A 60,948-nucleotide genomic window follows, 5' to 3' on the forward strand; every position below is an offset into this window, starting at 1 on the left:
AACTTAAGTAATTCAAAGGAAGGGAACTGGGGATTCAGAGGATCCACTTGTAGAGATCAGGGAGATCGTATGCCAGGATCCCAAATTATGAAAATTTCCTGAACTGCCATTGATATAGGTTTCAAGAGATGAAAGGTGTATGAATTAGAATGGATTCCATCATCTAACCATGCCCAGGAGACGAAGTAAACAACAAGATTAAACTAATTACCAACCATTCAACAATGTATGAAGATCAGGAAGGGTACTGTCATCCTACCATGCCCAGGGGACTATGGTGAACAACAGGGTTTCCTGACGTCATGAGCATCAAAAAGAAGAAAGAAATACTCAAAATCATCGCAGATCCGTTGTAATTTCAGTCACAACAAACCCTTAAAAATAACTGAAAGTACTCTTTTTTAATTTGAACAAAAATCAATATCAGTCCATCTAAACAATAGGCACCAGCAAAGTTTCTCCCATCAGACCACAAGCTTCACCTCTTAGCCCCAGCTAAGAGGTTCAGCCACACATTGGCATGATGTGGATGAATCTCTTAAACAATTTAAAATGAAAGAAAATAAATATAACACAGTACCAACTCAGCCACTTTTCTTCTTCCTTTTCTTCCTCACGTTCAAAACCCAAACCCAAGCCACCAAACTTCTGCTCCTCTTTCTCTCTCCCTAGCTCGTCCACTCCTGCCGTCTTTCTCCCTGACCGTACACAGCAGCGGCAACTGCTCCAGCCGTTCCAGTACGCACAGCAGCCACACTCTCCTTCCTCCTTTCAACCAAACCGTAACTCCTTCTCTTATAGAACTATCGTCCCCCAAAGGAATCTCTCTTCCGGACTGCTGTCGAGTCCTGGTAGGATTAGGTAGCGGAAGCTGGAGACTCCTTGCGAGTTTATTTACGCAGCCACGAAAACAGCAGCGCCCAGGTTCTGTTTGAACGCATGGCCTGCGCTGGGACGATGGTGGGCCCATTTCTTCTATCATTTGAAAGATCTATGCCGTCCAACAGCTTCTCCTCAGAATTTCGACCGAACATGGTCTGTTTCGATCCTTGTTGATGCTGCCCATGGAAGAATTCCTGTTGTAACGCTATTCGAACGGTCCTTTTGTGATCGTTGTAGCGGCCACGTATGCGTGAATGGCTGAAAACGGTCAGCATGGTTCTGACAATATTGAGTCCCTCTACATGATGGACGGACCGGATTGATGATTTGGTCCGTGATGATGGCCCACTAAGGTCGTCCGCAGCCTCTGTTATGCAGCAGAGGGTGCGCGGTCGGGCGCTGTGAAGGCGGCGAACCTCTGGTTGGTGCCGTGTGTAAAATCTACTCCGACCATTCGATTCGCGTCAAAAAACCAGTAAGATTTGACTGGTTTCATGTTGAATTCCGTGTGGCCCACTGATTCTTTCGCTCCACCGTTAATCATCCGTTTTAACAGTTGAAATCCACTCTCCGTTATCTTCTGAGATTACGCCACCTAGGCGATGTTCACGCCCACCCTCTTGATACAATGGACGGTTCAGATCATCACTCCAGTTGACGAGTGGGCCCCACTGAGAAGGACCGGCGGACGACAGCGAAAACGCTGTTGCATTTTTGGATTTGGAGAAGAAGCAGTCGGTCAGCGTGAGCTGACCGACTTTGGCTGTAAGGGTGCACGGCTGGTGCACGTGCACCTTATGTACACTCAGTATACATGTGGGTCCCACTTGATGTATGTAAGAAATCCGCTCCATCCATTCATATTGTCAGCTCATTTAACCCGTTGAGACCAATTTTTAAGAATATCCAAATAGCAGGTGGGCCCAAAAGTAATGGTTTATGGGCTGATCTATCCGTTGGGTCACTTCCACAGGGATCGAACGGATGAAATTCGAATTGTACGGTTAATTTATGGCCCTCAGGGCATGTATGAAGTTTCGACCTGAACGGATAGTGGGAACCCTGTGATCTTTCATTATGAACCAATTTTGGGCCACTTGAACTTCAGTTTCTCGATTTTCGCTGATCTTCGGTGTGTAAATTCGATGATCTTGGCCCCCTGGGGTCCGTCCCTTGCCTTGGTGTCATCAGAGCGTTAAATCGCAGCTTTAAACACCCTTTCTTAGTCTCAGTTCGTAATTACACCTTCTATCACATACACAGTTAAACCAAGCCGTTAAACAGAGTCATGCTCATAAATCCAGGTAATAAATGGGGTCTGATATGCAATATTTGACCCTCAACACAACCCCCAACCAGCATTTTGCTAGTCCCGAGCAAAGTATGCGAAAAATAAATTGAGAATTATATCATAATTTTAAAAACTCGAATGATTTTGGGGAACAATCCAGATACTAGAAGTTTAAGATTCATGAATGTTGGGCATTACTTTCTCCTAGACTCCAGTACATGGTAAACTTCATAATCAAGTTCAAAGTATTATTCCATTAATTAGAAAAATTCTAACCATTGAGATCTATGAATGCATAATCTAATCTCGATTTGTCAACATTAAGATTCACCTTGATATTTAAGGATATCATTGGTAACTAATAAGAAGATTCATGATAACCAATACTTGCCTCACAGATTATCTTTTCATTCCTTCAGCTTTTGATTTTTTTCATTAAAAGTAATGCCAAGAAGAGGAATCAAATCCTCACCTACAGGGAGCAAACCTATGATGAAGACTGTACACCCAAAATTTTCACATATCTCATAGGGAATTAAATCTACACCTATAGGGAGTAAACCTATGGTGTAAACCATTCGCCCAATCCTTTCAAATTCTCAGGTTGGTTCCTTTCAAGCTTAGTGATTACCAAATTAACCCTTCCATATCAAACTGAAACCTTTACGTGAAAGCAAGATGTGTCTTGTGAGATCATGACTCAATCAATGTTTAAAAATTCTAATAATGGATTAATAATTCAATCTTAGTTGTGAAATTTAATAGATAACTGAATCCAAGAGTCATAACGTACCAACATCACGCATCTTGTAGTTCTAAATCCAAGATGGCCGTTAAAATCGCTTCGAATTCATATGAAATTCTAGAAATTTTTTTTTTTTTTTTTTTTTTTTAAAAAAAATTTCCACAATCCCTGCTAATGACTAGGAACATACTGATTAGGAAGCCTAATCTCCCACCCCCAACCTAAAATCTACATTGTCCTCAATGTAAAAGAAATAAGCATGCAATGCACATAGGACAAAATGAGTAAATGAGAAGTAATGGGAAGATAGTACCTGGATGATGCATAGAGAGACACTTTTCAAGAGATCACAGCCTGGGCACCGATCAGCACGAGAGAAAAGGCAACAAAAATGACACAAAATAAAATCCTACCTATACCACTTTCGTAGGTGCTCTCGATTACATTTAGCGTATGCAACAAGCCTTTAAACCCCTAGGTTACCCCTAGTGGACGAGTTGTAGTCTCGTGAGGGTTTGCAGTAATGTTACCCACAAACATTGAACTAACTAATGAGATGAAGAGCTAGGTTGCCTCCCAGGAGCGCTAAGTTTACCGTCTTCAGCCAGACAAATAAAGCAACTACTCTAGACCTAAGAAAACAAGAAACCTACCTATACCTCCATCAGACTAGGAGATCAATCCTGGTAAACAGGATCAGTCAAAGGCATGGACATGTCCTCTGAATTAAATTTCTCGACAAATGGTTTCAATCGATGGCCATTGACTTTAAATTCCTTACCATTGTCGGGATCTCTTATCTCAACGGCCCCATGAGGAAAAACAGTAACAACAATGTAGGGGCCGGTCCAACGAGATCGAAGCTTACCCGGGAAGAGATGTAATCGAGAATTGTACAAAAGGACCTTCTGACCGGGCGTGAATGATTTTCGCAAAATGTTTTGGTCATGAAATGCTTTCATCTTGTCCTTATAAATTCACGAATTATCGTACGCATCATTCCGGATTTCTTCAAGTTCATTCAATTGAATTTTGCGTAGCGAGCCAGCGTTGTCCAGATTGAAATTAAGATTTTTGATCGCCCAGAATGCTTTATGTTCCAGCTCTACAGGCAAGTGACAAGCTTTCCCATAGACAAGTCTAAAGGGAGACATTCCAATAGGAGTTTTAAAGGCAGTACGGTATGCCCATAAGGCATCGATCAATCGGATTGACCAATCCTTACGATCAGGGTTAACCGTTTTCTCCAAAATGTGTTTAATCTCCCTATTAGAAATCTCAGCTTGTCCACTTGTCTGTGGATGGTATGGGGTGCTCACCTTATGAGAGATACCGTATTTCTTCATTAAGCTCTCGAATGGTCTATTACAAAAGTGTGAGCCCCCATCACTAATGATGGCTCGAGGTGTTCCGAATCGAGAAAGGATGTTCTCTTTCAGGAATTTAATGACCGTGCGATGGTCATTCTTTCGACACGGAATCGCTTCAACCCATTTAGTGACATAATCCACGGCGAGCAAAATATACAGATTTCCAAACGATTGGGGGAATGGTCCCATGAAATCGATGCCCCAGCAATCAAATGCTTCAATGATAAGGATGGGATTCAAAGGCATCATATTTCGACGGGACAATGCTCCCAACTTCTGACAACGCTCACAAGCTTTGCAAAACTCATGAGTGTCCCTGAACATAGTGGGCCAGTAAAAGCCACACTGCAGAATCTTGGCCGTGGTCTTTTTAGCAGAAAAGTGACCACCACAGGCCTCTGAGTGACAAAAGGAGATGACGCTCTGATGCTCATCGTCTGGTACGCATCTCCTTAGAAGTTGGTCTGGGCAATATTTAAATAAGTAAGGATCATCCCAGAAAAAGTTGCGCACCTCGGTGAAAAATTTCTTCTTATCTTGCGCAGTCCACTGTGTCGGTATGGCACCTGTAGCAAGATAATTAGCAATATCAGCGAACCAAGGTGAATGGGAGACTCTGAACAGTTGTTCATCAGGGAACATATCATTGATATGGGTCGCCTCAAGGGAATCAGAGGTATTAAGGCGAGAAAGGTGATCAGCCACTACGTTCTCTACTCCCTTTTTATCTTTAATTTCCAAATCGAATTCTTGAAGTAGGAGGATCCATCGTATCAGGCGGGGCTTAGAATCATTCTTAGAAAGAAGATACTTAAGTGCCGCATGATCTGTGTAGATAATGATCTTGGATCCGATCAAGTAGGACCTAAATTTGTCCAAGGCGAACACTACAGCTAAGAGTTCCTTTTCCGTAGTCGAGTAGTTCACCTGGGCAGGATTTAGAGTCCTACTCGCGTAATGAATGACGTAGGGCTTCTTATCTTTTCTCTGGCCTAGGACCGCCCCAAGAGCATAATCAGAAGCGTCGCACATAAGTTCAAAAGGGAGGCTCCAGTCGGGTGGCTGCATGATAGGTGCAGTGGTTAACGTGCCCTTAAGCTTGGTGAAAGCTTCCTGGCACTGCTCAGTCCACTCGTACGGAGCATCCTTTTGAAGAAGATTACATAAAGGGCGAGAGAGAAGACTAAAGTCCTTTATGAATCTCCTGTAAAATCCTGCGTGTCCTAAGAAGGATCGCACGTCTCTGATGTTCTTGGGTGGAGGTAGGTTAGAGATAAGATCGATTTTTGCCTTATCTACCTCGATTCCTTTGGACGAGATGATATGCCCAAGGACAATTCCCTTCTGAACTATGAAATGACACTTCTCCCAATTAAGTACCAGGTTCTTTTCTTCACATCTTTTCAGCACACATTTAAGACTTTCCAAGCACTTGCTGAAAGATGGACCATAAACAGAGAAGTCGTCCATGAAGACCTCTAGATATTGCCCCACCATATCAGAAAAGATACTAAGCATACATCGCTGAAAGGTGGCAGGGGCATTACATAGTCCGAATGGCATCCTTCGATAGGCAAAGGTGCCGTAGGGACATGTAAATGTGGTCTTTTCTTGGTCTTCAGGGGCTATCTCTATCTGGTTGTAGCCCGAATACCCGTCAAGGAAACTGTAATAGGAATGACCAGCTAACCTTTCCAGGATCTGATCAATGAATGGTAAAGGAAAGTGGTCTTTCCTCGTGACGGTATTCAACTTCCTGTAGTCAATGCACATTCTCCAACCAGTAGTGACTCTAGTTGGCACGAGTTCATTATTAGCATTGGCTACGATGGTGATTCCGGACTTCTTAGGAACCACTTGAGTTGGACTCACCCATTGACTATCAGATATAGGGTATATAATACCCACATCCAATAGTTTAAGAACTTCGGCCTTAACCACTTCCTTCATGTTGGGATTTAGTCTACGTTGTGGTTGCCGAGCGGTTTTTGCATTATCCTCAAGGTATATGTGATGAGTACAAATCGAGGGATCGATTCCTTTGAGGTCCGCTATCGTCCATCCCAGGGCTCCTTTATGGTCAATGAGAGTAGATATAAGCATACTCTCCTGTTCTTTCTCCAGGTGGGCAGAGATCACCACTGGGTATGTCTCATCTTGACCCAAATATGCATATTTCAAATCAGAGGGCAAAGGTTTTAGGTCAAGCTTCGGCGGCTTGAGGTTAGACGGTAGAGGCACTACATCAGTTTGTGGTAATTCTTCAAATTGTGGCCTCCATCGGTTAACTTCAAGTACCGGTGCAGTCAAGCAAGGAACACGTCTCCCTAATCATGTCATCATCAAAATCATGGGAGTGGGCCAGGCACGTCTCTAGATGGTCGGAGGATAAGGTCGAGAGGTGTCGTATCTTCCACGAAAGAGTCAATCATGTTAATGTCGTGGAAATCGTCATCATCCTCTGAAGTTTCTGCCGTTATTGAAAAAAATGTTTGACTCCAATGTCAAATTTCCAAAAGACATAGTCATGATACCATTCCCACAATTGATAATTGCATTTGACGTGGCGAAGGAATGGGCGACCAAGAATGACAGGAATCTGAGTGCTCATGTTATTGATGGGTTCAGTGTCCAGGATGATAAAGTCTACAGGGTAGTAAAATCTATCAACTTGGACCAACACATCCTCAATTATCCCTCTTGGTACACGAACAGAGCGATCAGCAAGTTGTAGTGTGGTTAGGGTGGGTTTTAATTCACCCAAACCTAACTGTTTTATACCGAGTAGGGAATCAAATTGACGCTCGCTCCTAAGTCAAGAAGTGCGTGATCAATTCGATGGTTCCCGATTACACATGATATGGTTGGGCTACCGGGATCCTTGAATTTCTGCGGCACATCTTGCTTCAGGATGGCACTCACTTTCTCAGTCAAGAAGATTTTCTTTTGAATAATTTTCCGTCGCTTGGTCGTGCATAAGTCTTTTAGGAATTTGGCATATGAAGGTATCTGTTTAACGACATCAAGCAGAGGAATGTTGACTTTCACCTGTTTCAACACCTCTAAGATATCCTAAGAGTTAGAGAGAGGTTTTGGTGAAACCAACCGTTGGGGGAATGGAGCAACTGGCTTCTCTAGAAGTTCCGGTTCCACTTTTTGTGGGGCATCACTGGATCCATCATTGTTGTCTTCTTTTGGTTCTTGAGGCTTTTCGGGCCTAACCGGAAGAGTTTTATCAATGATCTTCCCACTCCTAAGAGTGGTGATGGATTTAGCATGTCCCATCTGATTTGAAGAGCTAGGATCATTATTCTCGTATTGCGGTTTAGGATTGGGGAGAGGTTGTGCAGGAAGCATCCCCTTTTCTATAACCGTCATACGAGAATCTATCTTTTGCATAAAATCTGTGATTCCCCGCATTGCCTGAGCCAGCTCTTGTATGGGATTTTGAACCGGTTCCTCTTGAGGTTTCACTTGATTTGGATTTTGATTGAAGAAACCTGGAGGAGTCGCCGTTTGTCCATTCCTCCAACTAAAGTTTGGATGATTTTTCCAGCCAGGATTGTATGTGTTGGAGTTAGGTCCAGTAAAAGGTCTTTGATAGTTATTTACGGCATTGGCTTGTTCATTCAACACTCCTCGAAAGGCGGGTATTGTAGGACAATTTTCAGTTGTGTGAATGTTGCAATCACAGATGCCGCAAACAATTTCATTGACCTTATCCTTCTTTCCTTCCATGGCCTCAACTTTTCTTATGAGCGTAGTCACTTTACACTTGAGATCATCCTCTTCTTTCAAGAGATATAATCCACCTTTCTCCTTTGATTGAGTCGGCCTAGACGTGGTGTTCGACTTTGGGTAATAGTCCCAAGATTATGTTTTTTCAACCAGACTGTCGAGGTAGTCCCATACCTCGTCGATATCTTTATTAATGAACTCTCCATTACACATTGTCTCGACCATTTGGAGCATGGAAGATGTCAGTCCATCATAGAAAAAATTTGTAATGCGCCACGTTTCAAATCCGTGTTGTGGGCATGAACTGACCAAATCTTTGAACCTTTCCCAACATTGGAAGAATGTTTCATCTTCCTTTTGGGCAAAGTTCATAATTGCTTTTCTGAAGGTAATCGTTTTATGATGTGGGAAGAATTTTTTATGAATTCCCTCTACATGTCGTTCTATGTGCCAATGGATCTAGGACGCAGTGAATGTAACCACGTCTTAGCTTTCTCTTTTAAGGAAAAAGGAAAGAGTTTCCGCCTGATTCTCAGATACATTAGGAAAACATAATGTAGCTATTATCTCATCGAACTCTTTCAATGTAAATATGGACTTTCAGATTCAAGTCCATGGAATTTGGGAAGGAGTTGAATAACTCCTGGCTTGATGTCCATTTGTCCTGTGTTTTCAGGAAAAATCATGCATGAGGGCGTACTCACTCCCGCCGGTTGTAGAAAATCTCGTAAAGTACGAGGCGGGGGTGCCTGTTGCACCTCATTTTCATCTTGGGTATCCTCCAACCTTGGTGGAAGTAGAGGAGGTTGGTCTTCAGCCATAACCTCAGTTAACTCAGGGGATTTTGAGCGGTGTCTAGTCCTGCGATGGATAGTCAACCCCTCCACCAATCCTCCTTCAGTCAAGAGATGTCGAGTGTCGCCACGGGCCCACTTGGGCATGGAAACACTCGCAGCCCTTAATTAAAAACCTAATCCTAAGAAAGGAAAAGAAAATCTAGAAAGAAAGAGAGGGAGAGTTGGAAAGGAATTACCAAATTGAAGCTCTTAAGTTAAGGACCTGCAAAATAAAACAAAAATAAGTTAGATACTAAAAAGAAGAGGAACAATCCTTTAAAATAAAGGTAGTAGTAAGCTAATTTCTAAAAGAAAGTATTCCTAAAAGAAAGTGAAAATTTCTAAAATAAGTTAAGAGAGTCCTAAACTAGAAAGTAGATTACTAAAAGAGAATTGAAAAATAGAAAGTAGGGAAGGAGTGTACCGAATTAGAGATTTCTATCTTAAAGGCCTACAAAATAGGAAGGTTAGTTCCTAAACAAATATTCTAAAAATAAATTAGGAAACAAAATTAGTTTCTAAAAGTGTTAGAATTAGAAAGTTACTAAAATAAAACAAAAAAATAAAAAATAAAAAATAAAAAAATTGAAAGTTAATTTCTAAGAAGGGAAAGAAATAACCTAAATTCTAAAAATATGAAAAAGTAGAGAGATTAGGAAGGGATTACCAATTGAGAAACTTATATCCAGATCCTATAAAACAAGAAACAAGTTAGTTTTGAACTCAAATAAAAATAAATAAATAAATAAAAACTAAGGTTAATAAAATCCTAATCTTAAACTAATCCTAAAACCAATTAATTTCAGAAAATCGTAACTATCAGTCCCCGGCAACGGCGCCAAAAACTTGTTCACACCCCAAGTGCAGGGTTGTGAAAGACCGAGGTCGAATCCACAGGGACTGATACCTGTACGTTATCTGAAATCAAGCAGAACTAGAACTAGACTAAGATGCGATCTAAATCAAATAAAACTTAGGGAATAATTTGTGGAATAATTATCTAAAACTTAAGTAATTCAAAGGAAGGGAACTAGGGATTCAGAGGATCCACTTGTAGAGATCAGGGAGATCGTATGCCAGGATCCCAAATTATGAAAATTTCCTGAACTGCCATTGATATAGGTTTCAAGAGATGAAAGGTGTATGAATTAGAATGGATTCCATCATCTAACCATGCCCAGGAGACAAAGTAAACAACAAGATTAAACTAATTACCAACCATTCAACAATGTATGAAGATCAGGAAGGGTACTGTCATCCTACCATGCCCAGGGGACTATGGTGAACAACAGGGTTTCCTGACGTCATGAGCATCAAAAAGAAGAAAGAAATACTCAAAATCATCGCAGATCCATTGTAATTTCAGTCACAACAAACCCTTAAAAATAACTGAAAGTACTCTTTTTAATTTGAACAAAAATCAATATCAGTCCATCTAAACAATAGGCACCAGCAAAGTTTCTCCCATCAGACCACAAGCTTCACCTCTTAGCCCTAGCTAAGAGGTTCAGCCACACATTGGCATGATGTGGATGAATCTCTTAAACAATTTAAAATGAAAGAAAATAAATATAACACAGTACCAACTCAGCCACTTTTCTTCTTCCTTTTCTTCCTCACGTTCAAAACCCAAACCCAAGCCACCAAACTTCTGCTCCTCTTTCTCTCTCCCTAGCTCGTCCACTCCTGCCGTCTTTCTCCCTGACCGTACACAGCAGCAGCAACTGCTCCAGCCGTTCCAGTACGCAGGAATCTCTCTTCCGGACTGCTGTCGAGTCCTGGTAGGATTAGGTAGCGGAAGCTGGAGACTCCTTGCGAGTTTATTTACGCAGCCATGAAAACAGCAGCGCCCAGGTTCTGTTTGAACGCATGGCCTGCGCTGGGACGATGGTGGGCCCATTTCTTCTATCATTTGAAAGATCCATGCCGTCCAACAGCTTCTCCTCAGAATTTCGACCGAACATGGTCTGTTTTGATCCTTGTTGATGCTGCCCATGGAAGAATTCCTGTTGTAACGCTATTCGAACGGTCCTTTTGTGATCGTTGTAGCGGCCACGTATGCGTGAATGGCTGAAAACGGTCAGCATGGTTCTGACAATATTGAGTCCCTCTACATGATGGACGGACCGGATTGATGATTTGGTCCGTGATGATGGCCCACTAAGGTCGTCCGCAGCCTCTGTTACGCAGCAGAGCGTGCGCGGTCGGGCGCTGTGAAGGCGGCGAGTCGAAAAACCAGTAAGATTTGACTGGTTTCATGTTGAATTCCGTGTGGCCCACTGATTCTTTCGCTCCACCGTTAATCATCCGTTTTAACAGTTGAAATCCACTCTCCGTTATCTTCTGAGATTACGCCACCTAGGCGATGTTCACGCCCACCCTCTTGATCTGATGGGCCGGTTAGATCATCACTCCGGGGAGTGGGCCCCACCGAGAAGGACCGGGGACGGGTGAAAACGCGTTTTGGATCGGAGAAGAAGCGTCGGCGGGTGAGCCCGACTTTCTTAAGGGTGCACGGGGTGCACGTGCACCTTATGTACACTCAGTATACATGTGGGTCCCACTTGATGTATTAAGAAATCCGCTCCATCCATTCATATTGTCACTCATTTAACCCGTTGAGACCAATTTTTAAGAATATCCAAATAGCGGTGGGCCCAAAAGTAATGGTTTATCTGATCTATCCGTTGGGTCACTTCCACAGGATCCAACGGATGAAATTTAATATGTGCGGTTAATTTATGGCCCTCGGGGGCATGTATGAAGTTTCGACCTGAACGGATAGTGGGAACCCTGTGATCTTTCATTATGAACCAATTTTGGGCCACTTGAACTTCAGTTTCTCGATTTTCGCTGATCTTCGGTGTGTAAATTCGATGATCTTGGCCCCCTGGGGTCCGTCCCTTGCCTTGGTGTCATCAGAGCGTTAAATCGCAGCTTTAAACACCCTTTCTTAGTCTCAGTTCGTAATTACACCTTCTATCACATACACAGTTAAACCAAGCCGTTAAACAGAGTCATGCTCATAAATCCAGGTAATAAATGGGGTCTGATATGCAATATTTGACCCTCAACACAACCCCCAACCAGCATTTTGCTAGTCCCGAGCAAAGTATGCGAAAAATAAATTGAGAATTATATCATAATTTTTTAAAAACTCGAATGATTTTGGGGAACAATCCAGATAATAGAAGTTTAAGATTCATGAATGTTGGGCATTACTTTCTCCTAGACTCCAGTACATGGTAAACTTCATAATCAAGTTCAAAGTATTATTCCATTAATTAGAAAAATTCTAACCATTGAGATCTATGAATGCATAATCTAATCTCGATTTGTCAACATTAAGATTCACCTTGATATTTAAGGATATCATTGGTAACTAATAAGAAGATTCATGATAACCAATACTTGCCTCACAGATCATCTTTTCATTCCTTCAGCTTTTGATTTTTTTCATTAAAAGTAATGCCAAGAAGAGGAATCAAATCCTCACCTACAGGGAGCAAACCTATGATGAAGACTGTACACCCAAAATTTTCACATATCTCATAGGGAATTAAATCTACACCTATAGGGAGTAAACCTATGGTGTAAACCATTCGCCCAATCCTTTCAAATTCTCAGGTTGGTTCCTTTCAAGCTTAGTGATTACCAAATTAACCCTTCCATATCAAACTGAAACCTTTACGTGAAAGCAAGATGTGTCTTGTGAGATCATGACTCAATCAATGTTTAAAAATTCTAATAATGGATTAATAATTCAATCTTAGTTGTGAAATTTAATAGATAACTGAATCCAAGAGTCATAACGTACCAACATCACGCATCTTGTAGTTCTAAATCCAAGATGGCCGTTAAAATCGCTTCGAATTCATATGAAATTCTAGAAATTTTTTATTTTTTTTATTTTTTTTATTTTTTTTTAAAATTTCCACAATCCCTGCTCATGACTAGGAACATACTGATTAGGAAGCCTAATCTCCCACCCCCAACCTAAAATCTACATTGTCCTCAATGTAAAAGAAATAAGCATGCAATGCACATAGGACAAAATGAGTAAATGAGAAGTAATGGGAAGATAGTACCTGGATGATGCATAGAGAGACACTTTTCAAGAGATCACAGCCTGGGCACCGATCAGCACGAGAGAAAAGGCAACCAAAATGACACAAAATAAAATCCTACCTATACCACTTTCGTAGGTGCTCTCGATTATATTTAGCGTATGCAACAAGCCTTTAAACCCCTAGGTTACCCCTAGTGGACGAGTTGTAGTCTCGTGAGGGTTTGCAGTAATGTTACCCACAAACATTGAACTAACTAATGATAAAATGAAATGAAGAGTTGGGTTGCCTCCCAGGAGCACTAAGTTTACCGCCAGCCAAATAAAGCAACTACTCTAGACCTAAGAAAACAAGAAACCTACCTATACCTCCATCAGACTAGGAGATCAATCCTGGTAAACAGGATCAGTCAAAGGCATGGACATGTCCTCTGAATCAAATTTCTCGACAAATGGTTTCAATCGATGGCCATTGACTTTAAATTCCTTACCATTGTCGGGATCTCTTATCTCAACGGCCCCATGAGGAAAAACAGTAACAACAATGTAGGGGCCGGTCCAACGAGATCGAAGCTTACCCGGGAAGAGATGTAATCGAGAATTGTACAAAAGGACCTTCTGACCGGGCGTGAATGATTTTCGCAAAATGTTTTGGTCATGTACCTTGACGTCCAGACTCTCTGGACGTCCAACGTTAAATTGGGAGGGCCCACTTGGGCCCAATTGTGGACCCTACCCTGATTTATGTTCTACATCCATGCCGTTCATTTAATAGGTCTCCTTTTTTGATGCATTGGTTCCAAAAATCAGTCATAAAAAGTTCTTGGATGGCCCACACCATCACCTTTCATGCGGTGGTATGCCAAGCCACATGGAATCAACTTCTGGGGTTCACATGCAGCTTGGATCCACCTGAAACTCAGTTTGGACCCTTAAATTGGTGGGACACACATAATGAATGGGTTGAATTTGTGAACTACATCACGGTGGATCCCAGGACCACATAACCGTACCAAAAGTTTGGTGGACAAATAAACATTACAGTGGCTCAGTCCACGTGACCTTATAAAGAGGTTGTATGGCGAGTAAACATTGTAGTGGGCCCCTGGCCCATGTGACTTCATCAACATATTGGATGCAAGTAAATGTTGTAGTGGGTCCCAATGTCGTGTGACCCTATCAACAGGTTAAAATAATAATAATAATAATAATTAAATAAATATTGTAGTGGGCCCCAAGTCTATATGACCTTATCAACAGGTTGGATGCAAATAAATATTACAGTGGCCCAGGTTGGATGCAAATAAATATTATAGCGGGCCCTAGGCCCATGTGACCCTATCACCAGACCAGTTTGGATGGAAAATAAACATCATGTTGGCCCCAGTTTGGATGGACAGTATGTTGGACCCTAGGATGGGTGGAAAACAAACATTTTGGTGGGTCTTACTTAAGACCCATTTATTTATGTGTTGTGTCCACAATTGTGGACCTCCATAACGAAATATGTGACTTATCTATGCCTTCCATCCCTATGGGACTCACCACGATGCATGTGTTTCATCCAACCGTCCAACCATTTTTGAAAAATGATTTTAAGGTTTAGGATGAAAATAATACAGATTTATTTATCAAGTGGACCATAGAGCACGGTGAGGATTGAACGGTTATCTTTGAAATCTTGAGACCTTATGATTAGATTAGATGGGAAATAAATGTTATGGCGGGCCTTGAAAATTTTAGTAGTGGAAATCATTATCACCACTTATATTTGAGTGTGGCCCATTTGATATACATGGGGTCCATTGGTGTGGCCCATTTGATGTATGTATGACCATGTTATGAGGCCTACTTTGATGTATGTTGTGGCCCATTTGTCAGGCCCACTTTGATGTATTTTTATCCACGCCATCCAGGGTAGGCACCCCATTATGATATATATCAGGGCTCATGGGTCGAGGCCCATTAGTGCTGCCTATTTGATACAACCCACTTGATGTGTACGAGGCCCATTAGTGCGGCCCATTGATGCAAGGCCTATTGTGACATGTATTGGGCCCATGACGCGTGACCCATTTGATGCGTATAAGACCCATAGGTAGGGCCCATATATTATGTATTTGAAGCCCATGAGCAGGGCCCACCTGAGGTTTATATATGGGCCCCATTAATGTGGCCCACTTGTATTTGAGGCCCACAGGTTGCGGCCCATGGGTCATGGCCCATTGTGATATATACTCGGCCTATACGTCGTGGCCCATTGAGATGTGTTTCCGACCCATTTAGTGAGGCCATTGTGAAATATTCCTACTCATGTGATGAGGCCCATCGAGATGTATTTCTGGCTCATTGATGCGGCCCAATGATGTGACCCACCGTGATGTGCATATTAGGCTAATGGTGCGGCCCAATGTATCGACCCACGGTGATGCGTAGGCCCACGTGCTACGTGTGTAAGGTCCACCTGTGATGACTATTTGAGGCTACCTGTTGGATATTTGGGCCCACCTTATGTTTGACTCTACATGGGCCACTACTTGGGAGCAATGTTGGTTAAATGTCCACTTTGATGGGCGATGATGGTTGAATGTTCATACTGTGACCTTCCCATAGGCCATGTTCGACCAATCAACGAGGCTGATTATTGACCGATTCTGATTGACGAGACTGATTTGCCGATTCTGATTATCGATCAAGGCCAATCATCGTGGCCGATTGTGGATTTCGATTGTGATGTATATTCTGCCCGTAGGTTGAGGCCCACTATGATGTATAAAGGCCCATGGACGTGGCCCATTGTGATGTATATATAGCCCATGTGATGCGTATTAGCCCCATGTGACGCGGCCCATTATGATTGTACGAAGCCCATTGTGGTGTGTTTGAGGGCTAGGCTATAGAGCCATTGTGATGTATGTTAGGCCCATGTGAAAGGCCCATCGTGATATGTATTAAGCTCTTGAGTAAGGCCCATGGTGTTCTATATTTGGCCCTTGTGTGAGGTCATGGGTCCACTATATGTTAGGATCCATGAGGGTCATTCCTTGGGGGGCAATGTTGGTTAAATGTCCACATTGTCGGGGTCAATTGTCGATGCCGGTTGCTGATACCGATTATGAGTATGTGACAGTATAGCATCATGATACATGCCCATACGCATCATCTGCATGTTTGTTATGAGATGTGGTTGATCATTGCATATATCATTGAGCATGTTGTTATGAGACTCCCTGATAGGCGGAGGTTATCTTACTTGAGCACGCAATATGCACAAGATTGATGCATGACTGGATTGTATGACTCATGCATCTCGCATTATGATTACTGTACGCCCTAGCGACACCAGGGCCGTAGCCTCCACAGGCGTATCGTGGATGGCCAAATGGGACACCAGAAATATTTTATTCTAGCATACGGGAGCCATAAATGTCCCTGGGTGAGAATCCCTAAACCTCCGTGGCCAGGAGACGCCCCAACGTCGAGATCGAGTGGATACATGAGCGCCCGAGTGTCGAATACTAAGAGGCCGCGTCTCCCACTGTGTCATGGTCGGTTGGGAGGGGGTGTGGCCTTACCCGCCCGAGGGTAGGGGGCAATACTAGGCTGAGTTTGACCAGCTCGTGAATGGGTCCACTATCGACATGCCGGATAGGTATTGGCAGACTATTGGCCAGGCGGATAGTGAGGTTTCTTACGCTCACTTAGACTGTGCGGCTGGGAGAGCAGTAGTGCCATTTGGAGTGTACTAAACCCCGGTGATGATCCCAGAGATGAACTGTACTGATATGTGGACTTAGTGAGTAGGAGTTGCATACTCATTCATTCATTCATCATTCACTATCCACTCGGGCTAGTGGTGCGTAACTATTTGTTACCTGTACCTTCGCAATGGCCAGGATTTCGGTTGGGGCGCGCGACTAACCTGAGATCAGGAGTTTACCACATTGGGTCTGACCATCCAAATTAGGTATGAGACTAGTTTGGATAGAAGTCCATTGTGATGGACCCCATAGCCTGTGATACTACGTACTACCATACCGACTTCACACTCCAGCATGGTCATTCCATTTGCACTGCATGTTGCATTACATCCGCAGCATATGGTATGGTTGACGATATTCATTTTACTTATCAGGAATGTATATTGCATTGCATCCTCTGCATCTGATATTTGGCTCTCTACGACTCTTCATTTGCATACTGATTTGTATTGTGTATTTTAATATTGTATGATTTATGCACTTATCAATATTTCCGCTTACTTTGTTATCGTGTGATTTATGACTTTGTCAGTATTTCTATTTACTCTGATAATTCCTGCCCTTGTCAATATTTCTACTTATTCTGATTATATACGATTTATGGATTACTAGTATTTCCGGTATTGTATGATGATGGCATTGTATTGAATACTTGGCACTTACCTTGTGCACACACTTTCACCACCCTCTAAGCTTTCTATAAGCTTATGCACGATAGATGCGTGCAGGTGTTATTAGGTTGCAGCAGCGTTGAACTTGGAGCGTGCAGTTGTATTCTGGAGCTTTGATTTCGATATATGTATTTTTCCCTTTTAGCATTGTACTCAAATGATTATTAGTGGATATGTGATGATGATGGTGCCTTTGTGAATTGGGTAATCTTGTGGTTATGCTTATTATGAGTTAAATGTACAAAAAAAAAATCCTCCTTGTAGGATCCCAGGATCGGAATCTGGCGTATGGACGCTAGGACCCGAGAATGGCGTACTACGGAGGCTGTCGGTACCGGATTCGGTGATCAGGATTCCTGCGAATCCGATTTCTGGGTTTGGGGCGTGACATCTAACCTGTTCATAAGATTAAAAAAAAACATGGATGAAGGGAAAAAATAAATATAAGCTTGATCCAAAACTTTAGTAGCCCCCGAGAAAATTTCAATGGTAAACATTCAATTCACACCGTTTCCAGTGGTGTGGTCCATTTGACTTTGGATATGCTTCATTTTCGGGATCAAGCCATACAATTACCTAGTAAAATGGATGGAAAGAGTTGATAAAATATATAAATCATGGTGGATCCCTCTCTTTGTACAATCCACCCGCTTCCCCTCCAGTATACAATCCGCAAAAATCTCCGTACTATCTGTACAAGGATTGCGTCCCACCACAGCCCGTCTGCAACTAGGAATGGGCAGGAGCTTTGAGTGGTCACTTGATGTATGGGTTTTATCCACAAAGTCCATCCATTTTTCCTTATCGTCTCAGGGCATTATCCCAAAAATGAGGCATATCCAAATCTCAAGTAGACCATACCAAAGGAAGCAGCATTGATAATGATTCTCATCGTTAAATTTTTTTAAGGGCCAACCGTGATGTTTATTAATTTGTCATCCAATCTATATATTAGGTCATACAGACCTAAATGATGGCAACAAACAAATATCAGCTTGATCCAAAAATTTGATAGCCCTAGGAAGTTTTTAATAGTGAGAGTTCAATCAGCATTGTGTGGCCCACTTGAGATTTTGATCTACCTTAGTTTTAAGTTCATACCATAAATTTATTTTTAAAAATGTATGGACGGCGTGGATTTATCACTAACATCTTGGTGAGACCCACCTAGCATTCCAGCGAAAGAATTTCATGCGAAACCGCTTCCGCCATATCGTTTGGAGAGTTTGAGAATAGGGTGAAAAGACGTGCAAGAGAAGGAAACTTGCTCTTTCCATTAAGTGTGTCTTCATCCATACTGTCTATCTTATCCAACGGTTGATAGCAAGATTCGCATATAATGGCGTGTAAACCAGTGCGTAGCTGAGCGTTCCTATATATATATATATATATATATAGAAATGGTTCTATGCGGTCGAGCTCATGGGAACTTTCCATGAAGTCGAGCTGTGTGGGCCCACTGTGATGCGTGTCAAACATCTACCCCATCAGTCAGATGCACCATTCCACGATGGTCCTAGGGCTTAAAAATCAAGTCAATCTTGGACTAGGCCACACCACATACAAAAGTTGAGAGGGGTTACCCTCCCATTAAAATATTCATAATCATTTTTTAGACCCACCGAGATGTGATTCACAAATTCAGCTCATCCATTATGTGTGTCCCGGTTGGATGAGGGATCAGACCAAGTTTCAGATGTATCCAAATTTTAGGTGGGCCCCGCCAAATGCTTTTATATGTTTTAGGCATGTCTTCACATGATTTTAGATGGTAAGGCCCACCCAAGTTCCATATACAGTTGATTTTTGGGATATCAAATAATTTAAAGAGGACCCATCAAATGCACGGTGTTGATGTTCGACATGCATCACGGTGGGGCCCACACAGCTCGACCTCATGGGCACAGAGCTCTCACAGAAACATTTCCCATATATATATATATATATATATATATATATATATATATATATATATATATATATATATATATATATGTGTGTGTGGGAAAAGGTACTATGCGCTTGACCTCTAGCATGAGGTCGAGTTGTGTGGGCCCCACCGTGATGCGTTTCGAACATCTACCCCATTAGTCAGATGCACCATTCCATCGTGGGCTTAGGTCTCAAAAATCAAGTCAATCTGTGACTTGTGTGGGCCACACCACATACAGAAGTGGGGAGGGGCCGTGCACCATTAAAACATTCATAATCATTTTTTGGGCCCACCGAGATGTGGTTTGCAAATCTAGCCCATCCATTATGTGCGTCCCAATTGAATGAGCGTTCAGACCAAGTTTCATCAGCATTCAAAACTCAAGTGGGCCCCACCAAGTGCTTTTATATGTTTTTGGCATGTCTTCACATGATTTTAGATGGTATGGCCCACCTGAGTTCCGTATACGGTTGATTTTTGGGATATCCCATAATTTAGAGGGGACCCATCAAATGCATGGTGTTGATGGTCGACACACATCACAGTGGGGCCCACACAGCTTGACCTCACGGCTTATCGTGAGGTCAAGAGCATAGTACCTTTTCCCTATTTTATATATATATATATATATATATATATATATATATATATATATATATATATATATAGTTGTAACTGTGTAAGCTTTTGTATTTGAACTGTCTACTGATTTATTTATTAATTTTTTATTATTATTATTTTGTTAGCTTGTTAGTACACCCACTCTCAGTTCACACTTCACTTTTAGCCACCCCCACTAAGGAATCGATGTCAAGACCTCAGTGTTGAAACAATGTGAAAGATACCAAGACCTCGGTGTTGAAACGAGGTATCTCTCACTTAGTCTACCACTTGAGCTATGGGTCTGGGTGTTGTCGACTGATTTATTGTTAAAATCTATTTGATGGCCAATAATTGGATGGCCAGGATTGTTCGACCTCTGAAATTCCCCTAAGGTTGGCCATCGTGAGGATCATATAGTGCAAAAATCAGCCTCAACTCATGAGGTGGGCCGTACCATGAAAACAATGTGTAGCCATTGATAATAGATAAGTGATTAAGGTGCACGTAGTTGCATCCCAACACTTGAATGATCAAATGGATCAATCCAGGCTGTCCATTTAGTCTAGCTGTCCATTTATGTATGACCATGCAAAATGACAATATCAGATGATCTGATCCATCCATTAGCTGGTCTTCTTTTTTAGTTAAGATCTGATTATTTTGTACTAACTCATCCTCACATGCTTTACAGCAAGAAGTCGAGATAACATGAGAGAGCCCATGAACAATTCCTCCTTCATCAAGGCCACAACTTTCAGCTATGGTTCCGGCCACATTTGGCCTAACCGTGCGATGGACCCTGGCCTAGTCTACGACCTGACCACCGACGATTACGTCCACTTCCTATGCGCCCTTGGCTACAATGCAACCCAAATTGCAATGTTTACAGACTACTCTTACTCATGCCACCCTACCAAGATGTCCAGCATCCTAGATCTCAACTACCCTTCGATCGCAGTCCCATATCTCATCACCTCCACGGCCATCAAACGAACAGTCAAGAACGTTGGCTCAGCGGGCACTTACACGGTCCATGTTGATGCACCCAGCGGCGTATCAGTGTCGGTTGAGCTGACTAGCCTGGTTTTCGAAAGGACCGGCGAAGAGAAGACATTTACAGTTAAGCTGACACTAAAAGGCATTTGGGCAGTGACTATGTTTTTGGGAGGCTTATATGGTCTGATGGTGTGCACTATGTGAGGAGTCCAATTGCAGTCTCATCTACAAACATATAAAAGAAAAGGGTTCGGTCTTTTGGTCTTGAGGGCACGAGTCACGGTTCGATTATGTAAGGGTGGTGGTTGGGTTGCTCTTGACTAAAATTAGGTTTTTTTTTTTTTTTTGGGGTCATTTTGCCTGTGTGGTGACTAAAGGATTGCCAACATGGGTTGCCCCATAGGACCCACATGGTCTATGATTAGAGTCGTCCATATTCTCATTGCTACCATAAGCTATGGTCTAATAATCAGGCTTTAAGATGGTACTGAGTCCTGGCCTTCTTTTTAGAAGTGGAATGTAACCTCTGAAAACTTTCAGCAAGTGCTCTACATTCAGCTATATGGTTAGACTCATCCATTCAGCTTACTTTTATTAAGGTGGGCCATATAGAATAGCATCCAATGCTGATGAGGCAATCTCAATTGGCAATCTTTAAGTCATGAGAAAACATTTTTATTTTGTAACCGTAGCCGAATAGCTGCAATGGAAGAGGCTGTTGATTGGCGAAAGATGGTTGATTATAGATAATTATAATAATTAAGTGAAGGGATGAGAATTCATACCATGCGTTTGTCTTGGAAGATATTGAGGGGAATGACATGAATGGTGATAACTTGATCTCCATGTATGCGTTTGGTTTGATCCTACTACCTCTTAAAAAGAAAAAAAAAAAAAAAGAAAGAAAAAAGTAGAGCCCACTCCTCATTTGGGTCCCATTCTGTAATCAAACCAAAAAAAAAAAGAAAGTGTTTGGTTTGATTACAGATGATTATAATAATTAATTGAGTGAAGAGATGAGAATTCATACCATGCATTTGTTTGGAAGATATTGAGGGGGAATGACATAAATGGTGATAGCTTGATCTCCACGTATATGTATTTGGTTTGATCCTACCATCTCTTGAAAAGGGAAAAAAAAATGTGGGGCCTACTTTCCATTTGGGTCCCATTCCAATGCATGCCACATGTACAACAACAGATGAGTCACATTCCTGTGGTCATGGTCGATCATGCAAAAAGGCTTACACCAAAGAAAATGTTACTTTTGGTTGTTTTAGGCCTTGAACGATTTTGGGTGTGTGAAGAAGGCCTACTTGAGAAATGATAATATCAACCACTCCAATCTAAGATCATATGAAATTCCATGGTTGGCTGAACCCATGGATTTTTAAAATTGTCCAGATTGCACACTAGCTATATATCTAGGAGGTTCTAAAGTTCTAAAAGAATTCAAACTCTTCAAATGTATATTAATCATGCAATGAATGATTTACTCCCAAGATCCCAACCCTATTTTATGTTAACCTTAATATATAAACGGATGCGTGTGGCCCACTTTGATGTTTTCATGACATTCAACCAATCCATCACTTATTTTGGGCCACCGTAGATTATCGAAGAGGTTTGGTTAAAAGTGTTATAAACCCAGTTACACAAAGTCAGACCTACAATTACAGAGTTACAATATATATATATATATGTGTGTGTGTGTGTGTGTGTGTGTGTGTGTGGGAAATGGTTCCGTGCGGTCGACCTCATGGGAACTTCCCATGAGGTTGAGCTGTGTGGGCCCCACCGTGATGCATGTTGAACATCAACACCGTGCATTTGGTGGGTCTTCTTTAAATTATAGGATATACCAAAAATCAGCTGTATATGGAACTTGGGTGGGCCATACCATCTAAAATCATGCGAAGACATGTCTAAAATATATAAAAGCCCTTGGTGGGGCCCACCTAAAATTTGGATACATCTGAAACTTGGTCTGACCCCTCATCTAACCGGAACACACATAATGGATGGGCTGAATTTGTGAATCACATATCGGTGGTTCCAAAAAATGATTATGAATGTTTTAATGGGAGGGTAACCCCTCTCAACTTTTGTATGTGGTGTGGCCCACAAAAGTCAAAGATTGACTTGATTTTAAAATCCTAGGCCCATTGTGGAATGGTGCATCTGACTGATGGGGTAAATGTTTGACACGCATCATAGTGGGTCCACATAGATCGACTTCATGGAAAGTTCCCATGAGCTCGACCGCGTAGAACCATATATATATATATATATATATATATAGGTACGCTCGCTACGCACTGGTTCGTATGTCATTACATGCGAACCTTGCTATTAGCCGGTCTGGAAGAAGACGCTCTTAGTAGAAAGAGCGAGTTTCATTCTCTTGTATGTCTCTTCACCCTGTTCTCAAACTCTCCAAACAATGCGGAGGAAGCGGTTTCGCATGAAATTCTTCCGCTAGGATGCTAGGTGGGTCCCACCAAGATGTTAGTGATAAATCCACGCCATCTATACATTTTTAAAAATAAATTTATGGTATGAACACAAAAATGAGGTAGATCAAATTCTTAAGTGGGCCGGGCCACACAGTGCTGATTGAACTCTCACCATTATAAACTTCCTAGGACTATCAAATTTTTGGATCAAGCTGATATTTTCATTGCCATCATCTAGGTCTAGGTCTGTATGACCTAATATATACAGATTGGATGGCAAATAAACATCATGATTGGTATGAAATTCTTCCTTTACTATGGTCCACTTGAGATTTGGATATGCCTCATTTTTGGGATAATGCAGATGATAAGGAAAAATGATTTGACTTTGTGGATAAAATCCATACATAAGTGACCACTCAAAGCTCCTGCCATTCCTGGCTGCAGACGGGCTGCGGTAGGACGCAATCTTTATACAGATAGTAAGGAGATTTTTGCGGATTGTATACAGTGAGGGGAAGCAGGTGGATTGTACAAAAAGAGGGGTCTACCGTCATTTATATATTTTATCCACTCCTTCCATCCATTTTACTAGGTAATTGTATGGCTGGATCCCGAAAATGAAGCATATCCAAAATCAAATGGGCCACACCGGAAACAGTGTGAATTGAATGTTTACCGTTGAAATTTTCTCGAGGGCTACTAAAGTTTTGGATCAAGTCGTATATTTATTTTTTCCCTTCATCTATGTTTTTTTTAATCTTATGAACAGGTTAGATGACAAATAAACATCACTGTGTGGTCTGACAAGATTTCAATGGTGGAAATCATTATTCCCACTGTGTTTTTTTTTTGGTATGATCCACCTGAGCTCTGTATGTGCTTCAATTTTAGTCTCAACCTTTTAAATGAGCTAGAAAAATGTATGGACGGTGTGGATTAACCACATACATTCATGGTGGGCCCAACAGAGTTTACTCAGTACGATAAGAGCGCACCAAGTACGCAATCCTCGGAAACGGATTGGCTACTCCCCAGCCACCCGCCCGTGGTTGGTGGTTGGCTACTCCCCAGCCACCCCCCCGTGGTTGTTGGTCGGTGCTCTGTGGGCCCCACCATGATGTATTTGTTTCATCCATTCCGTTCATCCATTTTTAAAGATCATTTTCGGGTTTTGTCCAAAAAGTGAGATATATATAATCTCAGGTGGCCACACCAAAGCAAAAAAAAAAAAAAATACTGATTGGATATCGAACATTAAAATCCTCCTAAGGCCTACCGTTACTGTTTATTTGACATTCAATCTATTGATTAGGTCGTACAGGCCCATATTAAAGGAAACAAACAAAAATCAGCTTGATCCAAAACTTTTATGGCCCCCAAAAGGTTTTTAATGGTCGTTGCTCATTCAACACTGTTTCCTATAATGTGGTCCGTTTGAGATCGGGATATACCTCATTTTTGGTCTAATACCATAAAATGACCCATAAAAATTGATGGACAAAATGGATGAAACACATACATCATGGTGGGGCCCATGGAGCACCGACCACCAACCATTGGCTGGTGACAGGGGGAGTAGCCCATCCGTTTCGGCAATCCGATTTCACATAGAGGATCCGGATAATTTTAGGACCTAAGCCAAAAAAATAGGCATATCCAATGTTCAAATGGACCACACCACAGGAAACAGTTGAATCCAATGTCTACCGTCTACTATTGAAAATTTTTTGGGGCCACATAAGTTTTGGATCAAGCTTATATTTGTTTTTTACCTTCATCCATGACCGTATGATCTCATGAACAGACTGCATGACAAATAAACAGCAATGTTAGGCATAAAATAGTTTCAACGGTGGAAATCATTATCCCCACTGTTTCCAATGGTATGATCCACTTGATCTTTGGATATGCTTCAATTTTGGGCATAACCAATTAAATTAGATAGAAAAAACTGATGGACGGGGTGGATAGACCACATACATTCAGGGTGGGCCCGACTGAGTTTACTCAGTAGCAATCCGATTTTGTGTCCACCGCCACCTGTCTCCTGCTAAGAATCGGAATCAGCGGGAGCTTTGAGTGGTCACGTGATGTATGGGTTTTATCCACACCATCCATCCATTTTTCCTTATTATTTCAGGGCATTATCCCAAAACTGAGGCAGATCCAAATCTCAAGTGGACCACACCACATGAAGCAGCGGAGATAATGATTCTCACCGTTAAATATTTTTTAGGGCTCACCATGATGTTTATTTGACATCCAACTGGTAGATTAGGTCATACAGACCTGGATGATGGCAAACAACAAATATAAGCTTGATCCAAAAATTTGATAGCCCTAGGAAGTTTTTAATAGTGAGAGTTCAATCAACACTGTGTGGCCAACTTGAGATTTTGATCTACCTTAGTTTTGGGTTCATACTATAAAATTATTTTTAAAAATATATGGACGGTGTGGATTCATTTCTAACATCTTGGTGGGACCCACCTGGCATTTCGGTGAAAGAACTTCATGCAAAAGGCTTCCGCTTAGAGAATAGGGTGAAGAGGCAAGAGAGAGAAGGAGACTCGCTCTTTTAAACTTGCACATATGAGTGCTTTCATCCAGACCGTCTGCCTTATCATATGGTTGATAGAAAGGTTCGCACGTAATGACGTGTGAACTAGTGCGTAGCTGAGCGTCTCTCTCTCTCTCTCTCTCTCTCTCTCTCTCTCTCTCTCTCTCTCTCTCTCTCTCTATATATATATATATATATATATATATATATATATGGGAAAAGGTACTATGCGCTCGACCTCACGGCCCATGAGGTCAAGCTATGTGGGCCCCACCGTGATGCGTTTCAAAAATCTACCCCATCAGTCAGATGCACCATTCCATCTTGGGCCTAGATCTCAAAAATCAAGTCAATCCGTGACTTGTGTGGGCCACACCACATACAGAAGTGGGGAGGGGCCGTGCACCATTAAAACATTCATAATCATTTTTTGGGCCCACCAAGATGTGGTTTGCAAATCTAGCCCATCCATTATGTGTGTCCCACTGGGATGAGGGTTCAGACCAAGTTTCAGCAGCATTCAAAACTCAGGTGGGCCCCACCAAGTGCTTTTATATATTTTAACGATGTCTTCACATGATTTTAGATGATATGGCCCACCCGAGTTCCTTATACGGCTGATTTTTGGGATATCCCATAATTTAGAGGGGACCCATCAAATGCATGGTGTTGATGGTCGACATGCATCACAGTGGGGTCCACAAGCTCAACCTTATGGGAGCTTATCGTGAGGTCGAGCGCATAGTGTCTTTTCCCTACACACACACACACACACACACACACACACCTCATGGGAATTTCACATGAAGTCGAGCTGTGTGGACCCGCTGTGATGGTGTCAAACATCTACCCCATCAGTCAGATGCACCATTCCACGATGGGCCTCAGGCTTAAAAATCAAGTCAATCCGTGACTTTTTTGGGCCACACCACATACAAAAGTTGAGGGGGCTTATCCTTCATTAAAACATTCATTATATATTTTGGGCCCACCAAGATGTAATTCACAAATCCAGCTCATCCATTATATGTGTCCCACTTGGCTAAGGGGTCAGAACAAGTTTCAAACGCATCCAAATTTCAGGTGGACCCCACCAAGTGCTTTTATATGTTTTAAGAATGTCTTCACATGATTTTATATGATATGGCTCACCTCAGTTCCATATATGGCTAATTTTTTGGAAATCCCATAATTTAAAGGGAACCCATAAAATGCACGATATTGATATTCGACATACATTATGGTGGGGCCCACACAGGTTGGCCTCATGGGAAGTTCTCGTGAGCTCGACAACATAGAACCTTTTCCATACACACACACACACACCCAATTAAACATAGTTACCCTTGTTTATACCTAGTTACAATTGGATATATCTAGTTACACTTAGCTACACCCAATCACTGTGTTATCTCAAGTTAACCCAACTACACTCAGATATACTTAATTACACTTGTTCCCATTTACACCCAAATGCGCTAAAAGTTACACATCGCTGCACTTAGTTACACCTTGTTACTGTCATGATTTTCTGGTTAAACTAAGCGACACCTACCAACACCCAAATATGCCTTGATATAGGCCATGTTGCACCAAGTAACACCTAAATATACTTAATAAATCTAGTAATGCTATATTCATGTTTACATCTATTTTTGACGGCCCTGATGTGGACTAGGGAAGAGCCACCAGGTGTCGATAGTGCAGGTTTATTACTCATGAAAATCATACTCACACCCACGGATATCTTTGGTTGTTCTATCTTTTAGTGATATATATTCTATTATTTCTATTATTAATACAGTGGTACATACCTTTAGGAGAATGTACTATCACATTCCACATTGCCACAATTAGCAAGTCAATTAACGAGGTAATGTATCTGACACGTGTATAAAAGATCCGTTGGAGGAAAGAATTATATTATGAATTTGATTATGATTCACTCGTTAAGGCTGTCTCTCACAGATCTTTTAAAATCGAAGATCTTTTTTTAAAATATACAGAGAGAGCTGATGACGATAACAAACATTGCAAATATACGAAGATTGGAGCAATATCCTAGCAAAGCCAATTGCAACGGAGAGATGTCTACAATTATTTATTATTATTTTATAGAACTCGTTGTGATGATTATATAAGATCCACTCCAACCATTAGATTCTACATTGAAATTTAGGCATAGGGCCCAAAAATCAGGCTCATCAGTAGTTTAGGTGAGCCTCACAGGAAGAAATAGTTTGGACAGTGTGTGTTGCCCTATACATTATTTATAATCATGTGGTCCACTTGAATCATGGACGGCGCTCATTTTTGGGCCCCTGACCTAACATGGGGTGACACATGTAATGGGCAAAGTGAATTTTATATCAACATCATGATAGGCCCACCCAACCCGCGCATCCTATGCTCACATGGCAGCCCCAACTTTCGTTAGATTCCACTGCTTGAAGCGGATTCCGTCCGCTCCCTCCCGTCTCGTGCAGTCCACTTTGGCGTTGGATTTGTTTCACCTTAAAACAGATGAGAAAAGGCTGGATTTGTTTCACCTTAAAATAGATGAGAAAAGGGAGGGATGATGTGAATAAACAAATCCATTATAATGGGCCACCACATAGATCTGTCCATCCCTTCCGCCGCCTGCCATTGGCTAGTGGTCAGTGCTCTGTGGGCACACCATGATGTATGTGTTTCATCCATACTGTCTATATATTTTTCTAGATCATTTCATAGTAGGAGACCAAAAATGAGGTACATCCCAATCTCAGGTTGACCACATTATAGAAACCGTGTTGAATGAACATCGACCATTAAAAACTTTTTGGGGGCCATAAAAGTTTTGGATCAAGCTGGTCTTTGTTTTGTCCCTCCATTTGGGTCTGTATGACCTAATCAACGGATTGGATGTCAAGTAAACAGTACAGCGGGCCTTAGGAGGATTTTAATGGTGGATATCCAACCACTATTGTTTTCCTGTGGTGTGATCCACCTGAGATTTATATTCCTCTCATTTTTGGGATCAAGCCTTGAAATGATCTGTAAAAATGGATAGACGGCATGAATGAAACACATACATCGTAGTGGGGCCACAGGCACCACCAGCCACTGGGCTGGTGGCAGGGGTAGCATCCAATGCCGTTTCCGTCCCTTTCTAGAGACAGGTGGTATGGGCCGCAGTATGCTTCCCCTGCGCATATCATAATAAATTAATGAAGCAGCTTATTGGCAACTTAATAAAAAAAAAACAAACAAACAAACGTCACGAAGTACCATATTAATGAGGGAATATTTTGTAAAATTGCAAAAAATCTATTATAATGAAAAAGGGACAAAAGACACTCTTTCTAATATTTGGTGGTACCGAAATAATGTAAAAAGAATCTAAAAAGATAAGAGTCTCTCTCCCTAAATCTATTTTAGCGACAGAGCCATGTCCATCTGAAAAAGCCAAGAAAATGAGCGCCCCACAGCATTATATTCTCCATAAAAAGGGAAGCTTTTGAACAGGAAAAGAAATTACCACTACTTTCCGTTATTAAGAAGGAAAGAGGTTTCAATACAATCAGAGCTTTTAAAAACAGGGGAAACAGAGGATTCAGACAAAGAGGGATCAATGAAGATTGAACGGACTTATTTTCTTCTCTTGATCTTGCTTTTCTTCTCAATCTTGCTAAGACCCATATTTGCTACCAAAAAGGCAAGCATATCCTTCTTTAAAAATAAAATAAAAATATTTTATATATGAATGATATCAATAGTTCTTTAATTGTGGAGGTTTTGCTTTCCTGTTGAATTTTTATGAGTTTTAATACAAATCTGAACTGAATTCTCTTCTTTTTAAGTTTTTTCTTTGATAATCTGATTTTGGTTTTTCTTCTTTTTAGTTTTGATTTGAATAATGGTGAATTTTTTCTCTTTCTGTTTTTCAGTCTTATATTGTGTACTTTGGAGGACATTCTCATGGTCCATCAGCTTCTTTGATTGATTACAAGGGAGTGACAGATTCTCATTATGAGTTTCTGGGTTCATTCTTGGGAAGGTTAGGAATTATAGTAATCATTTTCCCATTTCTATCTTTTCTATTTTCTTTCTGAATTCTACTGAAGAATGTACTTTCTTACATGAATTTTCTTAATTCCATTTATGTCACAGTAAGGAAAAGGCGAAAGATGCCATCTTTTACTCTTACACGAGACATATCAATGGTTTTGCTGCAAATCTCGAAGACGAAGAAGCAATAGAGATATCGAGTTGGAAACAATCTCTAAATTTTCATTCCTCTGTTTTACCTTGTTTTTATTTTGCCTCATTTCTATGTTCTCATTTGATTTTGTTAGAACACCCGGAAGTCTTATCGGTTTTCTTAAACCGAGGAATGAAATTACACACGACTCGGTCATGGAATTTTCTTGGACTAGAGAGAGATGGTGTAATTCCTGCAAAATCGATATGGCAAAAAGCTAGATTTGGAGAAGATACAATCATCGCCAATCTCGACACTGGTAATCTTCAGCTTATATACTTTAAACTCTCATCAACCCTTCAATTTTACAATTGAATCCAAGATCACTGCCATCTACGAATATCAACTGCAATCAATCAATTCTTCTCCAAAAGATCTAAATCAACCCAACAAATATCATGTAGTAAGGATTAAAAAGGTTCCATCATCAAAACCCTGTTCTTTTTATAGATATTTTTATGAATCCAATTTTGATTTTCTCATGGTTGCATTTGATTCTCTTCTTCCAAAAGAAATAAAAGCAAATTCAGACAAGCTTAAAAGGAGAACTAATAAAAATGTACTCTTTTAATGTAATCTCATGTTTGAAAAAGAAAAGAGAATAATTCATCTCAATAGAGTCTTGGCCGTGATAGCAGCAGCTGCTTCCCCACCGGTGGAGCAGTCTGCTGACCATGAAGACCCGCCCTCACAACTTTTGGCTGATTCCGCACCCGCGGGCCTTGGGCAACAGTTTCAAAGCTGAGGAAGTCGGCTCGTCACTCCAGAACATCAAGTCAAAGCATTGACCGGTAACATTAACCGGATAATACAGATCTTGGAGAAACAAAACCCGCCTCCCAACCAGGGGATAGATGCACAAGCAACCATTGAGGTCTCTACACCACATGAAGCACCGGTCCACTTGTAGAGAACCAAGCAACATCCTGGGCAGCTGAACCATACGTCCTCCCACACCTCGGGAATTGTCATGCCCGTCGACTCCGACTTGCGTCATACGTTGGAGAAGAAGAGGCGTGAAAAAGCTCCTAAGGCGGTAGCCAATAATGAGGGCCCTTGGAAGGCAGAACTCAAGGAATTGCGAGGTCAGATCGACAATATCCACCAAGCCTACCGTGCCCAAATACTGACCTCCATCGAGGCTATGCTGGAAGACATTGAGTCACCGTTTATCGACAACATTATGGGAGCCCAACTCTCACCTGAATTCTGAATGCCACAAATCACCCCCTACTCCGAGTACGGTGACTCGACCGAGCATTTGGAATTGTTCAGGGTATGGATGGAGCTCTACGACACGTCAAGTTTGATTATGTGTCGAGTCTTCTCCCTGACTTTATATAGGACTACACGAAACTGGTTTTAGCAATTAAAATTGAAATCCATCAGTTCATTCGAGCAACTCGGCAAGGCCTTCATCGCTAAATTCATTGGAGGGAAAGACAAAATAAAGTCATCAACTCATCTTATCACAATCTCTCAGAGAGAGAACGAGTTGCTAAAAGACTGCATCATCCGTTTTAATGCTCAAGCTGTCTAGGTCGACGATTATTCCAACCAAATAGGTTTGGCTGCCATGGTAGCCGACCTTAAACGAGGAAAGTTCCTCTTTTCTATTGGTAAGAACCCGCCAACTACCCTCGCCGACTTACTTAACCGATCTAAAAAATATTCCAATGCTGATGAGTTCTTTAGTTCATGAAGAGCTGCTCGAGACGGATACAACTCGGCTAAGGATAAGAAGCAAATGGAAGAAAGGGAGCCTCTACCGTTAACGCCAAAACAAAGAAAAAGGACAACTAAGACCGAGACCATCATACCGACCGACATTTGAAAATTCGCTTCCAACGCACACTCCTTTGAACACCAAGTTGGAGCAGATACTTGAGGAAAATAGATTGGTCAAGGAAACCTGATAACCGAGTTGAACCAATCAACCAAGCTGGGTAATAAGACTCGTTGGCCAGCCCCGACCTACTCGACTAAGAACGACCTCCCCTTTTTTAAAGGGGAAAAAGGTCCTTATGATTCTATTATTATGTTTTCTACTGCTTTATGGGCTTCTACAATAAAAGAATTTCCCTATGTTATGGGAAGAAATTTCTTTTAAATGATTTTCCTACTATTTGAACTACACGGTCTATTGAGGACTTCCTTTAGTGCAAGGAAAAACAGTCCTCTCACCAGTTGTTCGACCCTTAAAGAAGAGGTCAAACCATTAATTAGTAACGTTACTTAGATTGTGCAATCTACTATGAGAATTTTCCTTAGTGCAAGGAAAGAAAGTCTTCCATTGTGAATTCTACTACGAAAGAACCTCACCAGGTCAGGGGGAGGAGAATTTCTTTCAAATTTCGACTATCCAATTTACGCGATCGACGACTGGGACTTTCCTCAGTTGAAGGGAAGAAAAGTCCCTCCTATTAGTTCTACATCGGCCGACGATTGAGACTTTCCTCAGTTGAAGGGAAAAAAAGTCACTCTTATTAATTCCTTCGTGCTCGATTTATCACTGAACAATTGACTTATCTACCTTACGATTGCTCGGTCCACTAGCTTTACTCTGTCCGACCTCTTGACCTCCCGACCTCTTTGGTACAAGGCATCACATAATGTCAGTCCATGCTAACTTACTTTCAAGCTACTGGAGAACGCTCGAAAGTAGGGGACTACTATTGTGGGTAAAAATGGATTGGCTAGATGTACAGACTCAAAAACTATGGATTGCTTGAGTGCCGAAAAATCACCTCGGCCTCGACTTTGGAAGTCAGCCTTGGATAGTGACCTCAGCCTTAGGTATCAACCTCAACCTCGAAGGTTGGCCTCGACCAAAGACCTGCAACCTCGGGTATTAACCTCAGCCTTGGAGGTCAGCCTTGACCAAAGATCTCGACCTCGTAGGTCGACCTCGGATACTAACCTCGGCCTCAGGTACCAGCCTTGGCCTCGGAGGTCGGCTTCAGATATCGACCAACACCTCGGAATACAAATACACTTACAATATATTAAAATAAGATTATCCTCCGAGATATTCACCAAGGATCTCAGGAAGTCAACCACGACACGTCCGAAGGAAGATCTCTTCCGTAATATGCAATCACCATCCAAGAGGCATTGCCATATACGTCTCTGAGATAATAAAAAAAACCTATAAATATACATGCTACCAAATTAAATGGACACACAACAAATATCCCAATTCTTCTACACTTTCTGCATACCTACCCTGACTTAGGCATTGGAGGGTCCCCGGCCTTAACCGGCGCCCCTAATGTCTTCGCTTGTTTTTCATTAAATCACAGGTATTCTAGCTAGCAGAATGTGACGAAGGATCAACCGGATTTTTGCATCAACATAGAATATAAAACTTCTCCCTAAATGTTGAAAAGAAGACCAAATCTGAACAATATAGCAATCATGATATTGATTAATATTCTTCTTTTCTTTTTTCTTTTTTTTTTAATATACGCTACCCATTTTTTTAAGGAGTATACAGAACAGTAACTTTATGAATTATTCCATTAAATTAATAAAAATAATCAAAATTCATAAAAGTGTATTATCCATGTATGTCACATCTTAGTGCTTTGATTTTTGTTTAATTAGTTTTCAACTTCATTTTATAAACTTAGATAATGCTTCATCCTTAGATTTTAGCCTATATATATATATATATATATATATATATATATATATATATATATATATATATATATATATATATATATATATATATATATATGGAATAATTGTTAATGAAATTAATAAAGTACCCATCAATTAAATGGGGTTTGAATGAATTGAACAATACCATTATCTACTTATATTAATAACAATACAGTAAGTCCCCGAAGCCATTGGATGTTGATCCCTTAAAACGTTTGATTCATTTGGGTGGCTTGATTTGATTGGCCCCACATTTTATTCTCCCCCATTAGGTTGTCAAAAGGTGTGTAGTGTGACAAACTAACTGGGGTTTGGATGTACAAGCACTATTCAGTCATTCACCATAGTTGTCATGATATGACCTATCATGTGTGACATTTTTCTTCTGCTGGGCTGTGGTCAATGGTCAGGAGTGTGGCCAGAATCAGAGAGCTTTAAAGATGATGGAATGGGACCGATCCCATCAAGATGGAAAGGAATCTGTCAGAATGACACCGAAGTTGGAGTTCCTTGTAACAGGTCTGTTTTCTATTACCTTTATATATTCCTTTCTTTTTAAAAATAAGAAAATAAATAAGTAAAAATACCCAAAAAAACCATTGTTTTAACACTCGGATTTCTACCGCCCTAAGTTTTTAGTAGTGGGAGTTCCATCCCCACTGTTTCCTGTGGTGTGGTCCACTTGAGCCATGGATCTGCCTTATGTTTAAGCTCGTGTTATAAAATAACCTGTTGAAACAGATGAACGAAGGGATATGACCCACATCATCATGGGCCTTGAAGATCTTTGTTGCATGAATCTTTATGCAGTCATGGCAGCAAGCAATTTGTGTCCAAAAATTGAGCAAAACAGCAATTTGGATCAAACTGATATTTATGGTTTCACTTCATTCTGGTACCTGTGACCTAAACAACGGGTTGGATGCCAAATAAACATCATTGTAGGCCCTAATAAGGTTTTAATGGAGGATATCATTATCCACACTGTTTCCTGTGGTGTGGTCTAATTGAGCCTTGGATATGCCTCATTTTTTGAATTCATGCCCTAAAATGAGCTGATAAAATAATGGATGGTGTAGATAAAACACATACATCATGGTGGGCCCCACAGAGCTTTGACACTAGCTAGCTGGCTGGTGTTGGGGTCACTGACCAAACCACGTCCATGCTGCATGTTCCATCTCAACTCTTTCCTACGAGGTGGCATACCTATGATTTGGGTTATCAAAATTTTAGATTCAATGGTTAACATGAGCCAGCATACCTAATGGGCATTATAGATCTCATGAAATCACCATCCACGTGGCTCTCAGTCGTTGCATATTTGTTGAAGTTGAGGTGAAAATGGGGTTGGATAATTCTTCTGAGTCAATGAAAAAATCAGCCCAATCTACCAATGAGGAGTGTCACCACCTATATATATATATATATATATATATATATAAAAATCATGTCAGATGCTAGCTATTCATCATGTTCCAGTGTGACCCACCTGTTGAGTGGATCTGGTTGGACTTTTCACCAGGTGACACTTACAACATGGCTAGGATGTCCCACATCCTTTATTTATTGCTACTTGTCACTGCTTGGGTCGTAACTTATAAGAATAGTGATTTGATTGCCTTTTGTTAAAAAAAAATAAAAATAAAAATAAAAATAAAAATAAAAATAAAGGATACAGCTATGTAGCAGCTATGTGCCCTAAGTTCTAAAACTTGTTGGGCTATCTTGAAAGCCGTCTGAGTCAACTTGACTCCGTGAGATTTCAAACTGAGTTGTTGGGAAACTCGGTCATAGGCCTGAGTTGACTGCAACTTGGGAGGACTGGTTGAGTCTGACTGTGAATGACATGTGGTGACTCAAATTAACCAAGTCACAAGGCATGATGGAGAGATGAAACTAACCATTGATGTTTCCTTTTGTATTTTATATTTATTGTACTATTTTATGTTGAATAGTTACCCCATTCTTATATTTTAATTTATAAATATTCAATCAAGTCGAGTGGAGTCTTTCATACAACCTAACCTGCTGAACATTGAGTTGAGTTTTCAGGTTTCGGATCTATATGCTTTGTACATGCTTTTTTTTTTTTGAAACATGGATCATAGATTAATACTATGTTTGTTCTATTCTAATACTAAAAAGTAGAATAGTAGAATAGAAGGGTTCATGTATCAAAATCATTTCACTTAATTAATAATAACAATTGTGAAATAGTTTGATCACATTAGAAGAAGAAGCAACAACATGTTGCTAAAATGGCGGTACATTAATGTTGTTGGGGAGCATGCATTCGATATGCATGGGCAATTACTATGAATTCGATGTGAGTTGAAATCACCAATTGCACTTGGCATCTTAAAATCTGAAATCATTGGAATATGGTAATTCAACAAATGGGTCACTTAAATTATATTTGTCAGCCTATATTTGGAAGAGAAAGATAGTGAGAGAGAGAACTACTAAGGTTGAATGAATGATAATCCAAATCAATCTTTAATGAAATCACATAGTTTTAATGTGATTTCAAAAAAGTACCTCTTGCTGTTCCAATTCACATAAAAAAAATAATAACAATAAAAATAAAAATAAAAAATCCTCCCAAACATCTCAATTACCACCGAACGCCCACAAACTATCTCATTTCGGTGGCCGCATCCACTTTATAAAATAAAGTAGTAACTTTCAACCACTTTTTGTGGTGAGGGGGAACATTTACATCAGCCAGTTACAAAAAGGGAAGCAGACTGCGTGGTGTTCCTCACACCACCGACCTTGGTAGTGTGTTAATTTCACTAAGTTATGTGGACCCACTATGATGTATGTGTTATATCCACACCTTTCATCGGTTTTGCAAGATCAATTTTGGCCATGGGCCGAATAATGAGACATATCCAAAGCTCAAGCACACCACACTAAAAAAACAGTGAAAATAATGACACCCATCATTGAAACCTTCTTAGGGCCATCCATGATGTTTATTTGCCATCCAAGATGAAAGGAAAACACAAGTATTAGCTTGATCCAAAATGAATGGACAGTCTGGATATAACACATACATCATGGTGGCCTCACATAACCTGGTGATGTCATTACACCACAGAGGTCGGTGGTGTGGTACAACAGGCAGTCCCTTTCCCAAAAAGAGCCTATATGTCCGTTTAGAATTTTGGTACAAAGATCTTGGAGTCCCACGTGTGGATTGACATTTAGAGCTATCTTTTGATAAAACATACACCATTTTTCTTTTACTTTTGATAAAGAACTAATGCTTTTCACCGGTATATATACCACCGAAGAGAAAAAGGTACTGTCGTGTTGTAAGCCAATGAATAAAAAAAAGGTGCGTGTTTAAGTTTAAAAACTAGGGTACAGATTCTTTTGATGTCCGTTGAGAGAGAAAGCACATCTCATGAATGCATGCTAGGGTGGTTGTGGGGTTCCCGTGGGGCACACGTGTACCCATATGCTCACCCAACCAGGGTCACTCAACTATGTTCGGATATGCGTACCATATATGTATGCTAGTCAACCGGCCACGACAAGATACACATCCAACATGACTTTTTTATACTTTTTTATCAAAGTAGGTAGATTTCAAAACATTTGAATTTAAAATTTTTAGAGCATTGCATACTAAAAATATAATTAGGGAAATATTAATTGTAAATGTGCAGCCGGCATGACGTAGAACATGTCACGAATACATTCCTAGCATGATTGGGCCAAAAGAATGTGGACGGTAAATAGATCGTAACTTTTGATCCGAGTATCGCTATGGGGGCACACAACCTATCAATATTTACTAAAACAGGCCATTCGAGGTGAACCGACTCACAAAAGTGGGTCACATCTGTCTGTTTCTTCAGAAAATGTACGCTTTCAGCTCAAAAACAAATTTTTAAGGCAAATTTACTATTTTTAATAATTTTAATTTTTTTTAATATTTTCTTATTTTTAGAGTTTAGATTTTCTTCCTTTTTAAAAATAACTTGTAATTATGCTAGTACTCTTCTAGCAAAAGTTTATTTGAAATTTTTATTTTTAAAAATTAAATTTTAGAAGAGTTTTAGTAGAATAATGATTTTTATTAGGGTTAGGAATTTACTATTTCTAGTAATTATGAATTTTGGATTATTGTTTTTCTATATTAATGGTGTAACAGGTACATAGACAGGGAACAATCACCAATAAAATTATTTCGAATATTTTAGAATTATTTTTATTTTCTTTTTCTTGTGGATTCGAGGTTTTCTCTGTGAGGAGTCCAGATAAGTTCTGCGGATTCAGAATAACTATCCCTTTGAGGAAGATGGTACTCGACCTCACGTCCTTCCCTGCGTCACGACAGTGTGTGATCAATGGAATGAAATACACTATCAGTGTGTGTTAATGGGTGAGAGAGAGAGAGAAAGAGAGAGAGAGAGAGAGAGAGAGAGAGAGGCCCAGAAAGGCCCAAATGTCATGAGGTTTGATTGGGTTAGATCCATGTGATGTTGGTTAAGTACCTACATGAATAAACTACTTTCAAACATGTTTTGTGTGGCTCATTGACCAATTAAGTCTCACCATATTAGGGCCTTATTTTGTTTAGTAAATCTTTGGAGGGCTCAATTCAACACTGGGAAGTTGATGAAATGATCATGAGAAAGATCACTTTCTTCCTAATTAATCAAAACCTTGAATCCACAAAAAATAATAAGAGAGAAAACTCAAACAATTTTATTGCATAATAATTTAAGTTTAATCGAATACATCACTTAGGGGGTGTTTGTTTTCTCAATTACATATGTAAATATGAGTAAATAGTTAATAATTACTTGTGAAGTGTGTTTGTTTAAGATGGAAATAGTCAGTAATTAGGCCTAGAAAACAATGCTATAAAGCATGAAATTGAACAGGGCATCCGTACTATTAAGATTCATGGTCCCACAATGATGTGTGTATGTGTGTGTGTGTGTGTATGTGTGTGTGTGTGTGTGTGTGTGTGTGTGAGAGAGAGAGAGAGAGAGAGAGAGAGAGAGAGATTTACACCGTCCATCCATTTTACTATCTCATTAAAGGCCCAAGCCCAAAAATGAGGTAGATTGGAAGCTCAAGTGGACCACACCATACGAAACAAGGGGGTAAATAACGTCCACCATTCAAAATTGAAACTTTCATAAGGCCCACAAGAACATGTATTTACAATCTAACCCATTCACAAGATCACACTAACATGTATGAAGGGTATACAAATATTAACTTGATACAAAACTTCCGTGGCCCCAATAAGTATTCAATGTTAAGCATTTAACGTTAAGAATACTAAGTTCATAATGGGTATAAGAAAAAAGGCCTAAAATATTATAAAAGCCTAAATGGGGCCAAAATAAGAAAATGCACGCACCACGCACATATGCTGATTATGCCTTTTTAAGGCTCCCCTTCAAAATGTGGAGTACATATCAAATATTGCTAGCTTATTACAGATGAAGGACCCTTGAGAACATGATAACGACTTCATGAATATAATGGCCAATTGAGTTTTAGATAGACATATTGAGTTATGATATTTTTTTATACAATCTTTGTTGAAAAAAAGATCTCTTTTCGACCACACATACAACAATATTGAAGTAAAAAGAAAGCAGAAAAAAAAAATGAGAAACTACAATACATTTATTTACATGCACGTTCATGAATTCACTCCAATCCACTATGCTCAAAAGCAAAATATGAAGAAGCAGCTCTCAATACAATGACGGCTCTCTCTCTCTCTCTCTCATGACTGAATATATATTACCCCAAACGAATTAGGGTTAACATAAAATTTCATGTGAAATTATGAAATTGCCCTTTGAAAGTGATGATTAGATGAGCAAAACACCTGTAATTATGAGGCTCCACGGATCCTAACAATCTTCTCTCCAATAAAGTAAGCCCCCTTTTATGTGCTTCATTCATTCATAGAAGATTATATTATTAGCTATATGGGTTGCATCTTGATTGTCATGATATAAAACCACTGGCTGTCTATTAAAAAAATAAAATTTGAAGCAACAACTTAATAGTACATTGCCCATTGCCTTGTAGTCTGCCTTTGCACCTGATCTGGAAACCACCATTTATTACTTGCTCTTCTAGGGCATGGAGTTTCCTTCAATGAATGCATAATAACATAATGTCGACTTTCTATCCATCACTGAACCAACCCCATCTCCTTCAGCATAAGGTCCGACTTGATGATATCCATTGGACCTATAAAAAAGTCTTTGTCCTAGAGTGTTCTTTAGAAATCAAAGAATCCATAAAACTAGATCATAGAGTTGAACCCTTGGTTTATGCATAAACCAACTGACAACCCCATCTATAAAATAGACATTGGGCCGAGTAATAGACAGGTAGATCAACTTACCCATGAGTCTTCTATCCTTGTAGACACCCCACCTTGGACAGAGAAACCTACTCCACTTAATCCAGATTAACAATGAAAACTGACTCTAGGAACATCCAGATCCTATTTCTAATTAGTTTGGAAACCTTCTATAACTCATATGTTATAAACAAGGCCAGTAAACAACACAAAGAAGGACCCATGGAAACAAATTTCCTCTGGCACCCATTAGTCATTTAGAAACTACCATGTGGCTCCTTAGGAAGCAAAATTATTGAAATGCATTAAGACTTAGGTTAGGCATATAGGTGAAAATCCAATTTCCTCTAACTCATACTAAATTAATATCCTAATGTTTCTGGAAAAGGAGGGACGTTGGGGTTTAAGCTGAGTCAACTTAGCATCTAGTGAAATTGAAATACTGTCGGCACCTCTAATAAGTAGGTTTCCTCCATTTAAACAAGAAAGGGGAGATGTAAGGGAAAAGGTGTGGAAAAAAGGAAGAGAGAGAAAAGAAACAAAATGAAACAAGAGAAAAGAAAGAGAAATAAGAGGGGTCATAAACTAGCAATCAGAGCAAGCAAAGTAGGGTCAAGATTTGAGATATTTGATTATCTCTTTCTTAAAAGTGTTGGGTTTCTCATTTTATCTCTCGTATCTTCAACATGTGAAAAACTTACTATTTATTAATCAATTGACATACATTCATTCTCATACAACCCTTGTTATGTATCCTTTAATTTGTTATTAAAATAAGATACTTTATAAGTTATTACCAATGTTGAGCACACCGTTTCCATCATCATGATGATAGTGAGTTGAATTTTTCTTTATTTTGTATTTCTAAAACCAAATAATCCTTAAAAAATCTTTAAATCTCTTTAAGTAGAAACCGTACTTTGGTATTGGTTAAAAAAAATGTCTATTTCATTTTCTATCAGTGAGACCATTACTCAAACTATCCAGTTGCAGATCAACCACAAGAGTCTTTTAAATTTAGAAGTCTTTAATTTTCCAACTTGTAGTAATTTTATAGTGTCTAATTGACCATATAGATTCTAAGTTTCATTGGCTAGTGGGGACTCTGGTTCAACAAAAACCTTTTCAAGTCAATATCACATCCCATTCCACTAGCAACGAGTTAAAAGAAGTCTGTGTTAAGTGAATGCAGTACTTGAAGGGATTTTCTCCTCATGGCTCGACCGGTCGAGTGCCTCGCACGACCAGTCAAGGATGCTAGTCGACCAGTCAAGGACTGGCTCGACTCGAACTCTAGCGAGTTTAGTTTGAAATATTCCATGGTGCTCAATCAATCGAGGGAGGTACTCGACCAGTCAAGGACCCTACTTGACCAATCGAGCTTACGCATATTCGGTCTAGATTTTGTGCGGACTGCATAAATTTAAGGCGATTTTCACAAAGGTGCGAGAGGGAGTTGCTTAAACTATAAATAGGAGTTCCTAGGGCTTTTCTAGGGAATGCAAGAGAGTTTCTTAAAGCTTTATAAGGGTTTATTAAAGGGTTTAAAGCCATTAAAGTTGTGAGAGAGAGGCAAAGAGGGCGATTTTCACAAAGGTGCGAGAGGGAGTTGCTTAAACTATAAATAGGAGTTCCTAGGGCTTTTCTAGGGAATGCAAGAGAGTTTCTTAAAGCTTTATAAGGGTTTATTAAAGGGTTTAAAGCCATTAAAGTTGTGAGAGAGAGACAAAGAGAGAAGAAACTTGTGGAAAGGAGGTTCTGCTCATAGAGGTGATCTACTATGCACCTAACATCTCAGCGCTTCTACATCCTTGTAATCGGTGAGATCTCTTCATTTTTCTTTATTCTCTTATTGTTTATCTACTCTTGTGTGAGTGTTTGATCCAAGCGGTGTGTGCTTGTTATCGGTTGTAACGTTTTACTTCATAGTGGATTGTTGATCTGACGAGGTCCCGTAGTTTTACCTCTTTGAGGTTTTTTCACGTAAAAATCTCTTGTGTCATGTGGTTTGTGCTTTAATTTATTTCATTGCTTTATTATCCCATAATTCTGGTGTACTTGGGAGGTTAGATCATAAGGTTTTATGCAACGGCCCCCAACAAAGTGGTATCAAAGCGTTTAGGTTGGTTGAACAGAGTAGGATCGTTTCTGAATTATGGAAGGTGGCTCATCAAGGATGATCAGTCTCAATGGTTCTAACTGGACCATATGGAAGGCTAAGATAGAAGACTTGCTTTATTGCAAGGACTTGTATTCTCCAATTCAAGGCATATTAGCAAAATCAAAGGATATGATAGATGATGATTGAAAGAAATTGGACCGGAAGGCGGTGGGGTTTATTAGACAATGGTTGGATGATTCCTTATTCAACCATATGTTTACAGAGACCTCAGCCGCTAGCCTATGACTAAAATTGCAAGGGTTGTATGAGAGGAAGACAGCTGGTAATAAGATTTTTCTGGTAAGACGACTGTGAATCTCAAGTTCAAAGATGGTGGTTCTGTGTCTGAGCACATGAATGAGGTCAGCAATATTTTGAACCACCTCTCTACTATGAAGATAATCCTGGATGATGAATTACATGCTCTACTATTGCTTAGCTCATTACCTGATTAGTTGGGAGACATTTATGGTGTCTCTGAGTAACTTTGCGCTAGAAAGAAAGGTGTCCATGGAATAGGTAACTATTTATCTCTTCATTGAGGAGACGAGGAAGTCTCATGGGTCTACTCATCAAGAAGCCCTTGTGACACAAGAACGGGGGAGAGGAAAGAACAGAAAGGGCAGGAGGCCTGAGATAAATCAAGAGACAAGTTGAGTAACAGGAAGAATGTTGAATGATGGAATTGTGGCAAGAAGGGTCACTACAAGCATGAATGTTATAAGAAGAATAATGATAAGAAAGGAAAATGGAAGGAGAAGGAAGATAAATCAGATTCCACTACGGTCGCTTTAGATGGCGACATTGTAGTTATTCTTTCAGCAGATCATGATGTTTGTCTCACGGCTACGAGTTAGGACACCGTCTGGGTAATAGACTCGGGCGCCTCATTTCATGTGACTCCACGCAGGGGTTTCTTCACAACCAACAAGTCAGGTGACTTTGGGACCGTGAAGATGAGTAATTCTAGCATATCGAAGATCGTATGGATCGGTGATATTTGTGTGAACACCGATGTGGGCTGTACATTGGTTCTCAGGAATGTGAGGCACATTTGAGACCTTCGCCTCAACTTGATGTCGACGGAAAGGTTGGATGATGATGGCTATAAAAGCCGATTTGTTGGTGGGCGCTGGAAGCTCATCAAGGGTTTATTGATCGTGACCAGAGGAAGAAGCGTTGCACCCTTTACAAGGCAAGTGTCACTGTGTGCAAGGGTGAATTAAACGCAGCGAAAGATTCAGTTATTGGCATGTGGCACAGGTGTCTAGGCCACATGAGTGAAAAATGCTTCAGCTACTAGCGAGGAAGTGACTCCTTTCACATGTGATAAGTATACCTCTCAAAACCTGTATTGATTGTTTATTAGGAGAATAATATAGAGTTTCATTTGTTAAATCTGCTTCTCATGTTAATAAAGTGCATGCATTATATTTGGTTTATTCTAATGTTTGTGGTCCTATGAGGATAAAAACCTTAGGTGGGGCATTGTATTTTGTCACTTTTATAGATGATGCATCTAGGAGGGTTTGGGTTTGTGCTTTGAAATCCAAGGATGAGGTCTTTGGTGTATTTAAATTATTTCATGCTATGGTCGAGAGAGAGGTAGATCATTCAAGTGCATCCGCACTGACAATAGTGGCGAATACATCGGTGACTTTCATGAGTATTGTAAGTCCCTGGGTATACGGCATGAACAGACGGTTCCCAAGACCCCCCAGCATAATGGTGTGGCTGAGCAAATGAATCGCACCATTGTAGAGAGAATCAGATGCATGCTATCCCATGTGAAGTTGCCCAAGATGTTCTGGGGAGAAGAAATGCACACGGTAGTGTATTTGATAAACAGATTTCCATCAGCCCCGTTGAATGGAGAAGTACCTGAGAAGGTGTGGACTGGACAGGATCTATCGTACAGTCATCTCAAGATGCTTGGATGCAGGGCATCCATTCACGTACCAAAGGACGAGAGGTTCAAGCTCGATAGATCAGGTAGTGAGTGTTCTTGGGGTACGGTGATGAAAAGTTCAGCTACAGATTGTGGGATCTGACCGAGAGGAAGCTCGTCAGGAGCAGAGATGTGGTATTCTTTGAAGATCAATGTATAGAAGACATTTGTAAGCTAGAGAAGAACCAGCCTAGCTTAAGAGAGCTAGAGGATATGGATCTAATTATTCCTCCTATAGTGCCTGATGACGGGGGAGTACAGAAAGGTGCAAAGGACGAGAGAGTTCCTACAAAAGATGAATCGGGGGAGCAGCTCCCACCTGATTCACCTGTTGAGCCACAGGTGAGGAGATCATCTAGGGACAGACAGTCGTCCGAGAGGTACTCACCGCATGAGTATATTATGCTCACTGATGGGGGAGAACTAGAAGATTATTCTGAGGCCCTAGCCGACGAGCATAAGGGGGAGTGGTTGAAAGTTATGTAAGAGAAGATGTAATCCTTGCATAAGAATCACACCTATGATATGGTGAAATAGATACTGTGGTATCTAAGAGGCTCATCTAGGTTGAGCTTATGCTATAGTGAAGGAAAACTTGTGTTAGAGAGCAATACAAATGTAAATATGACAGGTGACATAGACTCCAGGAAGTCTACATCGGGGTTCGTGTTCACGTTTACACGAGGAGCGGTCTCTTGGCAGAGTAAGCTACAGAAGGTCGTAACATTGTCGACGATAGAGGCCGAGTACATTGCAGTCACAGAGGCATGTAAAGAGATACTTTGGATGAAGAGGTTCCTGCAAGAACTTAGCCTGATGTAGGAGCAACACGTGGTTTATTGCAATAGTTAAAGTATTATACACTTGAGTAAGAATCCAAGTCGGCACTCCAAGTCGAAGCACATAGAGATTCAGTATCACTAGATCAGGGATACTTTGGAACAGAAGATGTTCAACTTAAGAAGGTCCACACGGACGATAATGGGTTAGACATGATGACCAAGGCTTTGCTCAAGGGCAAGTTTGAGGTTTGTAGAAACCAGGATGGCTTGAAGAAGGTGAATTCCTCCTGAGTCGGAAATGGGGAGATTTGATGGAGTTTTCCTCCTCAGGTCAGAGGAGATATGGTGCGGTTTGGATGCCACAAACAGTGGAATAACCACTCTGCTCGACCAGTCGAGGGAGGTGCTCGACCGGTCGAGTGAGCCACTCGACCAATTGAGCTTACATAGATTCAGTCCAGATTTTATGCGAACTACATAAATTTAAGGCAGTTTTCACAGAGGTGTGAAAGGGAGTTGCCTAAACTATAAATAGGGGTTCCTAGGGCTTTTATAGGGAATGTAAGAGAGTTTTTTAAAGCTTTACAAGGGTTTAATAAAGGGTTTAGGGCTATCAAAGGTGAGAGAGAGAGAGAAAGAGAGAGGAAGCTTATGGAAGGGATGTTCTACTCGTAGAGGTGATCTACTATACACTCGACATCTCAGCGCTTCTACGTCCTCGTAATCAGTGAGATCTCTCCATTTTTCTTTATTCTCTTATTGTTTATCCACTCTTGCGTGAGTGAAGAAGGTTTGATCCAAGCAATGTGTGCTTGTGATCGGTTGTAACGTTATACGTCATATTAGATTGTTGATCTGGACGAGGTCCCGTGGTTTTTACCTCTTTGAGGGTTTTCCACATAAAAATCTCTTGTGTCGTGTGATTTGTGCTTTGATTTATTTCATTGCTTTATTATCCCATAATTCTGGTGTAGTTGGGGGCCTAGATCCTAAGGTTTTGTGCAACAGCCCCCAACAGTACTTTTATGTGTCTTCAAATAACTCGGCTTGATCATCAGGTAATTTATTGTTTGAATGAAGTGTCATATGGCTTACAAACCAATAATTTAGTTTATTCCAACAAGTTCAATGTATATTTCTTCCACAACAAGGTGATCTTAATGGTGGATCATACCACATTAATTGTTAGGAATGTTCATCCCCATTATCGCCATTCCTCATGAGAACCAATCAGAATAAGTTATATGTGATCTGTATGGATTTACATGGTGTATTTGAAGATTTGTAGATGACTCCTTGATAATATAGTTGGAAGATATCAAGCAATGCCACGTCATTTTTTAAGCGATCGATGGAAGAGCAATCGTGAAGAAGCGATTATAGGACAGATGACAGAAGAAGAAACAGAGGAAGTCAAGTGGTGCTAAACAGTTATGGTAGTCGTCAGAACTTGAGAAAGATCTAGATGGCTAGATCAAAGCTATAAATGACAAAAGAATTTAACATAAAAACTTCGTATCATACGAACCAAGTCAAACCAAACATTATCTTTCACTTACCAGTCAATTTACATTCCGTACTGTAATCCTTTATTTTTCCTGTCAAGTAAATTACATTTCTTAGTGTGATCATTTACTTTTAGCTTGCTGTTTACATTCTGTAGTGTTAATTAATCTAATAACAAAGACATGATACTATCTAAAAGAGAAGACAATCCTCCTTTAGTTTTCTTGTGTATTTGAGACAACCCTAAAGGGCTAAATATATAGAGCTTTACAGGGTAAACCTATCTATGGAAATTAGCTATACATCATCTATCTATAGAAATTGGCTATACAAGGCATGTGGCCTGTCCAACATAATCAAGTGGCTAGTAATCTTAACGGTAATTTGAGTCTACACTCACAAGCTAGATTCAATTCTTTACTTGAAAATGTATTTTGCATCTGTTCTTGTAACGCCCCGGATTTCGAGGGTCGAGCAAAGCTCAACTCCCGAGATCCAACGCATCACTTATGCGACATAGATAATGATGTTTAAATGTTGTCTATAATAGTGCAATAACACGAGAGGGATTATACCAAATCAGTATATCATACTCCAGATTAATATAGTTAGCAAATGGAAGACTGAGATAAATATATAAAATATTTACGTGTTTCACAACCGCCAGAGTATGAGTATATTACTAGGCTGAATATATACATGTTTTGTCTCAAAATATACAAAATGTCAAAATATAAATATCTGACTAATCCATATAACCCTATGATCCCGTTAAATTAGTACAAGGTCTACGTAGACCCGCCTGATAGCTAAACATAGGAGAATTTCTCCTCCTCGTCCATAAAGTCCAGCTCAGCTGCATAGACTCCGTCATCACCTGCATCTAAACCAAAGTCTGGTTGGTGTTTTAAAACACCGTCCCAGAGTGGGAGTGAGTGATCAACGCAGTGGTATTATAAGGCAAAGGTTAACATGTTATCAATTCAATCAAGCAGTAATGATAAGGTAATACAACAGGCATTTCCTAACTACTCTTATTAATGTAGGGATGGAGTGCAATAATGATGCATGCTCTCGCACAAAGCTCCCTCGAGCGACTTCATCAACCATTCGCGCATGGCAAACTCCCTAAACGTGCACTTCCTCGCCAAAGTACATGCAATACGGTACATGGTCATGTTAGCCAAGTACTTAATTAGGTTTATTCATACAACATATTTGAGAAGCTAAGGTACCTCCCTTTATATCATTAACCCAAACTGAAAGATCCATCTAGGGTCGTCAATCCTAGTTAATCACATACGATAGGCAAGTTGTATAGCATCACCCTTAATGAAAATTAGTGGATAGGTAAATTCAAGAGTTTATACTCGAGGTCACTACGGGGAGGCTCATCACCTCAGCGCAGGCCAACAGCTCGAATACAGTGTCCCATACCACCATATTCGACTCACGAGTTTGGGTTGCTCACTGGTCACCACAGGGAAGCTCGTCACCCCAGCGTAGGCTGATAGCTCGACCATGGTGTCCTATATATACCACCATGCCTAACTCATGAGTCTTAGTGGATCATGATACCATGGTTGAAGTGGGTCTTTACATTGGTAAGTGGTACCTTAGATTCAAGCAGTGATGTCCATACATAGTAAACACACAATAGGCCCATCGGTTTATTAGACAAGTTCAATTAGTACGGGCGCATGCCGAATTAATCGACATGGAGCGTATAAGTACTCCACGTAGCCTAACCACTGTCGACAATCATCGTGCGACCCGGATTCACCGAACCCATCAAATGTGGCGAGACTAATTCAACCACTCAAACAAGAACTGTTATCGATTGCCTGGACCACGTGGTAGTCCCAGTCTTACTCAGATGCAATAGATAGGTACATGTGATAAACATATCAACATTTAATAAACATTCCAATAAAGATTCTCATTTGAGCATTTCATCGAACATATTGAATATATTACCAAATATTGCATTTCATCCATAAATTGTATAAGCGAAATTAAGATGGCATGAAGAAAACTCTACATATGGATAAGATAATTGAGAATTATATCTTAATACCCTTATTAAATACAATTCATCTACAATTTCTCATTCAGACATTTTATCAAACACTTAGACTGCACATTACTAAATATATAGACTAGATTAGTTACGACATGAACTATAGCAAAACCTTTACACAAATTAGGTTATAAAGTATATGACAAACATAGACCTTAACTTAGAAATCATGGAAAGCATAAATCACAATTTCACATTCAATCAAACATTTCAACAAACACACGGAATGCACCTTATATTCAACATAGTTCACACATGTATAACATATCGAAAACGTTGTAACTAAGACAATATGGCAACAATCAAGTCAGACATAAATCATTGCTGACATTGAAAGCCTTGAAAACCATAACCTAAACGTTTATAGTCCGCAACTTTCGTTGAAATACTCGTTTCGAATTCGGTTCGAATCCTACGTTCCCGAATACAGAACAACGGGTACCTAAATATTGAAATCCGTTAACTAGATCGACAAACACCTATTTTAAACCTTAACTATGGCATTAGGGTTTTGATTCCTTACCTAAATCGTAGTTGGAAAGGGTCGTGTAGCGATGTGGAAAGGCGATGTAACGCGTGTAGTCATGAGAGAGACACTACCACAATCTCCCAAGCTTTCTCTTATCTCCTCACTCTTTTCTCTTCTTTTCTCTCTTCTCTCTCCTAGCGTTTGGATCAAATTCGTATGAAAGAGGGGTGGGGTGGTTTAAAGCCTTTAAATAGGCCCAGAACTGATGTCAATGGCCCCAGGGCCATGGTATAATTAAGTTATAACCAAATGGTGCTTGTTTTTGACAAACAGGGCCCTTAGGAAGGTCCATTACTCACCTACATCATAAGGCAAGTTCCCTGGCTATGGATCTAAGCTAGGTTATGATTTCGGTGCGATCGAGTTAGCGGATCGACTGTGAAGGACCTGTATCAGATCAACGGTCGTTGTCCCTCGATCAGCGCCACAAGTATACCCGTAGGTGTAGGGAAATTTTCTTTTCTCATAGGCAAAGTTTGGTCAGAAATTGACGGTCTGAAACCTTCAATTTTGCGTGAGAATGAACGGCCCAATTCACTTAAGTTTCAAGCCAATTTCTAAAGATATTTGCGCTTCTCACACACTTTACTCAAGACTCAAGTTATGTATTTCTGGACACCATCTGAGCTCGATTCCCGTGATGGTTGTCTAGCCCAGTAAGGTGGACATAACCCTATAGTTTCGCGATTATCAGACTTTCGACGTGCGATCCAGGTCCGATACGGAGTTTCAATGCGCTCCCGAGAGCAATTGGCTTTTGGAATTTTTCCTAGGTTTTTAACTAGTGCTGAGTTATCGATTTTGATGGTTTTGGGTCTTGTCATTTGTATAAATAATGGTTGAAGTTAAATCTACTGATTAATTCAGTGAGTACGTAATTAATTTTCGTCTAAATTTATACAAAACACAGTCCTAAGGTCGTTCAAGAAATCGAGGCATTTCTAGAATGAATTAGGTATCAAGATTTCTTGTGTACAAGTATTAGGATTTTGATTAGCTAAGCTCATAGTGTGACCTATTCGCAACTAGAGGAAATAAATATTCGATTATAATCACTCTAAACCGTCGGTTCTTAGACTGAAAGCATATTAACTCAGTTTAGTTTGTTAATTGAGATCCGACCTTTAGTTGTCACAACTTTTGGCCTGTCTTTATTTAGTTACGCTCATCTTAATTAGTCAATGATAAGTCGGCTAAAATTGGACCCTTCATAAACAAATCCCGAGACTATGCTCGATGATTAAGTGATCGGGCGAATTCGTTGGTCTTCTATGCTTGGTCAATCCTATATGTATGGTTCTTTATCAGTACCAGCCGTGTATAAGCCTATCTCGAGTGTCGAGGGTCAGTAAATGATGATGGAGCTAGTTATAAAAAGAAAATTTAAAGATTTTTGGAAATTTCAAAATAGTGAAAATTTGGAGTGTTATAATTCTTCACGACTGATTGTAAGAATCTCATTCTCATTTCACTTTGCTCGTATTAAAAAATCCTTTTATACGGAAGGCAAAGATGTAACCCATCATTAAAGGACAAACCCTACCCTTCTAAATATTGCCCGATACTCTTTACACATAGATCAGTGAATGACTGAAAGGCGATTGATCCGTCATGCACTACGCGTCTATCTATCTTAACACTTGGGGTCATAGTTGTTTGGTTTGAGCACGCCAGCATTCCAACTCCCGAAAATCAAATAGAGCAAGCAACAAGGATAGGCCTAAAAGGTTCAAGGTCCTTTGTTTTGAAATTGTTGCCTAATACGGCTCTTAACTACTAACATGCCTTATTTATCATTCGTAGTGATCATCATGTCATTGACATAGACGACTAATGCACTAATCCTTTATAAGTCTACTCCACAAACATGGAATAAACAACATATATAGCACATTTGAAAGCCAAAATCCATAAGAAACTACTTAACTTCTCGAACCACACTATGGAAGATTACCTAATTTTAGATAATACCTTACGAAAGTTTACACACTTTTCTTTTCTCTCCAATTATAATACATTCAGAAGGTTATTCCACAAGCTTTTTTTAGACTAATTTAGTCTTGAGGAAAGCATTCTTAACACTCAGTTGATAAAAATCAAGATTTCTACCGTATTAAGTAATAGTTGATAGTTGGACCTTTAATATTGTGGGGGCCATCGATATTGAAACCCATTTGTCACTATGCTTAACATATCTTTCCCTCTTTATATATATATATATAGAGAGAGAGAGAGAGAGAGAGAGAGAGAGAGAGAGAGAGAGAGTCATGCTCACCTGTGCACCTACGCACGTGCGCACCTTTGCACATGTGTCATGGGTGTTTAATCTGAACGGTCCATGTGATGCGGAATCCCATGAAACTCATGTGACAAATTTTCATCCTGATCTAAAATTCTGGTGGACCATAGCAAAGAAAAAATGCAAATCAATGGAGGAAACTGTTTTCATTTTTATGGCCCATCAAAGTTTTAGATCAAAGTAAAACTTGGCCTGGGGGGTTTCACGAGGTGCTGCTTCACATGAACGGTTCAGATTTTGGATCCACATCGCGTATGATAGGTTCTCAAAAAAGTTCGTATGTAGTACGTACGAACTGGTTCGTAGGTGAGCGTTTCAGAATATATATATATATATATATAAAGGGCCCACGTGTAGAAAACTCTCCTGTCTATGGCCTGATGTAGACGGTTGTAAAATGAGAAAAGCAAACGTTGAAATTCAACTTAGAAAAGATCAAAGATCAAAGGCCAGGATCTTCTAATCTGGAGATTTGTGGGCCATCCAACATCAACCATGACAGTTTAAACACACAATGTGTGATGATCGATTAGATGGTTTTTTTTTTACAGGAAGCTGATCGGGGCCAGATACTTCAATAAAGGGTACAAGGCTAATGGGGGCGTAGTCAACGCGTCCTCATCCTCTGCACGTGACACCGAAGGCCATGGGACCCACACTCTATCAACGGCCGGTGGCAGCTTTGTCCCCAACGCGCATTTCTACGGTTACGCTAGTGGGACAGCGAAAGGTGGGTCCCCCAAAGCACGTGTGGCGGCTTACAAGGTATGTTGGCCCCCGATCGACGGCTACGAATGCTTCGATGCGGATGTCATAGCTGCATTCGATACAGCCATCCATGATGGCGTTGATGTGGTGTCCGTATCGCTTGGTGGGGACTCCAGCACTGATTATTTCGACGATGGTGTGGCCATCGGATCGTTCCACGCCGTTAAAAATGGGATCGTGGTCGTTTGTTCAGCGGGGAATGCAGGACCCACTCCAGGTACGGTCTCCAATACAGCACCGTGGATCTTGACGGTGGGGGCCAGCACCATGGATAGGGAGTTCCCATCGTACGTTCGACTCGGGAACAACAGGCAATACAAGGTTTGATTTTTTATTTATTTTTTTCACCACCTATAAACCAGCCATCATATGGATCATGATCAAGGTGGACCGTGCACCTGGTGGGCCACGGCTAGAGATTCGCATGGATTTTTAAAAAAAATGGGATTTTACAAAATCCTACCTTCTTAATAAGGAATTTACATTCCACAACCATTTTTAAAATGGTTTTCGAGAAGTTACACTATTTATTAACTTTATTTCAGTAATTATCATTGGGGTAGCTTCTTTAGATTTCTCAACGCTGGTCAGGTCAGCCATGCCAGCAAAGCCGGTCTGCGGCTTAAGTGGCCCCACTGTGATGTTTATGTGAAATCCATATCTCGACTACATAAAGTCACCTCATATTAAGCTCACGGCTGAAGAATTAGCCCTATATGTGATTCAGGTGGACCATAGCTTAGAGGCTAAGCCTCCCACTCATCGTATATTAGCCTCATTTGTGATTCAGGTGGACCACGTTTCAACATTAAGACCAAGGACCGAGTGCCCATGTGGTGTGAGATTGTGTAGAGTGTGCAAGTGCGTAAAATAATAGCCGCAACTCTTAATAAATGGACAGTATGAATAAAACACATAAATCACAGTGGGTTCTACAGATTTGCGAAAGCTTTTAATGATGGGCATCCAATGACACCACTGCTTCCTATGGTGCGGCCCACTCGTGATTTGGTTCCTCTTTATTTTGAGACTATGCTTTAAAATGAGCTGGAAATTTTGATGGACTGTGTGGATATATATACAATACATGCATGCAGGTGGGCCCTACATTAAAGGCATACTAACATGTTACTTTGGTAATACTCAATTTACTCTTCCCGCTACACAAAATATGTTTGAAAGTTGTTCAGGGTTAGACCTAGGCTGGGCTAGATCAATCAAATCTCAACGGCCCAAATTTTCCCATGATCACATGAAATCGTGCTTATGGAAGAATAGTTGTGAGCTAGGAGTTTTACACCAATGAGGGATTTTTTCATGTGATATGGTTACACCCAAAGGTCTCTCATATGGAAGCGAGGCAATTCTATAAGTGATATCCAGGGCCTCATCGAGTTCGGTTACCCTTTTGTCTCCATCCAACCGTCCGACACATAGTGGGACCCACGTGCTAATGGACTGGATTACTTTTTAATTTCTTTCTGATTTTCATACTTGATAGGGACAAAGCCTTTCGAACAAAGTCCTACCAGAGAAGTTCTATCCTCTAATCAGCTCCGTCGATTGCAAGGCCGCCAACACCACGACTCACAATGCGTAAGATGAAATCCATTACACGGTTGAGATCTGTTAATCTTCACCAGGTGGGTGCGTAAATCTTCACCAATGAGAGAGGTGGTGATTATCCTAGCCTCTTGAATTGGTAAATTGCTGAATAACCGTACCGATTGGAAGATACTGAAGCGGCCGTTCTAATGAACGGCCCGGATTAGACAAAAAATTCACCGATAGCTACTGTGAAGGTTTACATACTTCATCCGCTACTACCTGTACCAACGTGGCATGTCTTTGTGAAATCCAACCCGTCCATCATGCTCATGTAACAAATCAAACAGTTCATCAGGAGAAACACATGTGCACATTGGACGGACAGTTTTCTAACCTTACGACCACCAACAAGGTGGTCCCACCTGATGGAGGGCTCAGATCTTGCACTTTGTTTTAGCATTAACAAGCACTAATTTGTATGGCCCATTTTGATTTCATCTGATTTTTTGGTAGGCAACTCTGTTACATTGGATGCCTTGATCCTAAGAAGGTGAAAGGAAAGATCGTGGTCTGTCTTGATGGTTTTAATGCAGCAGAAGAGAAAGGCGAGGCCGTCCATCAAGCTGGTGGGGCCGGGATGATCCTGGCCAATGATCTAGCCAGTGGAAATGATATCATGGCTGAGGCCCACGTCCTCCCGGCCACACACATCTCAGCCATTGATGGTCTTGCTGTGTTTGCCTACATTAATTCAACAAAGTAAGTTCCCCGTGTGGATAGACATCTTGATTTGAAGGTCGTTTGGCCAGAATGATACAGTGTGGGCCCAGGACATCAGAGCCGTGCAATGGTAGAAACCATCATGAAGATCATGGGATCGAAAAATGAGGTCATCTGACTCATCATGTAAACCACAAATGAAATAAATGGACATCCAACGGTTTGACCCAACATAAAGGTGTGGCCCACATGATGAGTGGACTGCCCCAATTTTTTCACCATGTGATCTTTATGATTGTTCCCATCTTATGGACGGCTCAGATATCCCACACCTTTACAACCATACTAGGGTTATATGTGATCATCCCCCTTTATAAATTGAAAATGTACGACATGCGGATCGTGTAACCAACCCATATTTCTCATATGGGCCATCCATGGTGGGACCCATTTAATGGACGGTCTGGATCGTTGTCTACATTGCTACATGGAGGTGGGGCACACTTTTAAACCCATTTAAGCTTTATTATTATTAATTTTCTATTATTTTGTAGGGAGCCTGTGGCGTACATCACGGGTCCGACGACAAATCTCAACACGAAACCTGCACCGTTCATGACCGCCTTCTCATCTCAAGGCCCCAATCCCATCACGCCCTATATCCTAAAGGTTTGTGACCAATCCCACTGATTTAATTCATCTGAGCCGTTCCCCTGTTATGCTTCAAGATCCGACCCGTTCAACCGTTCGATGGGTAGCCTATCATGTAAATGTCCACTTAATTTTGATGATCCAGTGGGTAATGGAAAAGATAAAAGTAGATATCAGTTGTGGGGTCCATGTAAAGTGGTGTGGCCCACCGATCTGGTACTGTTTTATTTATTATGATTATTATTTTTGGACAGCCGGATATTACAGCACCAGGGCTGAGTGTTCTTGCTGCATATAGCGGAGCATCGAGCCCAACGACCCTGGCCTTTGATTCACGTCGGGTCCTTTTCAACGTTGTATCTGGAACGTCCATGTCATGTCCTCATGTTTCTGGGATTGTGGGCCTTCTCAAGACTCTCCATCCTGACTGGAGCCCAGCAGCGATTAGATCTGCAATCATGACCACTGGTGAGAAATCTCTTTTCTTTTACAATTCAAATATTCAATTACAGTTAGGTTGGCACTGGGCCAAGATGTGTCAGGCCCATCTTTGAACTGGGCTTGGGCATCTTAGCCTGGCCCATAGATTGTGAGTGGGCCCTCTTTATGGGCATATCATTTTCAATCTGGCCTTGGGCTCAAGTCATTGTAGCCAGAATCAGCCCAACCTAACCCAGCCCAACTTAGGATGGTTGTGTTTTATCATGCAAATATGCCATTCCAATCCTTGCTTTTGGACAACACATGCATCTTACATGCAGACCGTTGGATTCATTTTTCTAAGTGCCTATTTCTTTATGCATGTGTGGCCCACATGATTAACTGATGATTTTGGAACATTCATATGGTGGGAAAATAGGAAATTCACAAATTTTCAAACTGGGTAGGAATCACTCAAAATTTCAAGCTAAGGGTTAGGCCTGATGCAAGGCTCATTCTGGGCATGGGCCAGGCTAGGACCAAGACTTATGAGTGTTGAGCTGGGCCAGGCCTATATTGAGCAGCCCAAACCCAGCCCATTGCCACAGTTAAATTGCATTAGGTAGCAAACCAGGTATGGGTTGGGGTTCAACTTGCCTGCGACCCAATAGCTCGGTGGTAGACTCGTAAGAGTTTCAACATGAGGTCATGGGTGCAAGCACTATTGTGGTGTGAGTGCGCAGGCGTGTGTGATTTTGTGTGAAAAAAAAAAACTTTAGGTTTGGGTTGACTCAACTTGATCAACCCAACCCGAGTTCGGGTTGAGGTCCTTAGGTTGGGTCACTAACCTGGGTTGAATTCAGGTTGGGTTGGGGAAAATTACATGTAATTGGGTTAGGGTTTAGTTCAGAAGCGTTGGGTTGGGTCGAACACCGAGGACTTTTGGTTAGGTTTGGATTTGGTGGCTCATGTTAGAATTTGGATCAGGCTGGGTTGTAGATTGGATTCTCTTGAGGTGAGGTTGGGCTTGAGTTAACCCTCATTTTGATCCAACCCCCAAATTGCACCCACGTAGGTTGGATTTGGTTGAGAGTCAACCTGAGCTGGACCCAACCCCCAAATTGCACCCATGTAGGTTGGATTTGGTTGAGAGTCAACCTGAGCTGGACCCAACCCCCAAATTGCACCCATGTAGGTTGGATTTGGTTGAGAGTCAACCTGAGCTGGACCCAACCCCAATCAGACCTAGCCTGATTTTCAACTCCCAAGCTTGAGTTCTGCTCTACTAAACCCTAAACTGACCAACCCGACAGAAATACATGTGATTATTTCTATACTCGAGGTTCATGTTATTATTATTATTATTATAGCGCACACTCACACGCAAACAACCCAATGGGTACTCGAACTCATGACTTCAATGTTGAAATTCTCGTGAGTCTACTATGTAGTAGAGGTGGACACAAACCAAGCCAGCTTGAAAGCTTGGATGGGTTGGAATAGAAATTCAAACCAAACCAAGCCCGAGAGTTGAGCTCTTAAAAAAATAATAATAATAAACTAAGCTCAAATCAGGGCACTACCAGCTCAGCTCGGCTCTCGACTTGATTCAGCTCAGTTTGATTCGGCTCATAGATGTTATGCACACTATTTCATGCAGTGTGATCCACTAGAGCTTTAGATATGATTCAATTTTAAGATCATGTCTTAAAATGATATGTAAAAACATATGGACAGCATGGATAATATATATACATGAGTACATAGATAATACATAATATATATACATGAATGCATGTTGTTACCTATCATTTGGTCCACTTAAGCTTTGGATATGATTTAATTTTGAATCATGTTCTAAAATTATATGTAAAAATGGATGAACACAGCATATATCTTGTAATATTATTCCGTAGTATTATTTTTGTATAAAAAAAAGTTTATATTATTAAATATATTGTTTATTTAATAAATAAATAAATAAAAATAAAGTGACCCCGTTCAAACTTGGCTTGGTTCAACTATATTTGGGCCAAACCAAACTAAGCTCGAGCTCATATAATCTGAATCAAAACAAGCTCAAATAGTAGGGACAGGATCGAAACTCCGCTCATGTAAGTATCATCTAAACAAGGCAAACCGAACTCGGAGCTTGTGTACAGCTCTACTCATGAATAAGGACCCACCTAACCCGAGGTTAAGTCAAAAACCACCTGAACCGAAGTTACAGCCATTAAACGATGGTATGTTTGGCTTTTTATAGAAAAAAAGAAAAAAGAAGGTATAATAGTTCTTAAACCTTTTATTTTTACAGATAATGATGACTCATCCTTGCATAAGTGTATCGCAATCCAGACCGTCCAAAATGTGGGCCCCTTTGGATAGAGCATAGGCAAAGAGTGACACCAGTGGAGAAATCTTGACCATCTGATTTTTCTCTTTTGCATTTGAATTGTCCATGGATTTATTATTAACCATCTATTTGACAGCCAATAATCAGATGGTCAGGATTATTCCACCTGTCTAATTCTCAGGAAATGCACTTCCATGGTCAGCCCCATGATTTGATAACTATTTAATTAATTGGTCAGGATTACTTGATTCCCATAATTTTTTAGATGTGCTCTATCCACAATGGGACCCACAATTTAGATGGCCTGGATAGCTTATAAATCAGTGTTGTTTTCTGAAAGTGAAGAACTGACATAGGAATGTAGCCCCACCACCGTTAGGACGTGGATTGCCTACTGACGCTTCCGGTAGCTAGCTAGGTGGCTACTGGTCAGTGCTATGCAGCCAGTACCATGATGTATCTGTTTTATCCATGCCGTCTTTATTTTTTCAGATATTTTAGAGCATGAGATAATAAAAAATGAGACATATCCAAATATTATTTGGACCACACCACAGGAAAATAATGGTGATTGAATGCCCACCAAAACTTCCTGGAGCTCACTGTAATATTTATTTTCCATCCAACCTGTTGATTAGGTCACATAGGCCTGGATGGATGGAATTAAACACATAAGTCAGCTTAGTCCAAAACTTTTTATTGCCCCAAGAAGTTTTCCATGGTGGGCGTTCAATCACCTCTATTTCCCTCTAGTGTGGTCCACCTAAGATTTGGATCTGTCCCATTTTTAGGATCATTCATTAAAATAATGATCCAAAATAAATGCACGGCATGGATAAAATCCATACATCATGGTGGTGCGCACATAGCACCTATACCTGCCACTCACCAAGATAGGTGGGCTGAGTCCACCCCGCGGCTAACTTACAACCAATCTAGATCATTTGGATTTTATTATTATTATTATTATTATTGCAATGTGATTGGACCACATTATCACATATGAAACTGTTAATGATGATGTGGACCAATGACAATGCATGAAAATTAAGAAAATTCCACTCGGGACAAGCAAAGGATCCTTACTTCTAAAAATCCTAAAAATCCCATATTCCTCCCACAGTTTATAAGGGGAAAAAAAAGTAATCACAAATCACATGTTACAAAATTCAGCCCTATTTACTCATGAGACGGGCAACACAATGAAAACATTGTGTAGCCATTGATAAATAGATAAATAGTTGTAGTGCTCCTACTTGCATCCCAACATTTGGATGATCCAATCAATCAATCCAAACCATCCATTATGTCCAGCAGTCTACCATGCAAAAATAACACTATCAGATGATCAGATCCGTCAATTAGCTGTCCTTCTTTCACTTAAGATTTTATTATTTTGTGCTAACTCATCGTCACATGCCTTAACAGCTAGGACTCAAGATAACATGAGAAAGCCCATGAAGAATTCCTCCTTCATCAAGACCACACCTTTCAGCTACGGCTCAGGCCATGTGTGGCCGAACCATGCAATGGACTCCGGCCTAGTCTATGACCTGACCACCAACGATTACGTCCACTTCCTATGTGCCCTTGGCTACAATGCCACCCAAATGGCAATGGTCACAGACCACTCCTACTCATGCCACCCTACCAACATGTCCAGCATCCTGGATCTCAACTACCCTTCGATTGTGGTCCCATATCTCACCACCTCCACAACCATCAAACGAACAGTCAAGAACGTTGGCTCACCGGGCACTTACACGGTCCATGTTGATGCACCTAGCGGCGTATCAGTGTCAGTCGAACCCACGAGCCTGATTTTCGAAAGAACCGGCGAAGAGAAGATGTTTACAGTTAAGCTGACGCCTAAAAGGCATTTGGGCACTAATTATGTTTTTGGGAGACTGATATGGTCTGATGGTGTGCACTATGTGAGGAGTCCAATTGCAGTCTCATCTACAAACATATAAAAGAAAAGGGTTCGATCTTTTGGTCTTGATGGCTCGAGCCACGGTTCAAAAATGTGTTGCCCCATAGGAGCCACATGGTCGTATGATTAGAGTCATCCATATTCTTATTGCTATCATAAGCTATGGTCCAATAATCAGGCTTCAAGGATGATACTGAGTCCTAGCCTTCTATTTATTTGTATTTTGGACATGATATCACCCGTCTTTGGAAAGTATGTTTACTGGGAATTCATTCCATGCATTTGTCTTGGAATATATTAAGGTGGTTGACATGAATGGCGTTTGTGTTTGGTTTGATGCTACCACCTCTTGAAAAGAAAAAAATAAATAAATCTGGGCCCACTTCCCATATGGGTCCCACCGCGATCCATATATATATGCCACGTGAACAACAACAGATGAGTAACATTCATGTGGTCATGGTCGATCATGCAAGAAGGCTTATACTAAGGCAAGTATATCTTTTTGTTGTTTTATGACTTGGACGATTTTAATTAAACGAAGTTATAAACCAGGTCAATCCAAAACTCAGGTGGAGAGTGGGACCCGGGAGTGCTCGGCCGTCCTTGGTGTATGCATTGTATGTACATGGTGTCTATCAGTTTTGGCAGCCCATGTGGCCTATCTTGATGTATGTACTCTAGACCCACGCTGTAACTTTCCTTGGGCAACATGACGGGTCTCAAGGTGAAGCCCACTTGAGCCCTAATATAGAGCGTTTCAAGGTCCAAAGGATCTAAAATTATGGGCTAATGTGTGGGCCATATGTGGAACCCAAATTGAGGCAATTTTCAAGCAAAATAAGGCTTGATATATCTTAATATGTGGGCCATCTGATTAATTTGTGTGTTGAATAATTGGGGCCATTTCAATATATGTATTATGTTGCTTATTATGTATGGATGTAGTTACATGATGAAGTGTATGGTTTGAATTCATGATTCTATTCAGCCCATTGACAATATATGTATTTATACATTTCGCCACCACTTTGTGGAAAATCATTAGGTATGAATATGTCAAATACCTGTG

At 40.6% G+C, this 60,948-nt stretch overlaps 2 protein-coding genes and 1 non-coding gene across 3 annotated transcripts; all 3 read left to right on the top strand.

The window, feature by feature from the left end:
* The first annotated feature begins 8,309 nt into the window (after window positions 1-8,309).
* Window positions 8,310-8,416, top strand: LOC131257131 (small nucleolar RNA R71). Its single transcript, XR_009177147.1, has one exon. It is a non-coding gene; the product is annotated as a small nucleolar RNA R71 (small nucleolar RNA).
* A 12,195-nt stretch (window positions 8,417-20,611) lies between these two features.
* On the top strand, window positions 20,612-21,394 carry LOC131256534 (subtilisin-like protease SBT5.3). The gene has a single exon (XM_058257389.1). It carries the CDS (start codon window positions 20,617-20,619, stop codon window positions 21,094-21,096), a length of 480 nt encoding a protein of 159 aa, XP_058113372.1. The 5' UTR covers window positions 20,612-20,616; the 3' UTR covers window positions 21,097-21,394.
* A 7,940-nt stretch (window positions 21,395-29,334) lies between these two features.
* Window positions 29,335-60,159, top strand: LOC131255987 (subtilisin-like protease SBT5.3). Its single transcript, XM_058256957.1, has 11 exons — window positions 29,335-29,608; window positions 29,841-29,950; window positions 30,064-30,161; window positions 30,249-30,413; window positions 34,231-34,339; window positions 52,035-52,572; window positions 53,753-53,847; window positions 54,313-54,558; window positions 55,074-55,188; window positions 55,425-55,638; window positions 59,372-60,159. The coding sequence occupies exons 1-11, from the start codon at window positions 29,525-29,527 to the stop codon at window positions 59,914-59,916; spliced, it is 2,319 nt and encodes a 772-aa protein (XP_058112940.1). The 5' UTR covers window positions 29,335-29,524; the 3' UTR covers window positions 59,917-60,159.
* The last annotated feature ends 789 nt before the right edge of the window (window positions 60,160-60,948 follow it).

Source organism: Magnolia sinica, chromosome 9, assembly GCF_029962835.1.
Source record: "Magnolia sinica isolate HGM2019 chromosome 9, MsV1, whole genome shotgun sequence".
Taxonomy (NCBI): Eukaryota; Viridiplantae; Streptophyta; class Magnoliopsida; order Magnoliales; family Magnoliaceae; genus Magnolia; species Magnolia sinica.

Coding starts and splice junctions, on each gene's coding strand:
- LOC131256534 (XM_058257389.1), top strand. CDS start 20,617: ATGAACAATTCCTCCTTCATCAAGGCCACAACTTTCAGCTATGGTTCC.
- LOC131255987 (XM_058256957.1), top strand. CDS start 29,525: ATGAAGATTGAACGGACTTATTTTCTTCTCTTGATCTTGCTTTTCTTC. Junction 52,573..53,752: donor GGAACAACAGGCAATACAAG/GTTTGATTTTTT, acceptor CATACTTGATAG/GGACAAAGCCTTTCGAACAA. Junction 55,639..59,371: donor ATCTGCAATCATGACCACTG/GTGAGAAATCTC, acceptor ATGCCTTAACAG/CTAGGACTCAAGATAACATG.